The 69,166-nt window shown below is 33.6% G+C and overlaps 4 protein-coding genes across 7 annotated transcripts; 2 read left to right on the top strand and 2 right to left on the bottom strand.

The window, feature by feature from the left end:
* Window positions 1-31,808: 31,808 nt before the first annotated feature.
* Window positions 31,809-45,446, bottom strand: LOC101257803 (uncharacterized). Of its 4 annotated transcripts, none has more exons than XR_003246586.2 (17): window positions 45,078-45,435; window positions 41,236-41,835; window positions 39,820-39,949; window positions 39,540-39,741; window positions 39,259-39,345; window positions 39,022-39,081; window positions 38,839-38,925; window positions 36,243-36,314; window positions 36,102-36,157; window positions 35,937-35,990; window positions 34,890-34,975; window positions 34,296-34,386; window positions 34,142-34,204; window positions 33,818-33,909; window positions 32,941-33,015; window positions 32,419-32,492; window positions 31,809-32,216 (listed from the first exon to the last, which is right to left on the bottom strand). XR_003246586.2 is itself a non-coding variant. In XM_010322510.4 (17 exons), the coding sequence occupies exons 2-17, from the start codon at window positions 41,792-41,794 to the stop codon at window positions 32,141-32,143; spliced, it is 1,959 nt and encodes a 652-aa protein (XP_010320812.1). In that variant the 5' UTR covers window positions 41,795-41,835; window positions 45,078-45,435; the 3' UTR covers window positions 31,809-32,140. The 4 variants fall into 4 exon arrangements, 2 of the variants coding, with proteins under 2 accessions (XP_010320812.1, XP_004229171.1); XM_010322510.4 differs by having other exon boundaries at window positions 34,047-34,204; XR_011221601.1 differs by lacking the exon at window positions 35,937-35,990.
* Window positions 45,447-49,394: 3,948 nt separating this feature from the next.
* On the top strand, window positions 49,395-56,091 carry LOC101258301 (glycosyltransferase-like KOBITO 1). The gene is made up of 11 exons (XM_004229125.5): window positions 49,395-49,822; window positions 50,723-50,872; window positions 51,192-51,244; window positions 51,891-51,999; window positions 52,077-52,211; window positions 52,343-52,387; window positions 52,829-53,016; window positions 53,221-53,362; window positions 54,228-54,274; window positions 54,429-54,516; window positions 55,440-56,091. Exons 1-11 carry the CDS (start codon window positions 49,475-49,477, stop codon window positions 55,710-55,712), a joined length of 1,578 nt encoding a protein of 525 aa, XP_004229173.1. The 5' UTR covers window positions 49,395-49,474; the 3' UTR covers window positions 55,713-56,091.
* Window positions 56,092-57,076: 985 nt separating this feature from the next.
* Window positions 57,077-60,306, top strand: LOC101258592 (HIGH CHLOROPHYLL FLUORESCENCE 153-like protein). Its single transcript, NM_001346453.1, has 2 exons — window positions 57,077-57,417; window positions 59,906-60,306. The coding sequence occupies exons 1-2, from the start codon at window positions 57,148-57,150 to the stop codon at window positions 60,035-60,037; spliced, it is 402 nt and encodes a 133-aa protein (NP_001333382.1). The 5' UTR covers window positions 57,077-57,147; the 3' UTR covers window positions 60,038-60,306.
* A 2,042-nt stretch (window positions 60,307-62,348) lies between these two features.
* LOC101245985 (pentatricopeptide repeat-containing protein) lies at window positions 62,349-66,846 on the bottom strand. The gene is made up of 5 exons (XM_010322535.4): window positions 66,195-66,846; window positions 63,811-65,563; window positions 63,259-63,374; window positions 62,871-62,979; window positions 62,349-62,615 (listed from the first exon to the last, which is right to left on the bottom strand). The coding sequence occupies exons 1-2, from the start codon at window positions 66,616-66,618 to the stop codon at window positions 63,825-63,827; spliced, it is 2,163 nt and encodes a 720-aa protein (XP_010320837.1). The 5' UTR covers window positions 66,619-66,846; the 3' UTR covers window positions 62,349-62,615; window positions 62,871-62,979; window positions 63,259-63,374; window positions 63,811-63,824.
* Window positions 66,847-69,166: the final 2,320 nt, after the last annotated feature.

The following is a 69,166-nucleotide window of genomic DNA, read 5'->3' as shown; positions in this document are numbered from 1 at the left end:
AAACTAATACTCCAATGAAATGATTGAAGTAAAATGAAAAGGTTGAAGTAATATTTTCAGTGATAAGATTGTTGAACATGAGGTTGGTCATATTGCCTATAAAAAAAATCAGATATGAATTTAAGCTCTACATACTATTCTTGATAAAGAAAGAGTTGAAGATGCTAAAATTATTTGTTAGTTGACACTACTATCTCCACTTGTTCTATTCTTCTCTTCACTTTCAATGTTAGTGTCTCTGTGTCACGACCCAAATCGAGCCGCGAGTGGCACCCACACTTACCCTCCTATGTGAGCGAACCAACCAATCCAAACCCCAACATTTTAACCATAATAGACAGAATACAATGCGGAAGACATAAAACTCATTAATAAAAATAGATTAATAACTTCTAAAACTCAAACACTTGTTATTATCCCCAAAATCTGGAAGTCATCATCACAAGAACATCTATCCTTAATTTACTAAAGGTAAGAGTATCTAAGAAACTAAACATAAATAATGGCTAGTCTATGCCAGAACTTCAAGGCATCAAGACATGAAGAAGAAGATCCAGTCCAAGCTAGAAGCTTTAGCTCACCCTGAAATCTGGTGTGACAAAGACTGGCTAGAGTTGTGGTTGAGTTGAAGATGACGGTACATTTGCTGCACTCCACAAATAACAAAGAAAAACAATTACAAGTTGGGGTCAGTACAACCACAAGTACTGAGTAGATATCATCGGCCAACTCAAAATAGAAAACAGTATATATCAGATAATAACATAAAATCAATCATATTCCTCAACAGGTGAAAGCAACAAGTTCACAAATCATGTGTAACCACATCAAACACACCTATGAGAACTCAAGTCTCCACGCCATACTCATTTGGGATATAGGTTCTTTTCATTCGAATTTATTAACATAATTTCAAGATTCATTATCTTTATTTCTCTTGTGTCGGTACGTGACACTCCGCTCCCCTACTACTATGTGCCGGAACGTGACACTCTGATCCCTTAATTCTACGTGTCGGTTCGTGACACCCGATCCCCTAATTCTACGTGTCGGTTCGTGACACCCGATTCCCTAATTCTACGTGTCGATTCGTGACACCCGATCCCCTAATTCTACGTGTCGGTTCGTGACACCCGATCCCCTAATTCTACGTGTCGGTTCGTGACACCCGATCCCCTAATTCTACGTGTCGGTTCGCGACACCCGATCCCCTAATTCTACGTGTCGGTTCGTGACACCCGCTCCACTAATCTCATTCTATTAATTCATCAAGCCTTCTTTTATACCAAGGCATCATCAATCTCATTACTTTAGTTCATCACAGCCTGGAATTACGCAGCCTGTGATGGTCCGTCGTGCCTACGACGGGCCGTCCTGCTGCTTCCGTCACAGAGTTCAGAGAATCAATTCCTTGAAGAGTCTGTGACGGTCGGCGTGCCCACGACGGTCCGTCCTGCCATGTCGTCACGAAGTTTAGAGAGTCGATTTCAGTACCCAAATTTCAGAATTCTAAGTGTTTTGGAACGAAACCCCCTCGACGGTCCGTCGTGGGATCCGTCGACCAAAACAGTTTTTCCAGAAATAAAATCTGCTGCTCAAAGAGACTAAACAGGTCGTTACAATAGATACCAATTTACCCATCGTTCGTCCTCGAACGATCATTAGAAGAAAAACAAGGGCGAAAAGGAGTACCTGAATCTGTAAACAGGTGTGGGTATCTTTCTTGCATATTTGCCTCCTTCTCCCAAGTGGCTTCTTCAACTGGTCGATTCTTCCATTGAACTTTGATGGATGCAATCTCCCTTGACCTCAGCTTGCGGACTTCTCTATCTAAAATAGCAACAGGCTCCTCCTCATAAGACAAATTCTCATCAAGCAGAACTGAATCCCAACGAATAATGTAGTTTCCATCCCCATGGTATCTTTTCAACATAGACACATGAAATACCGGATGCACTCTTGACAGTCCTGGGGGCAAGGCTAATTCATAAGCCACCTCCCCTACTCGCTTAAGTACTTCGAATGGTCCAATATACCTTGGGCTTAGCTTACCTCTTTTCCCAAACCGCATCACCCCTTTCATGGGCGAAACCTTCAGCAAGACTTGCTCACCCTCCATGAACTCCAAGTCTCTAACCTTTCGATCTGCATATTCCTTTTGCCTGCTTTGAGACGCTAAAAGCTTTTCTTGAATAGATTTCAATTTCTCTAATGAATCCCTCAAAAGATCAGTACCCCACGGTCTAACTTCAAATACATCAAACCACCCAATGAGAGACCTACATCTTCTCCCATACAGTGCCTCAAATGGGGCCATATCAATACTTGAGTGATAGCTATTGTTGTATGAGAGTTCTGCTAAGGGTAAGAAGTTATCCCAATGACCACCAAATTCTATCACACATGCACGAAGCATATCCTCCAACACTTGAATCGTTCGCTCAGACTGACCATCGGTCTGAGGATGGAACGCAGTACTAAGGTCCAACCTAGTACCCAATTCCGCATGCAATATTTTCCAAAACTTAGAAGTAAACTGCGTACCTCTATCTGATATGATGGAGAGTGGAACTCCATGCAATCGAACGATTTCTGAGATATAGATTTTGGCTAACTTCTCTGCATTGTAGGTCACCTTGACCGGAATGAAGTGAGCAGACTTAGTTAACCTATCAACGATTACCCAAATGGAGTCATACTTACTCATTGTCTTTGGAAGACCAACCACGAAGTCCATTGCAATTCTCTCCCACTTCCATTCAGGAATGGGCATTCTCTGAAGTGTTCCTCCGAGCCTCTGGTGTTCATACTTTACTTGCTGACAATTTGGACATTTGGCAACAAAATCAACAATGTCGCGCTTCATTCTACTCCACCAAAAGTGTTGTTTTAGGTCACGGTACATCTTGGTTGCACCAGGATGTATAGAATATCCGGAACTATGAGCCTCTGTAAGAATAGTGTGGATCAAATCATCAACACGGGGCACACATACCCTTCCCTTAATTCTCAAAACACCTTCCTCATCCATTATTGCTTCTTTAGCCTCTCCTCGCAACACCATATCCCGAATTCGGCTTAGTTTCTCATCATCAAACTGTTTTCCCTTGATCTTGTCAAGAAAAGAACATCTCGCCTCCACACTGGCCAAAAATCCTTCCTTCTCATTTACTTCTAACCTCATAAAGTCGTTAGCCAAAGTCTGAACCTCTCTAGCCAATGGGCGTCTAGAAACTTGTAAGTGAGCTAGACTTCCCATGCTCCCTACCTTTCTACTTAAGGCGTCTGCCACAACATTAGCCTTTCCTGGATGATACAAGATAGTGATATCGTAGTCCATCAGTAGTTCCATCCATCTCCTCTGTCTCAAATTCAAATCTTTTTGAGTAAAGACATACTGTAGGCTACGATGATCCGTGTATACTTCATACTTAACTCCATATAGATAGTGTCTCTATTGCTTTAAGGCAAACACTACCGCAGCCAATTCCAAATCATGGGTCGGATAATTACGTTCGTGCACCTTTAATTGCCTTGAAGCATAAGCAATTACGTTCTTCTCTTGCATTAGCACTGCATCCAAAACCGAATAGGATGCATCACAATAGACAATGAAATTCTTACCTTTCACTGGCAGGGTAAGGATTGGTGCAGTAGTCAACAAGGTCTTGAGTTTCTGAAAGCTTTCCTCACATTCGTCCGACTATACAAATGGAACATTCTGCTTAGTCAAGTTCGTCAATTGTGAAGCAATGGAAGAGAATCCCTTGACAAATCGACGGTAATAGCTAGCTAAACCAACAAAGCTCCTTATTTCTGACACATTAGTAGGTCTTACCCAATTCTTCACTGTCTCAATCTTAGAAGGATCCACCATCACCCCATCCTTAGAAACCACATGCCCCAAGAAGGACACTGTATCTAGCCAAAACTCACAGTTGGAGAATTTGGCATAAAGCTTTTTCTCCCTCAACATTTCCAATACAATTCTCAAGTGCTCCTCATGTTCTTTCTTGCTCTTTGAGTATACCAATATATCATCAATAAATACGATCACAAAGAGATCCAGATGTGGCTTAAAAATCCCATTCATCAAGCTCATGAAAGCAGCAGGGGCATTCGTAATCCCAAAAGACTAAGAACTCATAATGCCCATACCTGGTCCGAAAAGCAGTCTTGGGCACATCTGCTGCCCGTATTTTCAATTGATGATAACCAGATCTCAAGTCGATTTTTGAGAAGGTACAAGCACTTTGTAACTGATCGAACAAATCATCAATGCGAGGAAGAGGATACTTGTTCTTAACCCTTACCTTATTAAGTTGTCTGTAGTCTATGCACATCCGAAAGCTTCCATCCTTCTTCTCACAAACAAAATAGGAGCACCCCAAGGGGATGCACTTGGTCTAATGAAGCCTTTGCTCAACAACTCTTGAAGTTGGGGCTTTAACTCCCTTAACTCAGCGGGAGCCATTCTATAAGGGGGTATAGAAATGGGGCGAGTACCCGGTTCAAGATCGATGCAGAAGTCAATATCTCTATCTGGTGGCATACCAGGAAGGTCTGCAGGAAACACATTTAAAAACTCGCGGACTATCGAAACCGACTCAATTGAAGGTACTTGGGTAGTATCATCCCGGAGGTGTGCCAAGAAAGCTAAACAACCCCTACTAACCATTCTCTTAGCACGAAGAAAGGAGACGATACGAACCGGATTGGAAGTGTAGTCACCCTCCCACACTAACGGATCTGTCCCAGGCTTGGCTAACGTCACAGTATTAGCATTACAATCCAAGATTGCAAAATTTGGAGAGAGCCAAGTCATACCCAGAATTACATCGAAGTCAACCATTTCTAAGATAACCAAGTCTACATGAGTATTGCTCCCCACAAAAGTCACGAGACAAGACCTATACACCTTTTCAACTATCACAGACTCACCCACCGGAGTAGAAACACGAATAGGCATGTCAAGCAATTCACAATGTAAATTAAGACCATTAGAAAATGAGGAAGATACATAAGAAAATGTAGAGCCAGGGTCAAATAATACAGAAGCCATACAATCACAAACCAAAAGATTACCTGTGATAACAGTATCCGATGTGTCCGCTTCTGACCGCCTGGGGAAAGCGTAACAATGGGCCATATCACCTGTCTGCCCGTTGCCCCTACCATGTTGTGCTGTAGTGGCTCTAGTTTGCCCGTCACCCCGGCCGTTTTGGTGACCACCATTACCTCGGCCACCACGTCCTCCAGAATAACGGCCTCTACCATGACCACCTCTACCTCTAGCTATTGGGGGTCTATAACTCTGTTTTGGACAATTCCTCCTAATATGTCCAGTCTCCCCACATCCATAACACTCTCTGGAGTCAAGCATAGGTCTCTCAGAGAAGTGTTGACCGGTCTGAGGTGGACCCCCAACTACAGTCTGTAGTGAAGACTGAATTGGTCGGACTGAGTAACCTCTCGAACCCTGTCCTCTAGAGTAAGAACCATTAAACTCACCTCCCTTTCGAAACCTTTTTGATGTCGATGCCATGGTAAAGTCATCTGGCTTCACTCCTTCCACCTCTATCACGAAGTCTACCACTTCTTGAAAGGATTTTGCCGTAGCCACAACCTGTAAGGCTGAAATCCACAATTATGACCTCAATCCCTTCACAAAATGGTGAATCCGCTCTTGTGGACTGAAACAAAGTTGGGTGGCATACCTGGATAATGCACGAAACTTAGCCTCATATGCAGTAACTAACATCCTACCTTGCTCTAGGCTCAAGAACTCATCTCTTTTCCTATCCCTCAAAGTCCGGGGGATATACTTCTCCATAAACAAGCTAGAGAATGATGCCCAAGTCATAGGTGGTGCCTCTGTTGGTTGACACTCAACATGTGACCGCCACAACATTTTGGCGTTCCCTTGAAACTGATAAGTCACAAACTCAACACCAAACTGTTCTACTATACCCATTTTGTGTAGTAGCTCATGACAGTCAACCAGAAAATCATAGGCATCCTCAGATTCAGCACCCTTGAAGACTGGAGGTTTCAATTTCAAGAACTTACCTAAAAGTTCATGCTGATCATTTGTCATTATAGGCCCTGTAGTCAGACGAGAAAACATGCCTATTTCCAATGAGGCATCCATGTGGGGAGCCACAGTAGCTACATGTTGTACCTCCGGAACCTGAGGTGCTGGTGCAGAAAACACTGGAGGTGTCTGGCCTGATCAGATAACCCGCTAAGATAAGCAAGAACCTGATTGATCATCTCTGGGGTAGGTTGGGGTGGCAATCCCTCATTCTGTACTTGTTCATTCTCCCCTTCCTCACCCTCTCTTACCACTTCCTCAGTCGGTAGAGGAGTCACCGCCCTAGTACCAGATGGGCTAGGTGCTTGTCCTCTTCCTCTAGAGGACGTCCTCCCACGACCTCTTCCACGGCCTCTTGCCACTACTTCTCTTCGAGCTACAGCCCCAGTGGCTGGCTCAGACGCTTCTTGTCTTGCCGGTGTTGGTGTTGCCGCAGTCGTTGCTCTAGTTCTAACCATCTGCGAAATAGAGTGAAGATGGTCAGATACCAATTTGTATCACCTAGATACCAATTGGTCCCAAGTAATAGCACGAAAGAAATAAAGAAAGAAAGAAAGAATGAAATTTTCCTAAAGTCTTATAGCCTCTCAAAGAAAAGTAAAGGCGTCCCCCTACCGTTCCTTAAGACTCTACTAGACTCGTTCTTGTGTGATGAGACCAACGAACCTAATGCTCTGATACCAAGTTTGTCATGACCCAAATCGAGCCGCGAGTGGCACCCACACTTACCCTCCTATGTGAGCGAACCAACCAATCCAAACCCCAACATTTTAACCATAATAGACAGAATACAATGCGGAAGACTTAAAACTCACAAATAAAAATAGATTAATAACTTCTAAAACTCAAACACTTGTTATTATCCCCAAAATCTGGAAGTCATCATCACAAGAACATCTATCCTTAATTTACTAAAGCTAAGAGTATCTAAGAAACTAAACATAAATAATGGCTAGTCTATGCCAGAACTTCAAGGCATCAAGACATGAAGAAGAAGATCCAGTCCAAGCAAGAAACTTTAGCTCACCCTGAAATCTGGTGTGACGAAGACTGGCTAGAGTTGCGGTTGAGTTAAGATGACGGTACGTTTGCTGCACTCCACAAATAACAAAGAAAAACAATTACAAGTAGGGGTCAGTACAACCACAAGTACTGAGTAGATATCATCGGCCAACTCAAAATAGAAAACAGTATATATCAGATAATAACATAAAATCAACCATATTCCTCAACAGGTGAAAGCAACAAGTTCACAAATCATGTGTAACCACATCAAACACACCTATGAGAACTCAAGTCTCCACGCCATACTCATTTGGGATATAGGTTCTTTTCATTCGAATTTATTAACATAATTTCAAGATTCATTATCTTTATTCCTCTTGTGTCGGTACGTGACACTCCGCTCCCCTACTACTATGTGCCAGAACGTGACACTCTGATCCCCTAATTCTACGTGTCGGTTCGTGACACTCGATCCCCTAATTCTACGTGTCGGTTCGTGACACCCGATCCCCTAATTCTACATGTCGGTTTGTGACACCCGATCCCCTAATTCTACGTGTCGGTTCGTGACACCCGATCCCCTAATTTTACGTGTCGGTTCGTGACACCCGATCCCCTAATTCTACGTGTCGGTTCGTGACACCCGCTCCACTAATCTCATTCTATTAATTCATCAAGCCTTCTTTTATACCAAGGCATCATCAATCTCATTACTTTAGTTCATCAAGCCTTCTCTTATACCAAGGCATCATCAATCTCATTACTTTAGTTCATCAAGCCTTCTCTTATACCAAGGCATCATCATTAACAAGGTAAATTTAGGATTAGAAATTCAATAGACTCATCATGCTTATTCATCACAATTATATAATCACATCATGTAAGCACACAATTAAGCATATAGAAGGTTTTATAATACTACCCAACACATATCATTCGCTATTAAGAGTCTACTACGAATAGCATAAAAACCATAACCTACCTCCACCGAAGATTCGTGATTCAAGCAAGCAATTTCCCAAAGTTTTGTTTCCTCTTCGTTTCCCTCTTCTCTCGATCGTTCTCTTTCCCTCTCCTTGTTCTTTTTATTTTTCTTATTCCAACCCTCTTTCTTTTACCCTAATTAACATATAATTAAGTATAAAAGATGATGAATTAACCCATTAATTAATTCAAGGTTATCTCCTTTAACCCTCAAGTAGTTAAATTATTAACATTAACCCACTAAATTTATAATTATAGCAGGAATAGTCCAAAACGTCCCTTAAAACATTTAAAGAAATCCGACTCAGCTTGGAATTATGCAGCCTGTGACGGTCCATCGTGCCTCCGACGGTCCGTCCTGCTGCTTCCGACACAGAGTTCAGAGACTCAATTCCTTGAAGAGTCTGTGACGGTCCGTCGTGCCCACGACGGTTTGTCCTGCCATGTCATCACGAAGTTCAGAGAGTCGATTTCAGTATCGAAATTTCAGAATTCTAAGTGTTTTGGAACGAGACCCCCTCGACGGTCTGTCGTGCCCATGACGGTCCGTCGCGGGATCCGTCAACCAAGACAGTTTTTCCAGAAATAAAATCTGCTGCTCAAAACGACTAAACAGGTCGTTACACTCTGACTTTATTCTACTCATGTCAAGTATTTGTTTTTTTTATAAGTGCTCAATAATTTTTTCTCCATTCATTATGAATTCGATCTTATATAGAACATTATCTGGTAGTTTAATAGAATGATTATTGACTGCTTTAATGACTCATGTTCTTGCTCTCTATAATACATTATTATGTTGCATGAAGTTGTTATCTGACTGACTTGGTGATAACAGTGGTAGTGAATAGTTTAACTAATCTATCTAGCTCGTATATTATAGGATTGACATACCTTTTCAATGATGCCAAAAGGGGGAAGATAAGAGTTGTGCAGTTTTTATAACCCATTGACTAACTTATTTCATGTTAGTATTTCATGATTCAGTGTCTACAGATGAAATTGTTTGAATATACAAAGTAAAGAATTTTGTCATCATCAAGGGAAATTTTTTGGGATTTATGCACTTTTGATGATTGACAAAAAAAGATGAAAAAAGTCAGTCAACATGGTTGAAAGGTGCAGTGTATGAGCACTAGAATTTGAGAAAGCTTCTAAAATAAATAAAGACAAGAGTGCAGAAATAAAGAAATGGATAATGTTAATTTCGTGAGAAATTCCAAGTAAATAAACATATGATGAATTGAAGAGGAAAAATCAATGAGTTTGATTTGAAGAAAGAGTCTAAAGAGGCAAGTAGTTTAATTGAAGGAGTCTCACTTAAAGTAAAACTCTTAAAGTTACTGTTGAATTGAAGTGTTGGAGTTCTATTACAATACAACTATTGACATCCAATTTCGATCCTCCCCGATATAAATTAATTAACAAATTTTTTAATTTTGAACGATTTAAAATAAATAGCTTTATAAAATTCAAAATGTTTCCAAACTATTTTAAAATAGTTTTAGCAGCTTTTATAATTTTTGAATAGTAAATGTGTTTTTTATATAATTACTTATTTTTAAAAAAATAATCTCAAAAAGATTTTAATTTTAGAAAGTTTTGTTTAAATCTTACTTAACCTTTTTGAATTATTAGTTTATGATTAAGATAGTTATTTTATTTCGTTAATATTAAAAAACTCATAAAGTAGTTACATCAGTTCGTCCTATTTGAATTTAAGTCGATTTTACCATTTAAGCTCAAGTGGGCTATGTCTTAAAGTTAAAATTGCCTAATTTGAAATCCATGTGGTTATTTGCAATGCTAACCACTCTCCCCTTATCCTTAATTTAATTTGGGAAATTTTTCAAAATATCAATATTTTAACATTTAAGAGGGCTTATTAGCAACACTTTTAATATTTAGTAAAAATATCAAATTTAAGTTTGTTATGTATCTTATTTATGTTTTTATTATTTGTTTTTATTTAAAGAATATAATTATTTAATAGCAAAAGGGAGAAAATCAAGGGAGAGAATATTTCAAAAAAAAATAAGAATCACTTAATTTTCTCATCAGTTACATTTTCAAATAAAATTTAAACTTTGTTCTTTTCTTTTTCTCCAGAATTTTTTCCTTTTTAAAATTATATTCATTCCATAATATATTCTATTTATATTTATTATAGTTTTTTATTAGTTTGTATTCATTCCAATAGATAGGTTTGCCGAATTTATCTATATAGTCATTTAAGAAATATATTTGTATTCATATACTTTTTTCCCTATATAGTTATTTTTTTCTTCAAAAATCTTGTATGTATTCATTTCAATATGTATTATTCTAGTTTTTATTTAGCATTTTGTATAATAATATATAAAATACAAAAAATTAGTATGATGAAAAAGTGAATGAAATATAAATTTGAAAATAAATAATTGAATATTTGGTGTACTCATTCTTAAATAAAATCCATAACTAGTTGACATACCTTTAGAATAAATACAAATTAAAAAAATGTCAAATTCAGAAATAATGCAATATAATTTTTGAATGAATACAACTATTAATTGTAAAAATATATACTGACTAAAACAATATCAAAATTTAATATATACTTTCAAATTTATGAATACAAAAAACAATAAAACTATGAATACAAAAATAAATACTAACTGTGGTACATTGACATAGCTATCACAAAAAAAAACAGAATACAAAATGAATTAAATATATGAAATACAATTTCAAATCTATGGATACAAAATACAATAAAATAATGAAATACAAAAATATATACTGACTAAAACAACAACAACAAAATTCAATATACACTTCCAAATCTATGAATACAAAAAAAAACATTAAAACTATGAAATATACACAATCAAACTCATATAATGTGTTACATTGACATAACTAACAAAAAAAAAACAGAACACAAAATACAATAAATATATGAAATACAAAAATAAATATTAACTATAACATAATAAAAATTCCATATACACTTCCAAACGCATTGTAACATGAATTTTTTTTAATCTTAAAAATTACTAAACAAATTAAACTAAGCATGCAAGACACATAACATGAAAAAAAAAAACTCTTCTCCAACAAATTGGCCTTCTTCAACTTCATGGTTATGAATTTGTGTGTGATTTTGCACATCAACGGATTCAGACATTTTTCCCCGTCGTATATCCTCCTTAGATTTAGAAGCGGAACCTACATTGTTGTTTAATTCTTGAGTGAAAAAAATAAATAATGAGAAATCGGAAGAACTTTGATTATTTTGTCTAATACCTCTAGTAAACGTCCATTGAAGAGAGAATTATGTAGTCTCAAAACCTAAAAAATGTTTTAAGAACAACAACAAAATAAAAAAAAATTTAAAAAAAAACACTAAAATCAGTAAGTAAATAAATAAGGAATCTGAAAAAATAATATCCAAATCAATGTTAATCTTCAAATCAAATCTTGTAACGAAATTAAATGAGAATAATAGAAAATATTAATATTGAATTGAAAATATGTGGAATTGATTTGAAAGAATGTTAAAGTGAGAAATTGAAAAGAAGAGTAAGAAAAGAGAGAAAAAACTGGAAATTTGATTAGGAAGAAAGTAAGAGAGGGGAAAATTAAAATGACATTAATATCTATCCAATTACATAAATATAGGAAATGTGTAATCTATGAGAGAGAAAAAAGGGTGTAAATAATGAGAGAGAAAATATTAATAATATTAGAATAATTATTTATTTTTAAAATAATGACATTTTTAACATATTTACTAATATTATTAAAGTATGGATATTATCACTTTACTAGTTAGCTAAATTAATTTTTCAAAATATCAATATTTTAACATTTAAGAGGGCTTATTAGCAACACTTTTAATATTTAGTAAAAATATCAAATTTAAGTTTGTTATGTATCTTATTTATGTTTTTATTATTTGTTTTTATTTAAAGAATATAATTATTTAATAGCAAAAGGGAGAAAATCAAGGGAGAGAATATTTCAAAAAAAATAAGAATCACTTAATTTTCTCATCAGTTACATTTTCAAATAAAATTTAAACTTTGTTCTTTTCTTTTTCTCCAGAATTTTTTCCTTTTTAAAATTATATTCATTCCATAATATATTCTATTTATATTTATTATAGTTTTTTATTAGTTTGTATTCATTCCAATAGATAGGTTTGCCGAATTTATCTATATAGTCATTTAAGAAATATATTTGTATTCATATACTTTTTTCCCTATATAGTTATTTTTTCTTCAAAAATCTTGTATGTATTCATTTCAATATGTATTATTCTAGTTTTTATTTAGCATTTTGTATAATAATATATAAAATACAAAAAATTAGTATGATGAAAAAGTGAATGAAATATAAATTTGAAAATAAATAATTGAATATTTGGTGTACTCATTCTTAAATAAAATCCATAACTAGTTGACATACCTTTAGAATAAATACAAATTAAAAAAATGTCAAATTCAGAAATAATGCAATATAATTTTTGAATGAATACAACTATTAATTGTAAAAATATATACTGACTAAAACAATATCAAAATTTAATATATACTTTCAAATTTATGAATACAAAAAACAATAAAACTATGAATACAAAAATAAATACTAACTGTGGTACATTGACATAGCTATCACAAAAAAAAACAGAATACAAAATGAATTAAATATATGAAATACAATTTCAAATCTATGGATACAAAATACAATAAAATAATGAAATACAAAAATATATACTGACTAAAACAACAACAACAAAATTCAATATACACTTCCAAATCTATGAATACAAAAAAAAACATTAAAACTATGAAATATACACAATCAAACTCATATAATGTGTCACATTGACATAACTAACAAAAAAAAACAGAACACAAAATACAATAAATATATGAAATACAAAAATAAATATTAACTATAACATAATAAAAATTCCATATACACTTCCAAACGCATTGTAACATGAATTTTTTTTAATCTTAAAAATTACTAAACAAATTAAACTAAGCATGCAAGACACATAACATGAAAAAAAAAAAACTCTTCTCCAACAAATTGGCCTTCTTCAACTTCATGGTTATGAATTTGTGTGTGATTTTGCACATCAACGGATTCAGACATTTTTCCCCGTCGTATATCCTCCTTAGATTTAGAAGCGGAACCTACATTGTTGTTTAATTCTTGAGTGAAAAAAATAAATAATGAGAAATCGGAAGAACTTTGATTATTTTGTCTAATACCTCTAGTAAACGTCCATTGAAGAGAGAATTATGTAGTCTCAAAACCTAAAAAATGTTTTAAGAACAACAACAAAATAAAAAAAAATTTAAAAAAAAACACTAAAATCAGTAAGTAAATAAATAAGGAATCTGAAAAAATAATATTCAAATCAATGTTAATCTTCAAATCAAATCTTGTAACGAAATTAAATGAGAATAATAGAAAATATTAATATTGAATTGAAAATATGTGGAATTGATTTGAAAGAATGTTAGAGTGAGAAATTGAAAAGAAGAGTAAGAAAAGAGAGAAAAAACTGGAAATTTGATTAGGAAGAAAGTAAGAGAGGGGAAAATTAAAATGACATTAATATCTGTTTTTTCTTCTTATCAAATTTGCATAATCGAGTTTCGTCGGATTTGGGTCTATCTATGCTTTTATTTCACCTTAGCATGTTCCTTCTCTTTAGTATATTCTAATAGGTTGCATAATTTTAGTATTGAAACAATGTAGTTTTCTCTCTCTGTTCATTGTAATGAACCATGGCCTTCTTCTTTGTATATTTCTCATTTTCCCTTAGATTTGAGTGAATTTTTTCTCTAGTTTGGTATCTCATTTTGGTCTCGAAAAGTATTTGGCTTAGATTGATTTGTTATTTGTTATGGAATATTTGTTCCTCTTAGAATATCTTTTTTTTTCTTAAGGCATTGCACATGACATTAGTTTATTGTAAAAATATAACAAGAGCTCATAGTGCCTTTATACATTTTACCTCTTTTTTTTATTAGATACAACATGCTCCAGTGGCCTTTCTCCTTGACTCTCACTAGTATATGTGTGTGCTACTACTATCAAGCATCATAATTTGCATATTAACTTTGTCACTTTAATTTGGTTCATTTGGTTTTTTTTCCTTTAGAGTCATATTTTTTTTTCAAACTTGAATCTCTTAAGTAGCTTTCATTTTTAAATTCCTTTTTGTCAAGACATATCACATTTATTTTATCACTTCACATGCTAATTCCTAATCATTTTATGTGCACGTGAAACTCCTCTAGAGTCCATTTGGACTCCATTTCCTCTCCTTGTTCCCTTTTGTCGAGCCATGAAGGCTCAATCTTTCATTCTCGAGTCGGCCAGCTCCTCTAAAATTGACTTACAGGTTTTGAAAGCAGCAAATATAGCTGGAAATTAAGTTCGCGGGCCTTCCAAGGCTAAGGAAAAGGCTGATATACTCGTGTATACACTGATATACAGTGCTAATATACGATATACAGGTGCAAAAAAGTGAAAATACAGGACATAAAGTTTAAACAAAATGCAGGCTTAGTTAAAACTAAAACATCTTAATTTACGGTAACAGATCATTAATCAACATTAAATCAGCACGTAATTGGATATTAATTTCAAATTTTGAAAATCAAAGATTATATCATCTATTTTGAATACATTTTTCATGAACATCCTGTTAAATTTCGAACTGCAGTAATTTTATTGTTGTTATTGTGGATGTTTCATGATGAATACATCAATTTTGATGAGACATTCCAGAATTTGGGTGAACGAATTGCATTATGAAAGTTACAAAATCGACGGAATCGTTGTTGGAGATTCAATTTCGTTTTCTAATCTCAAAGCAGCAATTGCAGCCGAGTTGGATATTGATGTATCAAGGAAAGATATTGAAATTCGTTACATTGTAGAAGGTAACTCCTGTCCGATGACGCTTAAGAACGATATGAGTGTTAAACTATATTTAGAACTGAAAAAAATGAGCCTGGATTTTCAATGTATCCAGTATGTATTGATACAATTGAAAAGAATGGTGGTACTGTACATAACTTTGATGGAACATGTGGAGAAATTACGTGTGTAGAAGGCACAACACATTACACAGGCTTTGGCAATGGTTGAAACTAGATTATTTGATTCATATGAAAATGCAGAAGTTGGAGTTACAAATGTTATAATCAATTCAGATATTGTAGATGTGAAGACAGGTCAGATATATAAGGATGAAGCAACACTTGTAGATGTGATGACGAAATATAAGATAAAGAACAACTTCAATTGCAAAGTAAAGAGGTCTGATGGTTTTTAAAATAAATTTGTGTGTAATGAAATTGTGTGTCATAAATAAAAATTGAAAAATCTACCGATGCATCCATTGTTGTTTTTTCGGGCAAAACGTGAGGGATGTTGTGTTGAACATTGTCATCAACATCTTGCTCCATGATATGTTCATTTAAATCTTGGTGCGACTGATGTGCATCACCATCCTGAATATGCAGTTTTATAATAAAAATTGTTAATTTAATTTGTGTTGATACGTAACAGTGATTATACTCACATGATACATAGTCTTGACTAAATGTGCATGATATATGACATCGATTAAAATAAAAAAAATGTCCATGATATGTTCATTTAAATCTTGGTGAGACTGATGTGCCCCACCATCCTGAATATGCAATTTTGAAATAAAAATTATTAATATAATTTGTGCTGATACATAACATTGATTATGCTCACATGATACATAGCATTGACTATATGTGCATGATACACGACATACATTAAAACGGAAAAAGAAAATGTACAATGTATCATAAACATTACCTTTGGATTATCACTGACTAGTTGTTCACCCTTATTTACAGAAACACCAACACCATCCTCAGCGACATCCCCTGCATCGTCGACGATTTGATGTTCACCATTTTTACCAGAAAAACCAACACCATCCTTAGCTACACCACCCATATCAGAAAGATCAATTGGTATTTGCTGAGATGTTTGTTTGTCAGACTGAAATGTGCTTGTATTAACCTGAAAATTGATGTTTTCCTTGACTATAGATTGCATCAACTGGGAGTGATTTTCTTTTATCAATATAAGTAGTTCCTCAAATTTCTTGTCAACCTACAAATTGTAGATACATTTAGGATAAAAAATTTTGTTTAAAAATATCAAAATAATTTACTTAGGTAAGTTTTTAAATGTCCTTTCAAATCTTCAATATATGGAATTATATTGTTGACATTCTGAGAATCTGCAGACCCATGAACATTAGCAGCCGGGTTCGGAGACACGTCTGGAACAGGCATATACATCAGCAGCCGATTTCGGAGACACGTCTAGAACAGAACCATGTACATCATCAGCATTCGAATTTGGAGGCAGATTTGACATAGAAACATGTACATCATCATCCGGTGTAGGAGACACATCTGATTGATCAGGCTGGTTCTGTTTTGACACTTTCTTTTTTTGTATAATCACTTTTTTTTTCTTTTTGGCGGTGGTGGAGGAGATGTATCAGACACTCTAGAATATCTCCTCAAATAATTGTTCGGGAGGTTTTGTGGAGAAGTTATCAAAATCATCTTCCTCATTTGGTTGTACTAATGGTAATGAAGAAGAATGAGCATGTTCAACTTGAGCAAGGTCAAAAGCTTCAATTTCCTCTGCTGTTGGGACAATGTTTGAACATGCATTCTGAATGTATCACAACACAAAACAATTTAACTGTTAATACAATAATATTTCACAATGTATCACAAGACATAAATAACGATATTCCATAGTCAAAAATAAAATTTTACCTCTTGAAAAATGGTAGACATAAGCATTTCAAACTTTGTCTTATCAGACACAACTCTCCAATTGTACATTCTTGGGATGACATTTCGTTCTTTCACAGCTATTTCAGAATTTAAATTGGATGCACATTCGTATATCCAAACGTTAAGTGCATATGGCATCCCATATAATCGATACAACTTTTTACTAACATTAAAATCTTGTCTAAGTGAACCAATTAGTTTTGAAAATGATAGTTGACCATAAGGATAATGTTGATATCTACCATCTTCAACCATTAGAAAGTCCACAATAGATATAGTTGTATTATCAAGAGTAGCTAATACAAATGTATGAATAGAGAACAATATAAACATTTGGAGTGCATCCTGATTGTTCTCCCAATTACCCATCTTAAACCGTTGAACTAGTTGATGCTTGGTAACACTATTGACTGCACCAGGAAAATACTTTCGGAAAAGCATACAATTAGTTGGTTCTGGGTATTTGAAATCATTGGTATTTCCTCTGACCTTAAGTCTTGTTAATAATGCAAATTTGTCTATACCAAATTTTAGGACACGTCCGTTTGAATGTCTAATATGCAACACATTAGGGTTACTTTGTTTCAACTCTAAAAGCAACAAGCACTTAGTGATTTGGCCCTGAAAATTACATTTAGTAATGTCTAAAAAGGGTCCAAAAATTGTATCCCTAAACAGTTGGATAACATTCTCCCCTATGTATCTTTCGAAGTCCTTTAGGAAAGTGTTGTTAAAATTGACAGCAAACCTTATGGGATGTGTTGGTATCTTTTTTATCTTGTACTTGAGTGGCTGCAATTTGAAAAAAAAACAACAAATTATAACGATATTGAAATATAAATACTAAATAAAACAACTAATACTAAATAAACGACTAATACCTTACTGATACATGATATCAGTTTTCAGAAATTCATACTACATGAAAAACATGTGATACATATCTAATTCATGTATCAGTGCGTCGACTAAACACTATACACACTGATTCTATATGTATCATCAAGCACAGTTGATGGCGCAGTTATTAAACTTATTGAATGATACATAATAACAATTTTCAAAACCCCATGATACATAGAAAATAATAGCATCGACTAATACTATACACACTGATTTTATATGTATCATCAAGCATAGTTGATGGCGCAGTTATTAAACTTATTGAATGATACATTATAACAATTTCCAAAACCTCATGATACATAGAAAATAATATGATACACAACAAATTCATGTATCAATACATCATCTAAAACACTATACACATTGATTCAAAATGTATCAGCAAGCACACTTGAAGGCGGAGTTATTGAAATTATTCACTGATACATGATAAAAAAATTCAAAAACCTTGATACATAGGAAATCATATGATACACATCTAATTCATGTATCAAAGCATAGAGTAAACATTATAATCCACTTAGTACTTATGTATTAAACCTATTTTCTGACACATGATAATAATTTTCATAATTTTTTGATACATATTGGATTCCTTAAGATTTTTACTAATTTCAACAACAATTTAAAAATAAGTATAAAAAATACAAACCCGAAACAATGTAGGCCTGACAACAATGGTTGCTGCTTCTTTTTTCTTTTTTGTTGTATTTTGACAACCTTTGATTTTGATATTTTGCCAGAATCTTTGTTTGAATCCTTCTGAAGATTCATAGGATCATGCAAAGACTTTTTTCTATTTTCTTTCCAATTTTCATCGTCAGAATCATAAATCCTTCTATTAATTAAAGGATCCATTACTATGATGTAATAGAACAATTAACCAAAACAAAAAAAAAAGAAAAGAAGAACTGATGATGGAGTAAAAAGAAAAGGAAGAATTAAATACGGCTGATGTAACAAATCAATGAACAAGAATAAAAAAAGAAGAAACCAATAACAGATGCTGGGTTAAGAAGAATAACTAAAGACGATGATGGTGTAAGAAGAACTGAAGACGATGATAGAGTAAAAGAACAATAAGAACGGGGAGCAATTATCCAGTTTTTTGAAATTTGAATTTTTTTGAATTTTGAAATTCAAAATTTCAAAATTGAGTGTTTTAATTAAAATTAATTAAAATTAATAAATCAAAATCTAAAAACTGATTTAGAAGATTAAGTGTTTTAGTGGAGAAAAAATAGGCATTATATTGGGGAATTGTGTATATAGGAGAGAGAATGTTATATATATATACACACACTTCTACTAAAATTTAAAAAAAAAGAATTATGTAATTTAAAGAAAAAGGGGAAAAATAGAGAATACAAAACTTATAGTTGTGTATTTAAGTTATTTTTTCTGATTTTATTCCTACTCTTTATTTATTATTATAGCTACTAACATATTATTTCATTTTTTATTCTAATTTAATTAATCCCAAATAATAGTCATTTCTCTTTCTTTATAGGTATTCAAAATTTATTTGATTTTTGATTCTAATTTAATTAATCCCAAATAATAGTCATTTCTCTTTCTTTATAGGTATTCAAAATTTATATATATATATATATATATATATATATATATATATATATATATATATATATATATATTTGACTTAGTCCTTTTATATATCATTTTTTAGGTCTTGCTAACACTTTAAATTATTTCCCTTTAAAAAAATTTCCCAATAAGTTCATTTCCCCTTTAAATAATTGGATTAAAATGAAGTAGTAATATAGGTAAGTGAATAAATAAAAGGGCATTTCGAGGGCTTAACACCTTCTCGGAATGTACATTTGAACTTCGGCCTCTTTTTCAACTGATTTTATCTATTTAAATCTTTTGAAAATAAATTGTAAGTTTTTTCTTGATTGTTTACTAAAAAATCAAGTGGCGACTCTATTAATTTGAAAAGTTGATTTTTCTTAAATCATAAGATTAATTGATTTTTCAAAACTTAGTCATTTTTTATTTTTAATTATCATTTTTTTTTGTAAAACAACAACAGAATCAATGAATGTAATTTGAAGAAGAAGTCCAAAGAAGCTAGGAGTTTGAGTTGAAGAAGGAGTCTTACTTGAAGTAGAATTCTAAGTCAGAGAATTCAAGTCAATAAGGAATTTTATGTGAACAATAACTCTACGTAAATTGTGCTTAAATAGAAGGTGAAGTCGTGCAGAATACTGGTGCACTAACAGAATAAAAAGAGCGATTGAGAAGTTCACTTCGCAAGTGCTACCAGCGAACTGAAGAAACACATTGAAGAACCTGATCCTTTTACAGAGTTTATGTGTTAGGAGTTCTTCTTTGTAAATGAGTCTTGACGTAATCTTAGTTCAGTGAGATATAAACTGAATTAGGAGTGTTGTAATTTATCTTTTGCGGAGGCTTGTAGTTGATTTAGTGAAGTTGGATTTAAATCATGTAAGGTTACAAGTCGTGATTTTTACACCTTTTGAGTCAGGTGTTTCCACGTAAAAACATTGTGTTTTTACTTATTGTCCTTACTGCTTTGATGGAACACGTTAGGCAACTTGTTTCACACTTACGCGAAAAGATAAAATCAGTAAATTACTAGGTCGTGTAGAATATCACACTTAGGCGAAAAGGTGAAATCAGTAAATTACTAGGTCGTGTAGAATATCACTTTTGATTGCAGGTTCCTTTTTATTTTTTCCCAAGTTTATTTATAAATTTCTATTTAATTTTTTTTAAAAATCTAATAATTTTTTAGAAGATCAGTTTGATTAGTTTTTAGCAATTATTTTATTTTGATTAGTGTCTTAAGATGAATAGTTTTTATGTACATGTACAATTGATGACAATACTTTCATTCAGGTTGAGGAGATGGTCGTATGAGGGATCATAATGAAAATAATCATTACATTTAGCAATGTTTTAAAAAATGTTTTTGGGGAGAGTCTAGAAGTGGAGCGCAATAAAAACGGTACTGAAGCGCAATCTGTTGGGATGGAAGTACTTGAAACATAATCATGAGTCCTGTTGGACATACAATAGGAGTTAGGTGGAATTCTGTTTTGAAACATGAACTCAAAAAATAAAATGCTAGTCAAAATAAAAGAACTTGACCGAAAAACTAATCAAAATTGCTCATCTAAAAAAACTATTAGACTTTTTTTAAAAAATTAAATATAATTTTTTTTATTTTTTTGATGAAGTGTTTTTATAACCATAAGTCCCGTTAATTTTGTTTTTTTTAGATGAAGCGATTTTATATACATATACATTTAAAGACAATACTAATCCAGGAGGTGGTCCTCTGAGAAGTCATAATGAAAATATAATCATTATATTTAGCAGTGTTTTAAAAAATATTTTGGGACCAATTAGTCTCGAAGTGGAGCGTAATAAAAAACACTAAAACCATCTCCAACCCACAGCAAATTCTAAGTTTGGTCTAAAATTTGATGTTTTTGAGCTACAACCCACACCAATTTTTACACTAAATTTGGTGTGTGAATAGTGTTACACCACATGTCATCACACCAGTTCACTTTTTGATTATTTTAATGTTACTTTATTATATAAAATTTTAATTGAACATTATATAAATTATATGTTTTAATTAAATCTTTTGTATATTTAATTATTTTTTATGTAATATTTTTATAATATTAATTTTAGATATAAACTTTAGCTTTTTATAAATTAACTTTTCTATACATGATTTTTTTATAAAAAAAAAATTTATGTTAATCTACTATGAAGAATTGGATAAAACTATAACCAACCTTCACAAAAATTGAAAATACAAACATATAAATTTTTAGACAAATAATACAATATACGTAAAAATAACCGAAAATAATAAATATTCAATAGAATAGTAATTGACATTCACCATGAATTATATATGATAAATGTTTTAGAAAGAATTTATTTTATGAAATAAGAAAATATAAATGAAAATGAAGAGAGATAAAAATATTCCTTTTTGGTGTAAAAATTGATAGTTGATTACACCAAATTTGATATAAAATCAGATGTTTGGATTGGAGATGCTCTAAGACAACATGTTGAGCTCATAAAATATCTCCTAATTAAAACTAAAATTAGTAAGTACATCCCGAACCTAATATAAAACGCCACAAAATTCAACTTGTTATTAATTTTTAAAAATTAAGAAAAAATTAAATTTAAATATTCTAATTTTATTCCTTTTCTTTGTCTTTCACCATGCAAAGGAGAAAAATAATTAATATGCAAATTACAAAGTAAAAAAAAGCATCATTCTTCATCACTTGGAGCCCGTTTGGATGGTTTAAAAAAAACAATTTTTAAAAAGTATTTTTGAAAGTGTTAAAATGTAACGACCTGTTTAGTCGTTTTGAGCAGCAGATTTTATTTCTGGAAAAACAGGCTGAGGCGACGGACCCCACGACGGACCGTCATGGGCACGACGGACCGTCGCAGGGTCTCGTTTCAAAACACTTAGAAATTCTGAAATTGGGTACTGAAAATTGACTCTTTGAACTTCGTGACGGAATGGCAGGACGGACCGTCACAGCCGTGACGGACCGTCACAGAGCCTTCAATAAAAATCCATTCTCTGAACCTTGCGACGACCTGCAGGACGGACCGTCGCAGGCACGACGAGCCGTCGCAGGTTGCGTAATCCCAGTCTGGGTCGGATTTCCTTACACGATTTAAAGGGGCGTTTTGGACTATTCCTGCGATAATTATATATTTCGTGGGTTTATATTAATAACTCAATTTCTTGGGGGATAAAAGAGGTAACCTTAAGTTAATTAGTGGGTTATTATTGTCATCTTTTATTCTTAATTATATACTAATTAGGGTAAAAGAAAGAGGGTTTGAATAAAGAAAATAGAAAGAACAAGAGAAAGAGAGAGAAGGGAATCAATAGAGAGAGAGACGATCGAGAAGGGGAAAAACACAAAGCTTTGGGAAAATTTGCTTGCTTGATCACGAATCTTCGGTGGAGGTAGGTTATGGTTTTCATGCTATTCGTAGTAAACTCTTAATAGCGAATGATATGTGTTAGTAGTATTGTGAACCTTCTATATGCTTAATTGTATGCTTGCATGAATGATGTGATTATGTAATTATGAATAAATAAGCATGATGAAGCTATTGAATCCCAAATCTTGAAAAGAAACCCTAATCTACTTTGTTAATGATGATGCCTTGGTATAAAAGAAGGCTTGATGAATGAAAGTAGTGAGATTAAGGGATCGGGTGCCACGTTCCGGTACCAGGATAGTATATGAGGATCGGAGTGTCACGTTCCGACACCAAGATAGAATATGGATCGGGTGCCACGTTCCGGTACCAGGATAGTATATGAGGATCGGAGTGTCACGTTCCGACACCAGGATAGAATATGGATCGAGTGCCACGTTCCGGTACCAGGATAGAATATGGATCGGGTGTCACGTTCCGACACCAGGATAGAATATGGATCGGGTGCCACGTTCCGGTACCAGGATAGTATATGAGGATCGGAGTGTCACGTTCCGACACCAGGATAGAATATGGATCGGGTGCCACGTTCCGGTACCAGGATAGAATATGGATCGGGTGTCACATTCCGACACCAGGATAGAATATGGATCGGGTGCCACGTTCCGGTACCAGGATAGTATATGAGGATCGGAGTGTCACGTACCGACACGAGGGGAATAAAGATAAAGAATCTTGAAAGATGTTAATATATTCAATCTAATGAACCTAATTCCCAAATGAGTATGATGAGGAGGCGTGAGTCCTCATTGATGAGCTTGGTGTTGTAACCAAGGGCTATGGTAATTGTAAATGCTGCATGCTAAGGATATTAGTTGATTTATTTTATGATATTATGTGATATATACTGTTTTCTATTTTGAGTTGGCCGATGATATCTACTCAGTACCCGTGTTTTGTACTGACCCCTACTTTTATGTTTTCTTCTTGTTTATTTGTGGAGTGCAGCAAACGTGTCGTCGCCTTCGACTCAACAGTAATTCAAGTCAGTCTTACTACACCGGAAATTCAGGGTGAGCTAATGCTTCTAGCTTGGACTGGATCTTCTTCTTCAAGTCTTGATGCCTTGAACTTGCGGCATGGACTAGCTTCTTATGTATTTTTAGCTTTTAGAATACTCTTAGTTTAGTCATTTGATCGTAGATGTTCTTGTGGTGATGACTTCCAGATTTTGGGGAATAATAGTTATTGATTTTATTAATGAGTTTAAGTCTTCCACATTACTTTCTGTTAATATTATATTGAAATGTTAAGGTTTAGATTGGTTGGTTCGCTCACATAGGAGGGTAAGTGTGGGTGCCAGTCGCGGCCCGAATTTGGGTCGTGACATAAAATTTATTTTTAAAATAAGTAGTTATGTGTTTGGATAAAAGTGTTTCAATTGAAAAAAAGTTGTTGATGTGTTTGGCAAATAAATGCTGGTAAACATTTTTTTTAATCAAAATATCTGAAATACTCTTAAAACTGTTAACATGATAAAAAGTTGATTAATTTAACATTTTATACTTAAAAAAATTAAAACAAAACTAAATTATATTTTACATCCATAAGTAATAATATTTCCTATCATTCACATATTTCTTTATCATCACAATTTTTTATAATTATAATAATAATGATAATAATAATAATAATAAAATAAAAATAATAATAATAATGATAATAATAATAATATTAGTAATAATAATAATGATAATAATAATAATAATAATATTAATAATAATAATAAAATAATAATAATTATAACAATAATAATAATAATAAATAAATAAATAAATAACAATAATAATAATATTAATAATAATAATAAAATAATAATATTAATAATAATAATAACATGTGGGTGCACGACAGGTACTTGCTAACGTGAACCACTGATCGGAATGGCGAGAGGCAGGAAGAAGAAGGAAGCAACAAAGCTAGTGTTGACGCCTGAGAAGAGGGAGATTACAAATCTGGGAAATTCACGGGGAGAGAGGTCTATCAGGAACAGGAGGCAATGGAACAATGGCCACATCTTCCTACGGGGGAGAAAACCCCTACAATCAATCTAGGGAGTACTAACCAAAGATAAGGGTGTGAGAAACCACTAGATGAACTGGACAAAAGTGAGACTAGAGGGGATGAACAGAGGAAGTTAGATATGAATGCTGAAACAGGAAAGAAGTGGGCAAACTTTTTTAATCCAAATTAGGATGTCAGCTAAAGGAATGAGCCTAAACTATGTCAATCCTGTAATGAGGAGTGGGGAACAGGTTATTGAATTAAAGAAAGAGGAAGTTGATAAAGCAAATGCAGAATGGAAGCAAGCTCTTATTCTCTACGTAGTGGGGGAATCTCCAACAATTGTTGCAATGCAGGTAAATACAGTTAGTAAACCTTAGGTTTATTACCATAATGATGGATACTTCTTGGTTAGATTTGCTAGCTTGGACGATAGAAATGAAGTACTATATTCAGATCCACATATGCTTAATAATAAGCCTATAATAGTTAAAGTTTGGAATTCTGATTTTAATTTTAATAAAGAGGTTTTGCAAACAGTTACAATATGGGTGAAATATCCCAATTTGCAATTGAATTGCTGGAGCAGGGATTCACTAAGTAGTATTAGTAGTGGATTAGGGGTTCCATTGTACGCTGATGAATGCACTACTAAGGTTGATAGGATATCATTTGAAAGAGTGTTAGTTGAAATGGACGTAGCAAAGGAATTGCCAAATAAACTCAAAGTGGAAAATCCAAATGGGAGGGCATTTGAACAAGTGGTGCAATATGAGTGGATTCCAGAATATTGTTCCAAGTGTATGCAGGTAGGACATAAGTGTACTACGAAAGAAAGGAATCGATACGAAGTAGCTCAAAAGGTGATGAATAAATGGGTTTCGAACCAGGATCAAATGGCATAGGCAACACAAATAATTGGAGAGAATGACAAGGGGAAGAAGAAAGAAAGTGAGGAGGAAGAAGTTTGGCAGCAGGTATCTCCAAGAGCTAGAGGAAGCTCGGATGTTATGACTAATATATCAAGGCTTAGGATAACAAAAGTTTTTGAAGCATTAAAAAGTCTGGAACAGTGATCCGCAAGTGCATTGGAGGGAAGTAAAATAGGAGCAGACGAGGAAGGGGGCTTTCAAGAAAGAGTTACATGAAATTAGTCACTTGGAATACAAGGGAAGTAAATAAACTTCATAAGCAAAAGAAAATTAATTTTTTTATGAATGAGAATAAGGTAGGGATTGTAGCAATATTAAAACATAAAATAAAGGAGCAAAAGGCGGAGAAAGTAATACAAAAAATAGCTCAAGGTTGGAAATAGAAAGCAAACTATGAACACGCAGATAAAGGTCGAGTATGGCTACTATGGAATCTTCAGGTGATCAAATGTGTGATTTTGAGTAAATCAGATGAATATATAGAGTAAGGTGGTAGTGAAAAGGAATAGCATGGTATTTTGTTTGGTGGCCATTTATGGGCTACACACTATTGATGATAGGTTGAAGTTATGGGACGAGCTGAGTAAGATGGTGTCTAGTACGTAAGATTCTGTGATATGTATGGAGGACTTTAATGCAGTATTAACGGGGCAACATAGAATATATGGTGATTCCAGTGCATGAGATGGAAACAAAGGATTTTAATGATTCATGGTTGATGCAGGCATGATAGAACTGAAGGCAATAGAAAGAGAATATACATGGTCAAATGGGTGTATATATAGTAAAATTGATCAAGCAGTGGTGAATGCAGAATGGATGTTGAATATAAGATGAAGAGAAATTATTGTAATGCAACCTGACACTTCTGATCACTCTTTACTGAGCCTGGAGCTAGACAGTACTGAAAACGTCAATCATAGGGCCTTTAAATTCTTTTATTGTATTGTTAATCATCAGAAATTCTTGTATAGGGTGAATAAAGCATGGGGCGGTGGACACAACAGGGATTTGAAGGAAGTATGACACACACTTAAAAAGGTAAAAGAAAACATTAAATAGCTGAACAATAGAGAATTTATTGGTGTTAGAAACAAGGTGCAAGATATTGGAGGAAAATTGCATGTAATATAGGAGAAAATGAGAGATCCAGCAGCAGTTTGCCATAATAGACAGCAGGAAAAAGATTTGCAAGCACAGGTAGAGAAATGGAATATGATTAAAGAGAGTGTTATGCAGCAGAAATCCAGAATTCAATGGTTAAGGCTAGGTGATGCAAATACTGCATATTTCTATGCACACATGAAGAATAGGATGGTCCAAAACACTATCACAAGTCTTATGACATCGGATGGTACTATTGTCCAAACACAAGAATAAATAGAGCGTGAAGTAAGTACATTCTACAGATATCTTCTTGAAAAAGTTGCTCATGAGTTATCAAGTGTAAATACTGTAACTATGAGAAATGGTAAGTCTCTTAATAGAGAACAACAAATGTTACTAGCAGTTGAGGTGACAAGGGAGGAGGTAGAGATGACACTCAAAGGTATGCATGATATGAAAGATCCAGGGGTTGATGGTTTTAATGCTTTCTTTTTTAAGAAAGCCTGGACAATAATAGGAGAGGATACAGTGAATGCAATGTTAAACTTTTTTAATACATAACACATGTATAAGCCCATTAATTGTACAATGGTGATCCTTATTCCAAAGATTGCTAATCCTACTAAGATAAGGGAATACATGCCTATCTCTTGTTGCTCAACTTTGTACAAGATTTTTTCCAAAGTAATTATCACAAGGTTGCAGAAGGTGATGAATTCACTTATAGATCCAAATGAATAAGCTTTTGTACCAGGTCGAGCTATAAATGATAATATTATTTTGAGTTATGAATTAGTGAAGGGGTACAGCAGGAAAGATATTTCTAAGAGATGTATGATTAAAGTGGATATAAAAAAAGCCTATGACTTAATTGAATGGAGGTTTTTGGAGAAAGTATTATATGAATTGAAGTTTCCAGTAAGAGTGGTTAAGTGGATATTGTAATGTGTAATCACAGCTACTTATTCAATTCAAGTCAATGGGAAGTACATAAGACAATTCAAATCTCAAAGAGGAGTTAGGCAAAGGGATCATTTATCCCCCTTTCTATTTGTATTGGCAATGGATTATCTAGTTAATTTAACAAAGTAGCACTCAAATCTAGATTTCCATTATCATCCAAGATGTCACAAGCAGAGAATTATTCAACTGAGTTTTGCTGATGATTTGTTGATGTTATGTAGAGATGATAGCAAGTCAGTCAAGAGTCTGTATAAATGTTTTATGGACTTTTTTACTACATCGGCATTGGTGGCAAATGAAGATAAAAGCAGTGTGTGTATCTTGGTGGGGTAAAGCAGGCAATACAGGACCAGATAATGTAGTATCTAAAGTTTGTGAAAGGTGAACTACCATTCAGATACTTGGGAGTACCTTTGAGTACCAAAAGAGTCTCTATAGTGCAATGTAAACCTCTTATAGATAAAATGCTGAGTAGAGTAACTTGCTTGACCACTAAATTCATCTCTTATGCTGGTAGAGCTCAATTAGTGAAGATTTAACTATTCTCAATAAAAACATTTTGGACACAAATATTTGCTCTTCCTAAAAAGATTTTGCATGCCATTGAGAGTAATTGTAGGAAGTTCTTGTGGATTGAAAATGTGAAGGCATCAAAGAAAGCATTGATAGCTTGGGAACAACTATGTTGGCCCAAGACAAATGGAGGAATGAATTTTCTTAATGTGTTCATCTGGAACAATGTTTCAATCGGAAAACTCCTCTGGAATTTATGTAAGAAGAAGGACAAGTTATGGGTGGAGTGGGTACATAACTATTACGGGAAGGATGGAATATGGGGCATACAAACAAATCAAGCATCTTGGCTTGTGCAGAGAATTCTTAAAGCATATAAATATTTAGAAGTTGTTGGATGCAATGAACAAAGCTTGACACAGATGTTGTTCTATTAAAAATATGTATGAAAAAATTAGAGTAAGCCGGGAGAAATTTGAATGGAGAAGATTGTTACTGTCAAATTATGGTTCACCAAAGTGGCTTTTCATATCATATATAGCAATTAATAAACGTCTTACAAATAAAGTATAGAATGACAAAGTGGGGAGTAACACATGACTTGATATGTTCCTTATGTCAAGGGAAAGAAAGAAAATATAGAGCATCTTTTTTTCGCCTGTAAGTTCACTGCTGGAGTATAGAATAAGATACTGGCGTGGCAAGGAATACAACGAACAGAAATGAAGTGGCATGAAGAAGTACAATGGGCAATAAAGTATATGAAAGGCAAGAATAGCACAGCACAAGTTTACAGGATGGCTCTGGTAGGTACTATATACCACATGTGGATAGAACGTAATTGCAAAATATTTCAATCCAAGCAGAGAAATGAGGAATACATGATTAGGCATATCATTAGAGAGATACATGGAAGAGGATCTCAAGAGAAGAGGATAGAAAGCAGATTACAACAACTAAATATGTACCATAGTATAGGAGTCGCGATAGTAGCTTAGAAGGTTAGATTAGCAAGTCTTGGAGCAAGATTGTCCAAGTCTGCTTTTTTTTCTGCTTTGTAAATGTTCATTTTGGTAAATAAAATGTTTACTATCAAAATAATAATAATAATAATTATTATTATTATTATTATAATAATAATAATAATAATAATAATAATAATAATTAAGGGCAAAAAGGTAACATACTTGTTAACATAAAATGACTTTTAAGATGGAAAAAAAAAGCATTCCTCGTTTGACCAGCTTTTAGCTTTTGGCTTAAAATAAGTCATTTTTTACTTAAAATAAGTCACTTTGATTATTGTCAAATACTTTAATAAGTCAAAAACTGATTTTTAAGTCAGTTTGAACAGCTTTTAAGCCCATCATTGTAGGTTCATTCTTCATTTTATTTGATTTATAAATTTTTATTGAATTTTTTTTTTTAAAAAAAAGTAAAATAGTTTTTTAAATGAGCAATTTTAATTAGTTTTTTTAGTCAATTATTTTATTTTGATTAGCGTTTTATGCACATGTACAGTTTATTTTATTTTATTTTTGAAATTTATGTGTAATAAATTTTTGATTATATATTCATAAAATATTAAAATTCACATAGTTTACTTCCAGAGCTTATGCCTCGCTCCGTATCAGGTTGCATCACACTCTTTGAAATACTAACATTCAGCTCCTTTTGGGGATATTAATAATGATATGTTTAATGTAATTATTAAATCGAATTCATATGGTAATTGATATCATCAATAAATATACTATTTGATTATATTCATTAATTGTGATTGATGTCATCAATAAAATGAAAAAGGTCTTAGCATATACTTATCTGTTTCTATTTAGTTGTCCACTTTAGAAAAGACACACATATTAAGATAACAATAATTAACATGGTGAATTTACAATTTTACCCTTATTAAATATGATTTTAAGAAAATAATGAATTAAAACTTAGAAATTTTCAAAAAGATTAAATGAGGGTATAATATGAAATTTTTTTTGGTCCTTTCTTGATTTGTCAAAATAGAGAGGTAAATAAAGACATATCTAAAAGAAGAAATATGAATAAGTAAATAGGAATAGGGGGAGAACAAATTAAGAGCATTTAGAAAAAGGCAAATATCATTGGAGATATTGTGTGTAACGGAAATCTAAATATTTTATCTTAGAAATAATTAATAAATTAAAATATGTATTGATGAATGATGACTGTTATTTGCAAATATCATCTATGTTATCAAATTTTAGAAACATGTATTTTAAATGTAACGATTTCCTTTAGAAATCATAAATTAAATTCCTTGCTACATACCTTTTCAAGATTATTATGGTATATATAAATCAATTTGTGTGCACCTCGAGTAATTTTTTGAGGTACCAATTACTTTCAACAGCACAGGCTTAAATATTAAGCAACTCTGTTCTTCAAAGACTTTAACAGATGAAAAATAAAAAATTGATATTTTTGTCTCCACCCACATATCTTCTTTTGTTTGTCCTCTTGAGCTTTCTCCCTAGTGTTCTTGAGGAAGTAATTTGTGAAATTTTGATGTTGGTAATTTGTGACCCGTCCTTTGGACTAATCACAACCTACTAAATTTGATGGATAATAGACCCACCCAACTATCCTTATCCACTTAAGTATCAGGCTTCGCTTTGCATGCTGTAGGAAAACATTTAACTTTTGAAACGGTCTATTTAAGTCTATCAAAGTTATAAGGATTTCATTGCTGAAAACTAAGCCCATCAACTCAATAATACTAGAAAAAATTACGCAATAAAGCAAATTTATACTATTTAATTACTTGTCATATCTATAGTTTATTATAATTACCACTTGCAACTAACATTATACATTAATTACGTGGGTTGACTTCAAATTTATATAATTAGTCACGTTTGCATATGTATAATTCGCCAGAATATACAAATACATATGTATAATATACAATTATTTAACCTATATACATATACAATTCATCTCTCTCCCGCTCTCTGCCCTCTCTCGCTCGCCTCTCTCCTCCTTCTCCCAATCTTGCTTGCGCTATATACAAATGTACATTTATAATATATAATTAGATACATATATAAAATTAACCTCTCTCCCACTCTCTGCCCTCTCGCCTCTCTCCTCCCTATCTCGATCTCCCTCGCCTTTCTCCTTCCTCTCGCAATCTCTATTGCCATACATACAAATATATATATATATATATATATATATACAATTATCTAACCAATATACATGTACAATTCACCTTTCTCCCCCCCCCCCCCCCCCCCGTCACCTCTCTCATCTATCTCCTTGTTTCGCTCGCCTTTCTCCTTCATATTACATGAAACTACAAATTGTAATTATCAAACTATAGCTATGGAGAGTAATTAATTATTTTTAAGAGACTATATGTGAAAGTTTCCCATAATACAATTGTTTTGCTTTCAACCTTTGTATTTTCCCAGCTAACATAATAACCTAGCTAACTAGATAATAAAGTGTATCCTATCGATGTTTTAGACATAGCTCACCTGCATAATACATGTACATTACAATGATAAACATACATTCCTCTCACCATCTACACTACCAAGCACTGTGCAAGATCATGAAAGTAGCCAACAATGCGGATGGAACCAACGGCGCGCTTTCTTTGTTATTGATGCCAAATGAAAATGTATTTTGGATATAACACGAGGCTATGTCAAGAAAATGCTGCAATTTTATACACATCCTTGGTCCACCATACCATTGGCGATCGTTATGAAAGCAGAGATAACAGCTCCATGGACCAATGCCCTGCAAATAAAAGGAGACGACAACCTATTGAACTGAATGACATTTGAATAAGAAAATATGCACTCGAGAAACACCGATCACAGGAACAATTTCCTTCTAACCATTCAATTTATATTACTGTATGGATCTATTTAATAAATCTGCAAGAATGAGTATAACTGCCCACGCGAATCTTTTGTAGTGTCAGTTTTAAAAAACTTACTCTGGACTTTCCTTTTGATAACCAAAATCAGCTGCTGCCTTCAGGGCTCTCTGGTAAGTCTGTTTCATAGCCTCCTGCAGAAAGCAAGAGATCCAACTTCACTGTAACTAGGAATGGCATTTGCAACAAAATGGAAAACTGACAATAGAAGCACCTGCAGGAAAAATGATGCTGATAGCATGCTAATATATAGAATCTCATCTTGGGACAATTAGTGTTGGCTTACAGTATTTAAGGTCAAGAAGGATGATAAAATACTGCATGAAGATGAATAACATGGGGATATTCTTTAAAAAATTGACACCAGCAATTGCAAATTTTGTTGGCTAGACAAGTAGGAAAAGCATAACAAGTTTAGTTGATTGGCACTTGCTCCAACTGCATAGAGTTGATTATCACATACAAACTAAGAAGCTTGATCATATTGAAAGTTTGACACCTCTAACTGTTGCCCTCGCCCCACCATAACCAAAAGGTAAAGAAAAAAACTCCAGTTCTGCATCAAGACTGTAAAGTGTTAACCTGTAATTTAGACTCAAAATCCTCTGGAGACCAGTTCAAATTGCACTCTTTCAGTTCAAGTTCCCCTGCAACAACCTGCAATGGATAGTAAGAACTTTTATCAATCTAAGAAATGTACACAAACAAGTTGCAGCAAAGTCATTCCACAACAGAAGAAAATACGGGAAACCTAGTCAAATATATTATGAGCCCATCTTGATATAATGTTGATACAAATTGGTGCTTCGTGGTTGTTGCACTAACTTTCTTGCTAAACTTCTGTCTAATACAAGCTTCATTAAAATACTACTTCACAAGCTCTATCTCGTAAAGGAGATGTTAAAATAAGATGCCAATAAAGGAAAAGATGATAAAGTAAAAAGAAGATGATGAAGGAAATTGGAAATGAATTCTTTTGAGAACATCAAAAATGTGATACGCCCTCACGGAAAGCCAGTGAACTGCAGGACAGACTCCGAAATTCTTTCCTGTGTAAACATAAAACTGGGATCAGATGAATAGAATGTGGCTTTCTTCTCCATTTACATCATGAGTTCACGGGAATGGCCCTTTTTCTTCCTAGATACCAAGATGATTCATCCTTAGTCTTCCCAATACAATCCATCAACAAGGTCAATATTACAGTTTGAACTTACCTACTTTAGCATTATATCTTGCCCATGTTGGCAGATCCAATGCCAGTATTAGTGCCAGGGGGGAGCATAAGTGACTTTGAACTAAAGAAAAAGATAGTAGAATGCCGTAATGCTAAATCTCCAAATCCCTATATACATAGAGAAAATGACTTCCGAAGCAAATTCAGGTAGTGCTTGCTATTTTTCAACAAATGAAATACACATTTCATGAACAGAGAGTAGTCGAGAGCAGAAGATCCTACCCCTCCCACACCAGCAGCAATAGAAGGAGCAACTAGGACATTAGCTTTTCTCAAAACGTCTACTGCTTCAGCAGTACATGGCATATTGGAGCCTACAAATGAACGGCAGTAAGTTAAAAGAGATAAAATTAAAACACGCCAATTACCCCACTCATTAATCATTATACAGGTAGAAAGATGGCCAATAATCACAAACAAGTGAGAATGATAACATGATGTTGACCAATACCTTCTACAAGTATACGACAACCAGAGTTAACCAAGTTAATGGCGTCAGATTGATTAATTTCATTCTGTGAGGCACAGGGGAATGCAACATCACACCTTTCACTCCAAGGCTTCGCTTCATCATAGTACTTTGAGCGAGCATAAGTCTTTGAGTAGTCTCTGCAAATATTACTTATAAGTATGCCATTTATTCAAAACTTTTAAGATATTTGTCTGCAAAGCTATTGTGACAACAAAAGGTTAAAAAAACCTTAAGCTTCTCTGCTGAGCTTTGATGTCTCTCAGGAAAGATATCTTCAAGAAATCAAATCCATCATCATCCACCAGATAACCCTTTGCATCTGTAAAATTGTAATTTGCAATCGTAATAATTTAAGTATCGGATTGTTTTTCTTTATAAAGATCCAAGTATCTGATTGTATCTGCACCATATAAGTGGCGTAATGAGCTTTGATTCCCACCTTCCAGAAGAGAATCTATTACAAGCATAGACTGATTGCTCAGTAATCCCTAAATGGTAAGCTCTAAGCCAAGCAATAATATTCAGTTGAACATGGTAGGTTGTAGACTGTACCAATTGATATTGGAATACAGAATTTTTTAATGGAATACCTCAGTCAGGGGCAGATTTAACCTTAAAGCATGTGAACCTAGTAGATTTTACTCAAACATTGTATGTGTATTAAGAAATTCACTGAATACCTATAAATATTTAACTCTGAACTCAACTATATCAACCTGTGGTTGTTATAGGAAGACATAAACTTCAAATACTGCTGGATCCACCTCAGCACTTAGTAGTCATGCAAGCTGAAAATATTTCAGAAGAAATCAGAAAGTTTACCAGATATGGTGATGGGAACGGCCCCATAAGCAATAAGCTTCTCTAGGACATGCATTGCAATCTTTCCTGAACCGCTAACTGCACACCTGAACATACAGACAAGGGTAAACCAGAGGAATTATTACAAAGCAACACATTCCTCGAAGAAAGAAGGGACAAAGCCAAAGAGAACAATAAGTTTAGTGAACAATCTCAATTTTTAGGCTACTGTGAGTGTTCTTCCATCATGTTTAATTTCTTTTTGATCAATTCATCCCAAAACAAAGTGGCCAAACAGATTTTTCATTGGCTAAATTGAAATTGTTCCATCGACTCTGCTTTAAACTATTGACTTCATCCTACTTAATCTACACAACCTTCTCCATCAGCACAGTAAAACACATAAACCCTAAGAATAACTTCATCAACGAAATCACAGACAGAAAAACTGAAGTCAGGATAACGAGTAAAATCACAGTTGTCGTGTGCCATATCATCTGTAGCTATGAAGCTCAAATAGATATTTATCAATGATAATCACAAGAGGAAAGAAACTCAAGACTTAATAGGCAATATGATGGGAGGGAACTGCTAATGGACATGACATTACTTTGATGCCAAGGTGCAATAGAAATAGCCACACAAAATACTTCTCATACATCAGCAAATATAAAGCGCAAACAGCTTTTCTTTTTCTACTTTGATACCTGCCTATGTAAAATTGCAAATAGTTTCAAAGCCCATAAATATGTCTTGGAGGGGACAGGTAAAGATGACCTAATGAAGTGCTACCTATGGTGTGTGTCAAACTTAAGATGATAATTTCTCAAAATATGCACAAGATTTGTCAAATTCTGGCTTTTAATATCCATTTAAATGGACCTCTATGTATTCCAGATTTTGATAAATGTTCAGTGACTGTGAAACCATCTAGCTTTCAGACTGGAAGATCCATACAAGAACTCAAACTGAAAGCTGTAAATTATGACAAATAGAGTGGGTAAATATGTACATGCTACCAATTCATGTTTTCTGACAAAGATCTCCATGAACTTCTAGCAGGCTTACCACTTTTCAGCTGCACCCATGATGTAGGTATTCTCAAAATGGCAAACAGATCCACTGATATTGCCATTAATGAAGATCAGTATAATAAACCACATATATTAGCCTAATTTTCTCTTATATTTCTGATTTCACAGACAAAGAAATCGTAATTGGACGGGATGGTACCTTAATCCTTTTAGTTCTTTGTTCATGTCTGCAAGCATAAGTTGAGCAAAGAAAACCTGAAAATTGCAAGTCAAATTAGTTGGCAGGGATGAGACAAGTACTTAACAATGCAAAACAAACAGAGAAAAAAAGAGACTTCACCAATCCGTAGCCAGTAGCCTCAGTTCGAAGACTGGAGCCTGACCAATTAACTCTTGGTCCTGTAAAAGTTCCCTGCATAACTTGAAATGTGTAAAATTCAGTATATCATATAACTTTTTAATTATGACAAGGGAAACCCTCAGCCACTACCCATTGGGTGCACACGGGGTAAAACCCCAGCTCCTATGTAATAGCTCGCAAACCACATAGAAGAGGTAACCCGCACTAGGCAAGCCCGGTCCGATGAGCTCGACCCAGAAGGCAAACCCCTAGCTTTCAGTGGCAAGGGGTTTCGAACTTGAGATCTCCAACATGGAAGTCCCAAGCTCAAACCACTGGGACACCCCGAAGGGTCAGTAATTCATATAACTGAAAGGAAAGAGAGAGGAGAAAGGGAAAGGAGAATGTTTATAATCATTTGGATGATGCACAATATTCAGTCCAAGGAAAAAAGGTTTAAGTAAACTTATTTAAAGACACCAAATCTGGTGTTTCAGGCATGAAGAAATGTTTATCGAGAAAAGGTGAGTGTATTATAAATATAGCACCAAGAAGGTTTGCTGTCAAAAGTACTTACAAACTATCCTTTTCTATTCCTAAAGTGATTCTATAAGTTCTATCACTTTTTAGCACCATCATTAACATAACTCTGTTAACACCAAAATAAAACAAATGTAACCAGTTCCATTTTTGATCTTTCTAATGGAATCATAAAGATGTGTTGATTATCTAGTCTTAACATCTCAGCAACATCAAGTGCTTCAGGACGATGCTTCATCTATATGATTGGCACAGCTCTTAACAGGTGTTACCATGACCGTACAGTCAATTAGAGACGTGTATAGGAACAAACAAACAAGAAAATGAAAAAGAATAATTTTAGTCATATGGAGATGCATAATTGTTACCCGTATCTTTACTTTTTACAAGGACAGCCAAACAACTTCCATATGCATACTCTAAAACCAAAACTTACTATGAGCATTTTATGTGACACGGTTTGTTACATCAAGGATAATAAGCTAGATCTACATGTTGATCAATAATAAAGAGCCACTTAGCAGATGTGAATCATTATATAATTAGCTAATTATGGAAGTAATTTTACTGCTTTCCTAGTTTGAAGTTTCCTAATTTTTAAGTTTCTTAATATAAAGCTTCTTAGTTATGTTTTTAGTAGGATTTGAATCTAATGCTATTTGGGATATGTTGTCCCTATATATGTATGTAGGGATGAATTTTGTTATTTTCAGAAGCCATGATTAATATTATTTAAGAGTTTTTCTTTACACCTTTGTGTGTGGTGACTATGGATTTATATTCTTTAAGAGTTAAAGATCAATTCTTAACTTGAAATTATTGGTTTCTATTAAAGATTATACTAACTGTTGTCTTAATTTCTAAGAAATAGGGATCCAGATCACTTTTTATCTAAGTTCTTAATTTACTCTATTAGTATCATAATTAGCTTTTTATCCATTATTCTTTAATACTAAGATCAATCAGGGTTCTTCGCACTTGATTTCAAAATTTTAGGATTTTGTTCGCAAATTTCACCCATCTTTGATTTCTTGCCTTTAATTTTAGTATTTACGCTTCCGCATTATTTTCTTGTTTATTCAAGTAACCCAATTCTTATCAAATCCCTAATATAAAAAAGAATGGGGTTACTAAATATCCCGCTTAGTTGTAGTGATTACTCATGAATCTGTTTCCCATCTTTAGTCCTTTCAATTCATTTACCCATTCCTTTTATTGACTGCTTGCTCCTGTTACTTGCCTATTTTCTATTGCCTCTTGCCATCATGACTTTTAACCTGCATTGTGAAAAATCTTATCTTCTCCCATTATAATGTCATAGGATTTAAAACCTGCATTGTTATGAATTTAACCTTCCTCCATCATAATGTTTCGGCCTAACTACCGCAAAAAAAAAAAAAACCGTAAATGTTGTTGGAGTGAAATCAACCTAAAAAGGCCTAACCTCGAAAAGTGTGCCTGAGAGCATTTTATCTAAGGAGGTTGTCTTTGGTTTTGCAGATTTGAGCATAACATCATAATGCTAACTTAACACACAAACAATAAACAATTAACATAATGATATGTACTTGTTCATGTCCTGCCCCCAAGATTTTGGTCTAGTGGTAAGAGCGCAACATTGATGTGTCACGTCACAGAATAAAACCTTATTAAATATAAAAACTTTTTATTTAAGAGGAGAATGTTAGAGGGGTGGGCGGATTATAGACTTGTTTAGAACTGTGTGTTACTGGCCCTCGGAGACCATACAGTTGAAAAATGAAAAAAACAATCCCCACCTCCTCCTCCTCTCTTTCTTTAATTCTATTTTTGCCTTTTTTGAGTTAAAATATCTGAACATTAAGCTTAGCATAATGTTCTGCTGTCACCCCGTGAAATTCAGCAAATTTCATATATGTGAACTATTAGCCTCTTGATTCTTGTATATGTTTAAGGAAATTAGCTCATCTGGACTTGATACCATTCTTATCCATTGCCACACTAGATGCAGCAAAAGAAAGAAATTGAAGGACCAGAAGGATAAGATCTCAAATATCAGAAAATTAATCATCTTCACCTGTGAATGACCCGCCAGTCGGCGATATTGTCCATGCAAAAAGCCCATTTCTCGAGTACCAACACCCATCTCCTCCGAAGGAAGATCCTACATGATCAGACAACAAATCAAACTACAGAAATTAGATCTGATTTGACAGGAAACTTTAAGCGAAAACAGATGTAGACGTTAGTATTTAGTTACCTTTTCAGGACCCAAATAACGATACAGTTCATTCATAAAACTCTGACAAAATCGCATGACCTACAGTGAAGAAGGCAGAAAATAGAAGAAGATTTAAAAACAACACAACCACAACTACTACTACCACTATGCAATAAAAACTTTTGGGGGGGGGGGGGGGGGCATTATAGAAGAAAGTCTAACGCTTGAAATGAACTTGTGACTAGAAATCAACATGGTTAAAAGATAAACATATACCTCACCATCACTTTTGCTTTTAGGATCAAAATCACTTCCACCTGAAGAACCCCCAAGTCGGTAAGGCGACAAAGCATTTTTCAAAGTCTACCAGACGAGAGCAAATCAAACATTATGAGAAGCAGCATACATTTACAACTCAACTTCACATTACACCTTCATCAAAAAGATTAGATGGGAAAAAGATACAGCAATCGCTCGTACACTGTAGAGCAAATATGCACAAATTATAAGTATTCAGAAGTAAAATTAAAAGACTAAGATAGATGACAGAAAATCACCTGTCCAAAGCTAAGAAATTTGGCAATACTCAAGTTCATTGACGGATGGAACCGGAGACCACCCCTGCATGGACCAAGAGTCTGATTAAAATGAACCCGAAACCCTCGGTTCACATGCGTCTCGCCCCTATCATCAACCCACGGCACGCGAAAAACAATTGTGCGCTCAGGTTCTAATAACCGCTCCATGGTGCTTACATAACTAACACATAGTAAAGTTTCCTTATCAGAGTTGTAATGATTACTCTTCATACATATGGTTTCCGTTTAAGAGACTTACCTTGAGTTCTTTGAAATGACTCTTTCTAAAGCATGAACCGCTTCTTGAACATACTGTATGAATTCTAGTTCATGAGGATCCCTTTTCAGTGCAGCTTCAATAATCGATCCAGCCGTTTTTGACATAAGAGCTTTTAAGAGATTTCAACAGCAATGAAGAAGTTAGAGAAGTATCTCAGTCTCTCGGAACAAAATCCAACACCCACAAAAAAAGAAACAAGAATGATTTGTGAAATTGACTATGTATTCTTGAGTGAAAATAATTGTGTGAGAGCTTTGGAGATGAGAACAAATTGATTCCAGTGGTTTTTGTTTTCTTTTACAAAACAGCGCACATAGAATTAAACAAAGATGGGTCCATGATGCGAAACTACACTTTTCACATATTTACAAACCCATCCATCAATATGGAATAGAAGACCAAAACCAACTCTTCGACTCAGCCATACTTGATGTCACACAAATACCTCTCAAATCTCAACATAACAGTCAATGTAGTATGTTAATTAATTTGTTTCCCTATTCAATAGTCGTACAAATTCATGCCAGCTTACTGAAATAAACCTGTTCCAGAAACTTCTAGACTTCCCCATAATGCTTATTGTATTTGTTTAGTTGGCTCAATCAGGCCCCTGTAACTAGTCGTGTTCAATTTTTGGATTGTGTCTGCTCCTTAGTGATGGAAGTTCTTTTGTGTATATGAGCAGGCACTATCTCCCTTTCTTGTAATCTTTTGCTTGCATCATCAGGATGATTATTGATGAGTTACTCTTGCTTCATCGAAAAGTCTTATGTGGGAAGATGTCCCTGGAGATTGGCCCAGGTGATCACAGTGTAATGTGTGATGTGTGGGTTAGATGCACATCATGGTTTTGAACCTATACAAAAGTCCAGTATTTAAGTGAAGGGTAGAAAAGTAGATAAAAGCCACCATGTTTGAACCGTGCACCATTGGCTCCAAGGATTTCTCAGTTACCAAAAAAATGAAATTAAAAAAAAAACTATGTTGAAAGATTTACAAGGTCTTGCTTAGATATTAACAAAATAGCTCTACTCTTAGCACTGACATTAAAAACCCATATATCTCAATTTAAGTGTGTGCGCGCGCGCGTAGAAGGAGGGGGGGGAGGGCTGGAGTCTATGAACTCCTCTAGGCAAAAAGACAAATTATGATCACTGCAAATACGGTTTCTGCATCAGTGGAAACTTTGAACCGTGTATAATAGATGACTTTCTGAAGCTATCATCAATATACCAAAAGAGGAGGTCCGGAGTAAAGAGTTATCGTGCTCTTGAAAAGGTGTTGATAAATTAAATAAACAATGGTTTAGAAGTCTCATACAATTTTTAAGATAAGAACAAAAGTGAAAAGGACAAGGTGGATACAACCACCAAGAAAACTAAAAAAGGAAATTACCTTTAACATATAAAGGTTTATCAACAACAATCTTATCTTTGGATGCCATTTGGAGACGAAGAGCTTCTTTGTGAAGTAAACTATTATTATGCTCCTCCAGAGCACTCATCTGCATGTTTCGGCTGCCTTCATTTCCATATGGATTCCTCCTATGCTTCCTACCATATTCTCTGCAAACAGAGCAAAATATCCTTGCTGTGCCATCTTTCACATCAACATATGCCCATTTATACGTATCTGCCCACTCCTCTCTCCATCTTTTAACAACCTTCTTTTTCTTTTTCGCTGGTTGGGTCTTCAACAAGTCCTGATTCCCACCGGAAGCCTGATGAATCATCATCTGCTTGCTCTCGTCATGGTCTTCAGCTGTAGATTCTTGTGGTGGAACATTGATCAAAGTATTATTACTAAATGAAGGGTCATCATCCCCAGGTCCTATTTCCAAATCAATCTCTTCTCCTATCTCTCTCACTACAAGATGATGCCTCTGAGCCTGATGAATTAAGTTCATGTCATCCATTGTAGAATTCATCCCACCCCCACCAGTTGGAAGTAGCATTCAGCATGACAATTTATATACAGTATGATTTGGCCAGCTTGCTGCAAACATAAAACACACTGATAAATCTACTTGATTAAATCTCAAAATGCTCGAATACCAGTGCGCATTAAGAGTTGAACAGTTAATCATAAATCGAAAAGCATACTGAATTTTCTTCTCCGTGTCCAGGGTCAGAATTTTGGAAGCTAAGTGTTTGTGTATCCCCTCACCCTATTTACTGTCAGATCAGGCTCTAATCCCCGTTAGGTAACATAAGAAAGAAAAGAGGGGGACAAGGAAGATGGAGAAACCAGTTGGCTTGAGATTATCAACAAAGCATTCCGCATGACCTATCAACTTTATAAATGCAGTAGCAAATCTTAGAGAAAACCAATTTCCAGTAGTATACACTCAAAATTTTGTTACTGAATAAACATCGGGTATTCTTAATGAAAAGGAATTGTATTGCCCATATGCTACTTCCAAATATTTCCTAGAAAATATGGACTTGAGACGAAGTGTCCTCATGAGTAATATGAGAAGCTAATTGTAGTAGGAAGGATTTAATATTAAACTGACCACAAAGAACAAGGAGGGAAGAGTTCAATGGAAAATCATAGCTCAAGTATGCCAAATGTTGCTGAAGACAATGTTCTACAACAAGATTGTTTAAGCAGATGCAAATTAAACTTGATTGTAACACATCTTACCTCAATTTCAAGAAAAACATTCCTAATAGTTATTGAAGACAGTTATGAACACTATGGTCTACATCACTCGATGGAAATGCAGTTACCAATTATGTTAGTTCTATTACTCGATGTACTTGGTCAATACAAGAATTGAGGTACAATTAAGGGGAAAGGAAATATTTCAGAGGTAAATGCATACCTCCTAACTATAACAATAGCTTAAGAATGCTCATTTCTACAACAGAAGGAGGCTGCTGGTGGTCTTCTAAGGCAATAAAGAGGAAAGGGACGACAAAATTAAAGAATTGATTACTGATTTAAATCAAGACAGGGCGAAATATATTAATGACTTATTCATTGCATTGATCCTACAAAGAAAGGGACAATTGAGATCAAGGATTACAGACCAATCAGCCTAATAAGCACTGTTTACAAGATTGCTTTTAAGCTTTGGCAAAATGACTTGAAATGTTATTTGAAGCTAGTCTCTGGTGGCCAGAATGCCTTTGTCAAGGGAAGGCAAATCACTGATGCAATCCTTATTGCTAACGAGGCAATGGACCGGAGACTCAAAAGTGGAAAGCCAGGGGTGCTGTTCAAATTGGATATTGAAAAAGTTTTTGACAAAGTGAGTTGGTCCTATTTGATCAATATGTTGAGACACACGAGATTTGAGGAAAGATAGTTAAGATGGATTAAATTTTGTATCTCAACTGTCAAATACTCTGTTTTGGTAAATTGGGGGCCTGTGGGGTTCTTCTCTCCTCAAAGAGGCATCAGGCAAGGTGACCCTATTTTTTTACCTTCCTCTTTATTCTTATCATGGAAAGGCTTAGTAAAATGCTACAAAAATCCAGGCAACTTCACTGGATAGAGGGCTTCAAAATAGTAAGGAATGATTGGTCCCAAGCTACAGTATTACATTTGCTTTATGTAGATTACACTCTGGTTTTCTGTGGAGCTGAGAGATCCCAAGTGATCCACCTAAATCTAACTTGTCTATTTTTGAAGCTATCTCAGGGCTACACATTAACATGGGATGATTGAAAATTTTGAGAAGAGGTTGGACACCTGGCAGATGCAATACCAAGGGGTTCTGGACTGGATCATTGGTCCATAAAGCTTTCAAGGACAACATACACAGTTGGGCAGTGGAAAGGCATCAGGAAACTTTGGAGCACCTTCGCTCAGAACACTAATTTTGCGGCAGGGAATGGCTTTCTTATAGGATTTTGTAAGAACAAATGGTTAGGAAATTCCAACATCCAGGAAGCATTTCTAAACCTTTTCACTTTTGCCCAAGATCCTGATGTTGTCATAGCACCATACAGAGAAGGGGCTGACTGGAACCTCCAACTTAGAACGGATTTGTATGACTGAGAATTCTGTGAGCTGCTAGACCTCTACACTAGTCTACAACAAAGAAACTTGAGTCCATCGGTAGCAGACAGACTTAAATGCGGCAATCAAGCAGGTGGCATCTTCTCTGTTAAGTTGAGCTACCAGAAAATGTGTTCTTGCAATCCCATGCTTGAAAACTGGCCTTGGAAGCTCATAAAAATTCCTCCCAAGGTCAGTTCTTTCACCTGGACAGATGAGGAGTGCCTCACTCAGTCAATTCCCTCACAGATGCTATATGCGTAAAGAGGAAGCTGAAAGCCCTGGCTATCTTTTTACTTCAGAACTACAGAGCATATTTTTGTGTATTTATGGCCTCAAATGGATCACTCCTCACTCATTAAGGGAAGCATACTTGAGTTGGTGCTTATGGAGATTTGATAAATCCATCAAGCACAAATGGAGAATGATACCTGCTTGTATTTTTTGGAGTACTTCGACAGAAAAGAATAGGAAATGTTTTGAAGGGATCTCAACTCCTATAGATTCTATTTATTTATTTTGAAATAGATGAGTTTAACTCCTATAGGATCTATAGAAGCTAAATGTATGGCTAGTCTATTTTGCTGGTCCAGTTTATTCCCATCTAATAGTTCATATCAACTATTAGACTTCATTAGTTCCCTAGCTCTGGCATAGACAGTTTCTGTAGAGGAGCCAGATGTTTCTGTAAGCTTCAGTGTCATATCTTGTAACTACTGCATCTTCTTGATGCTGTTTCAATGACATCAGTTACTTCATCAAAGAAACAAAAGCTCAAATTTTAGACAATTCGAGGTGCTTACTTCGACCTGTCTAAACTTGGACCTAAAACCTTTCAGCTTCATGGATATATGCATCACACTACACAACTTCTAGCCCCTCTATTGAGCTATTTTAAGCTTTCTACTCATCAATTCAACTCAATTTCCTATTATAGAGAAGAAAAAAAAGAGAGTCCAAAGCTTCACTTGAATGCTATGCATAAAACCTGAATAGAAATTAAATAAAAAAATATAACAATCTTTAAGATGCCCTCAAAAGAGCTATCTTTCAGCCACCATCACCTAACACGGATGAAAACTTCTCATGTTTTTCTCAAATATTAAACCCAAAATGCAACATCCCCAAACAATAAAAGAACCAATTAAATTAGAACTGAAATGCTGGGAATCTCAATTGGGAGTCCCTTTTGAGCAAAGCTAAAAAAAAATAAAATGAAAAGACTTTACTTTTCAAGAACCCACTGAAATTGGTTTGATCAGATACTTGTTTCAAGCTTTCTGAAATGTAACTCCCAAGTTTTCCTCTTCTACAAGAGCTGTTTTGCCATGTCGGTCCAGTTCACCAGCAAGGTGCCTCCAAGCTTCTGCTACTGGGTAAAGGTTGATTCCAACTGTAGAATGCTATAAAATAGGGTAAAACTGAAAGAGAATAGTGTCGGAGCAATTGAATTTTGCTATGAAGTTATCAATTTGGCGAGTCCACTGACTCGCTCTCTGCAATTGGGGGGATTTTGGGGGAAGAAAGTGGGTGAATAATGAAGACAAGGGACTAATTTGATAAATTTGGATTCTATTTGTTGGCAACAAAAAAAAAACATTTTTCATTTTTGTTCTATTTCTTTTAATTACAAAATCATTTCAAGTGTCCAGATTTAGTTAGCTTTTGATCATTAATTTCGAAATATATTTAAAAATTTGTCTTTGAATATTTAAAAAATTGCGCGGATTAATTTTGAAATTTTGAGACTTTCACTTATAAAATAAAAAAAAAATACATATTGAAAGATAATTGTAAATTCTGAAAAATATAATCTTAAGAACTAAATTTTTCAATTTTTTACATCAAAATGTTTTTGTTTTTGCAACTCCTTCAAGTTATAGTAGTATTAGTTGGTTCACTTTCATGAAATAGAGACTTTGTATTTATTTTTGTCAATGTATGCAATATCATATTAAATGAGGAAAAGGTATTAGATGAATTCTAATATGTGATGTGTTAGATGGATTTTTATTTTTATTTTTTTATTTTTTGAGGGAGGTAAGAGAACGTCGATGTGGTGATAAATACTATTTTAGTATCAATTAAAGTAATTTAATTATTAATAAAAAAATAAAACAAAAATGGTATCATTATAAGCTAGTATAATGAAAATAAAATATTAGATGTATATAATTACCGTTAAATCTGACAATAATAATATAATTATACCATTGTAATTAAAAAAATCAAAATAAAATAAATAAAAATCAAATACTTGTCACGGCGTCCGCTTGACAAATTTCTTTATAATTCATCTATTAAGGTTAGAAAATGGTTGGAACTATTCAGGCATATCAATTGTGCAAGTGAAGCTGGAAAATGAACTATAACATATAATGTATTTGCACTATTACCATCTTGGAATAACATTTTTTCTACGATAGCGCTATAAATGATGCACGATAAAAAACTATTCAATTTATCAATAACTTATATCATGTGAAAGGGGCTCAAGATCCAATTATGAAGCACTTGAAAATTATGATGAATTTGAATATATATATTCCAACAAAACTATGTACATAATCAACCAGATTATATTTAGTGAATCTTTGCAACTTAATGTATATAATGAAATTATCAAAAGAATTTTTTTTAACTTATATGTAATTCACTAGAGATAAGAAACGTAAAGAGAAGATGTGTATGATCAAAATATTTGACAATAAAAAGAAAAATAATTAAACAATAAAACTCTCAAGCATTTGACAATGATGTGTCAATATCAATAATGATTCATTTCATCATTTTGTCAATAGTAATAATTGAAATTTGTTTGTCTCCTAACCAAATAAAAATATTTGAATTGTTTAATTGATATGTGGTATTATCTATAGTTATATGTTATTCAATACAATTTAATTATGTTAAAGACATTTAGTTATTGATTGAATTTCAGAAGCTAGCAGTTAATTATTTAAAGACTATATTAAAGTACGTTAATTTTTATTTCATACGAATATAATTCTGATGGTTAATATTATTTTATTTTAAAAAAATATAAAAAAAATTGCCTACATAAGCAAATGCCAAACTTAGGACATTTTGGGTTGATTTTAAATACTGTATATTGAACTTTAATTCCAATTAAATAGACTTGTGAATTTCATTCACTATCTATAAGCAATCTTAATATCATTTGTGTGCTCTTTAGTAGAATAACTATGATATCAAAATAGGGTTTTCGAGAAGAACTTAGTTATTATTATTTTTATTATTATTATTATATGAACCTCAGGTCCGTCTACGTGGTATCACCACAAATTAAAATTTATTATTAATTTATTTATTTTTAAAACTAATTTTTTCTTTTTAAATAATTTATAATGGCACTTATAACAATTATACATTAATTATAAATGAATTATTAATCATGTCATATCATTAATCTCATACTTTAAAATAACATGACAAAATTAAAAATTAAGGTAATTTTTTTTTCTAGTTTTTTTTATTGACTATGATAGTACTAAAAGACGCACAAATAATATATCATTAGTAAATGCATACAAAAAAAATATCATCTTCTCAATTAATCATGTTATCTTTTGTTGTACTCTATGATATATTTTATTATCTACTGCATACCTATTGTGCATTTAAAATTATGGATCACATATATTGATTTAGGACACGAAAAAGTTATAATTCTAAGTGTTCTTTTAATTTATTTTTTTTATGTGCGATCACTTTTATTAGTTGTAATATTTTTTGATCTTATACAGCTGAATATATTAATATCAATCATTTTTTGTATTTAACATTTCACAATAGTAATAAAGTTTTTTTTTTAAAAAAAATTGATTATTAATTTATTAGCTTTTAAAACAACAATTAGTAAAATATGATTGCTTTTAGATTTTATGTTTGAATATTTTGTTTCTTAAGTAAACATGATTTCTATCTTAATTTCTTCTTAGATAATTAATAAGATTTAAACACCAAATTGCATTATAGGTGTATAATAGCTATTCCTATGGTAGCAAAATTTTTATTTTTATTTTTATTTTTATGTATAATCCTATTATGAAATAGTCACTAAATAGTATTATGTAAACATATATTAAGATAAACATTTGCATGTCTATTAGACTATTACACCCATTTTGTAGAATTTGCACTCTATTAATCCAACATTAACTTTCATATATTTAATTATTGCTTTTTTAGAACATACTTTCATTTTGGTAATAGTTTTCCTCTATTTCAACCATTCTATATATTTTAATATTTAACTGTATATTATTTAACATGGTCATATACCAATTTGATATTCACCAACATGTCTTATATGTACTTGTTCTATTTTTAGTATTTTATTTCTCCACAATTCAAACTTTTAATTGTTTTTTCTTATAATACATTTTGTAAGTAAATATCACATGTCATCAAATTTTATCTATAATAGTATTAGTTATCTTATTCACAATTAGAGCAAAACAAAGTATTAGTTTTCTTATTCATAATTAGAGCAAAACAAATTATGTATTTGATATTTATCTTTGATGTTTATTCACGTCTTATATCTATTTATTTTAAATTTCCTTTTTAGAACTTCTTCACAATTTAGACTTTTAATGGACACTCTAAATTATTTTCCCAATTAATACAATTTTGTTGGTAAATATCATATGTTATCAAATTTTAATCTACAATAGTACTAGGTAGCTTCTTCGTAATTAGAGCCAAAAACATCAATATGATATTCATCTTTGATGTTTATTGATGGTTACAATTTTTTTTTATTTTAATATCATGCAATTGTTTCTTCTATATATAAAATTAACAAGTAGAGAAGTCGTTAGCTACTAAATATAATACACTTGTTTATATGCATTTTTAATTAAAAGTTTTAAATTATATATATGTATTACTTCATATTTCATCTCACATAAAAATAATATACAATTTTCTTTTTTTATAAATCACACTGAATTTTACGTGAAGATGATATCTTATTACCTTAATCAATCGATCCTATTTGTTATAAATTTATAATCCTTAAAAATTAAAACAGTCATAAATTTTTGTAAAACTTTACTTCTTAACTGTTATTATGATAACGTGAAGATGATATCTTATTACCTTAATCAATCGATCCTATTTGTTATAAATTTATAATCCTTAAAAATTTAAAATAGTCATAAATTTTTGTAAGACTTTACTTCTTAACTGTTATTATGATAACGTGATCAAGATGTTGAGTTTGAAAGTTTTGAACATGTGGACAAGATTGTTTTATCTTAGCTAGCCTTTGATCCTAAATTTTGAATTAAATATTTAAATTTGTCTTTAAATATATGTTCGACCATAAAACTTGATCAAATTTTTAAAAAATAGTAAAAACTGATTCGGGAGAAATTTATTTACTCACAAAAACTAAAATATTTTCAGTTTAAATTTTAAAAATCACAACTTCAAGATTCCAATTTTTATTTTTTACTTTAACATGACCAAATATATATATTTTTAATAGAAATAAGAAATGGAGTAATTGTTAAGTTAACTGATATGAGAATACAAGTATACTTATAATAAACTTTGTTGTAAATTTTTTTTCCAAATCTTCCCAAAATCCTCTCCAATGGCGGGTCTCTACACCTCTCTCAGACCCCAACCACCATCTTCTTCTTCTTCATCTTCACAGCAATCTTTCTTCTCGAAGCTTCTTCTTCTCCTTACAATCCTTCCTCTATCTTTGGCTGTTTTTGCTTTTTTTCTTCAATGGCGTGGTGGTGGAGTTGACGATCCAATCTCTCGATGGTCTCCTGAAGAGTCTCATAAGTTTCCGGGCATGGACACTTCTCCTTTAGCCACTGTTGCTCACTCTTCTCAGTCATCAGATTGTTCTCTTCTTGCTCATACCAATACGCCGTCGTTCCCTTACTATAAAGACTGGAAATTTAAACTTCATCCAGATCTCAAACCCAAGGTTTTTTTTTTTTCGTTGTTTTTGATTTAATTTGTTTGTGGGGTTTTTGAATTTTGATCGATCTCAAATGGGTTTTGCTGGAATTTGTTATTTTAGCTAATATGGAGTGTATCGCAGATTTTTCTTTCGTTTTGCATCTTCTAGTTACCTTCTAGCAAATGAGTAGCTCTACTGCTTAACTGGGTTCTTCTATTTGTTTATTTTTATGAATTAAGTATATTATGAAGTAAATGAGACGTTATTCACATAAGATTTGTTAATGGTAGATTCAAGGAGTGCATAGTTTGTATAAACAAGAGGCTTTAAAAGGACCTATAGGATGCACATTGTTAATCCTAAATTTCATGTAGATCAGTTGCAGATTGATCATCCCTGTTTCTCTACAGTTCTTTTTTCTTCTCTTTTCTTTCTGGCAAACACAACAAAATAGATCCCCTATGGATGCTTGGTCATGATGGGATGCTTAAAATTGTCCCAGTGTTTGCGAGGAGTCGTTGAGTGTAATTAGAGATCAGCATGCTGATAATAACTGTTGCGAGGAATCTTTCATTATTGAACATTGTAATGAAAGGTTGCCAAGTAGAGGTAAATGGATGGTGAGTATATATGCCGAACCCAACTAGCTTGAGATTTGAGTGGTTGATGTTGTAAATACGGAAAAATAACTTAATAAGTATCAGGGAAATGGTTCTTACAGTTTTTTCCCTTTTTGATCTCCTTCAACCAAAGGATGTCTCCTGAGATTCTGTTGTGCAGCTTTTCCTAGTTAAGAGTTAATAACATGCCTTTCTATACTCATTCTTGCCCTAACAGAGCTAGGATTATTTGATACTAAAACAAGTTTGTTCAGTTTTGTTTACACTATCATTTAACTCTGTCATGTTTCTCTATATTATGCAGATATGTATTACAACCAGTACATCTGCTGGCCTAGAGCAGATTTTACCGTGGATGTTCTATCATAAAGTAATTGGGGTAACATCATTTTTGCTTTTTGTGGAAGGGAAGGCGGCATCTCCTGATGTTTCTAAAGTCCTTGAATCCATTCCAGTAAGTCCCCCAACCTGTATTCACCTTCTCAATGAATTTTAGGATTCATCAATACGATCTTGAAATTGTGTGGGGTGCGATTGCGATTAAGCTCCTGCCTCTCCTTACCTTACCTTCAATAACCTCTATCTAGATGTTTTCAAGAATAACAATTCATTTGGGTGCTGTTATGAAAAGTATTACTTCTCATGCAATTTCATAACCTTCTTTTTCTTTTAAGTTAGAGCTGAGCCGTTATGGTCCAAATCCATTTTACCCACCTATTAAGGTTCAAGTGACATTTTTCTTTTCTCAAACATGGGTTTTGTTTGATCTGCAGGGAGTAAAAGTAATATACAGAACAAGAAAGCTAGAGGAGCAACAAGCCAAAAGGTCTGTCCCTTGACATTTTATGATTGTTCTAAGGATGGCTATAATTTCCCGTACTTCGTTTGTTCAGGCTCAAGCCAAATTTGTGAGACACAGTTAAACGTTGTTACTTATTTTTCTGTTGGCTATAATTGTGTGAGGAACAGTTAGAATTAAGTAGACATACAATTTATTTTGATCATGGAATATTTCTAAAAATATAAGAATTTGTTGATTGGTTTTGGTGAGGCTGAAATCATAGAAAAAATTAATAAGGGCTATAAAATATCAAAAGATATGTTTTGGTGCTTGATTTTTTTCTTCTTATGTGCATCTTTTCATTGTTTCTGTGACTGTAATAATTCCTTCGTGTTTAAGTTGTGAAAATTGGCTAAATTTTCTCTCCTTTTAGCATTGGCGTGCTATTTTCTTTACATATGTTTTACTGACATGCATTTTCTAATTTTGATCTGGCTTGATTGGAATGATATGTGGCCATCAAATTTTGTTAATGCTTGTACTCATTGGCATGCATTTTCTAACTTTGATCTGGTTTGATGGGAATGAGATGTGCCCTTCAAGTTCTGTTAATGCTTGTACTTATCACATGTGCACATCTGACGTGTCTGCTTATGTTTGACTGATGTCCTTTTTTCTCATTTTGTTCTAGCCGGATTTGGAATGAAACGTGGCTGTCCAGTTTCTTTTATAAACCTTGCAATTACGAGCTCTTTGTGAAGCAATCTCTTAATATGGAGATGGCCATAGTGATGGCAAGGGTATGAACTCTTCTACTTTTGCGTTGGCTATCATTCTAAGTCATTGTTGCTGATCCATGTACATGTCGAAATGTCAGGATGCTGGTATGGATTGGATAATTCATCTAGACACAGATGAGTTAATACACCCGGCCGGTGCTCGAGAGTATTCTTTGAGGCAGTTGCTTCTTGACGTGCCTTCAAACGTTGACATGGTTATCTTTCCTAACTATGTAAGTTGATTGGGAAGTGTTCTGGAAACAGCTATTTATGTGTAGCGCATACCTGATTAGTTCTCAGTACATGTTGTTTACCATTGGAACTGTCATCAAGTATTTTAATTGTTTTTTTTTTCTAAATTCAGGAGAGCAGTGTTGAACGAGAGGACATCAAGGATCCTTTTACAGAGGTAAGTTGTACACTTGGACTTGCTATTCATTATTTGTTACTGCACATTGTCGTTTATGGGAGAGACTACTTTAATCATTGTGATATGAAAAGATGCATTAGCATATTTCTGTTGGTTCAGCTATTTAAGTACATCATTCTCAATAAAAAAGCTATCTAAGTACAGTAAGCAATTGAGTAATAATTTGTCTAATCCTGTAAATATTCTATCTTCCTATATGTTAATTGTCTTTCAACTGTTTGACTATGACAAATATCATTGAGGTAAACCGTAAATAAATAAGGAAAACTCTTATTCTGTTATGTTGTTACCCCCATGATCAGAATCTTCTGAAGTGCTTTTGTCATATTCCGGTGCTTATCAAAGCTATGTGAATTAAGCTTGGTTATGACCTGAAACTGTTTTCTTTTGTTGTCTTTTCCTATGTGCCCATCATAATAGGTATCAATGTTCAAGAAGAATTATGACCATCTAACGAAGGATACATATTTTGGCATGTATAAAGAAGCAACCCGTGGCAATCCAAATTACTTTTTGACGTATGGAAATGGTAAAGCAGCTGCTCGAGTTCAGGACCATCTTCGTCCCAATGGGGCTCATCGATGGCATAATTACATGAAAACTCCAAAGTATGTTTGCCCTCTATAGTCTCTCACATACTAACCTGTCTATTATGCTTTTGGCCCTAAGCTTATTGGATGTTAGAGGGATAATTTTCAATTGTTCCATATTCCCGTGCTCTCTGGAAAGCTATGAATGTTACAAACTTTTTCCTTGTATACTGGTATTCTAGAAGAAGGCCATCATATTAAATTTTATTCAACATATGACAGGGAGATCAAATTGGAGGAGGCTGCTGTTCTGCATTACACATATTCCAAGTTTTCTGACTTGACTTCAAGACGAGATAGATGTGGTTGCAAGCCCACAAAGGAGGATGTGAAGAGATGCTTCATGTTGGAATTTGATAGATCTGTGAGTTACTCCTCCTTTTTCTATTTTTCATTTTAGGTGGAAATAAGACGATGCTTTTTCTTTTACTTTGTGTTTACAAGTGTACTGCTGGATAATATAGTTTCATAATGGTTACCTTTTCATGGTTGTTGCTGGAGAGGACTTGTTTTTAAGTCTAATCTGTATTTGGATCTTCTAATTATTTTATTTAAATTGCTAGTTATGCTACTAGGTTTCAGGAAAGATGTGTGGGTGGAACAGTAGGTAAGGGGAAGCTGCCAACTTGAGTTTATTAGATTAGTAATGCTAAATGTCTTCAGCATTTAGATGCATACTTTAAGGTCAAATAGAGATTATTTCAAATAGATTAAGAGTATTAGACTACTGGTGTTTTCTCTATTTTGGCTCCCTCCTTGTGGGTAAGGGGAGAGGCTCGTTAATTTACTGTTTTTAAGATGAGAGTTTTATTTTTTTTGGTACTCTGCTGTGGACTGTTTTCTTGAGCCGAGGGGCTATCAGAAACATTCTCTAAATCGTGAGGTAGCGGTAAGGTCTGCGTACACTTTATGACTCTACCTGCCCTAGACTCCACTTTGTGAGACTACACGGGGTATGTTGTTGTAAACTTTTTGGTGCTCTGGTTGTTGGAGAATTAATCTCAGGCAACATCCATATATTGGTTTTGTGCAAATAATTCTAAAGTCAAATTTTACATAAATTGTTCAAATAAAATGCAGGCTTCCCACTCTGCTTCTGTGGGGAAAAGTTTTTACTATCAGTTGACAATTTATGATCTAGTGTGAACTATTATGTTTTATATTCTTGAGTTTGATAGTTTATGAACTAATATGTTCAAAGGTGTGATAAAATGTTTTATCTTCTCCAGGCATTTATTATTGCTTCAACTGCTACAGAGGATGAGATGTTAAGCTGGTAATTTCTAATCTGAATAGCAGCGAAATCCAATTTAATCTTGCTTAGCTCCCTTTTGTACCACTGAGTTGGCTTATTGGACTAGTTATGTGCTCGAGTTGTTCATCAATGTAGTTACTCTGTAGCTCTGAATATATTTCTTTTCGTTGGTCAGGTACCGTGAACATGTCGTATGGACTGACAAAGCGATGAACCTGAAACTGTTGAGGAAAGGCATTTTAACCCGTATTTATGCTCCCATGGTAAGCCTGGACAGCCCGACTTTGGAGATCTTTTTTCTTTGAGCCTAAGTGCAATTTTCTGAAATGGGAAAAAGAGGTTGTTAAGCTAGGGAAAAGTTTTGAACAAGAACTGTCACCTTAGAAGTTAGAACAAAAATACCTTCCTGTCATATTACAATTCCTTAGAACACAAAAATAGTGTCCTTTGAAATGAGTACATATGTCTAGCATCAATTTCAATCAGAAAAATATGTCCTGGATATTATTTATAACGTGACGAAAAGAGATGCTCTAGATATCATTGCTGTCTCTAGATGGAAGAATTTAGGGTGTGGGAGGACATCCTTGGAGAACTAATTCACGCAGGAAGCTCTAGTCCGTGATTAGTTGAGTTGGCATGTCAGAGTTACATGCGATATACATTTTAGGGGAGTTTCCATAGGCTGGGCTGGGATAAAATTGATGCAACATGGATGTCTGGGTTGGGCATGTCACAGTTCCAACCTTTCCTTTGACACAAAACATGGTATTTAAGTGGGACTACTTGGCGGGCCCATGTTCCTTTGTGTTCTGAACCTTTGAGGACAATTACGATCGGGCCAACTTGCATGAGATTTCTAGGTTATATATAAAAAACTAGGATGAAGTAGAAAATCAGCGTGCAACGATGGAAAATGAAAAGGTTTATGGCCATGGCAATTCAAATGGAGCCATAAAATGACAACTTTGGAGTCCCTGAATATGGAGTAAGAGTTAGTGTTGGGAAATGTAGATCCTTCCATCTTCTGCTCCAGCAATCTGTTTGTCTGTTTTCTAGTGAGACAGGGCTCACACTCTGTTCTCTTGCTATGGTCCTGATCAGTGTGTGTTACCCCTAGAACAGTCGGAAATATCTTTATAGCTCATTCCAATGATATTAATTGTTATCTATTTTGTATGTGCAGGTTATTGTCCAAGGTTTGAGGGAGAGTGGTGTTTTTAGTTCTATTGTTTTATCTGCTCAAGAATCTCTATCGAAGGACAAATTCTTAGCATCCTTTGAAAGCAACAGTTCATCAAAGGCTGCTGCCTCGGAGTCACTTCCTTCCAGAAAGATTGGTAGAAATCAACATTCTCAAGCTGCGAGGAGAGTCTTAGCGGGAAGTGGTTCCCTCTTTGAATTTCATGTCGAAGCTGTCCCCCCACAGTCTCCCCCAGGCATAGATGCAGATGTGTGATAACTGAAGCGTAATTGTTCTCCTCCTTTCATGGCTTCTGCTGCTTGGATGAATGCCGAACATCCAATGTCTTGATTTGTATCAGTGTGTAATATAGCTAAAGAATGTAAGCTAGCAGATTCATGGGCTGGGGGGCTTGTTCTTGCTTTGGTTTTATGGTTGTTATTCCCGATCATTACCCAAGCGGAGGTGTAGAGTTATGTTGGTGGAAGGAAGTACAGAGAAGAAGCATAGAGATGTTTGAGAATTGGGTGGGAGATTGTTTTTTCCAGAGCTCCAACTATATGATATATGGAGATGAGGGGTTATTCTTAATGTATAGTGTAATTTGACCTCTAACAAGTTGATTATTTTCGATGAATCACATGCTGTTCACTGAGATCATTCCCCTCTTAAATTAAATGCTGAGTTTCGGATCATTGTAAAGCTTGGATAAAGAGATTAAGCAATTAATTATACTATTTAATTACTCATCGTAGCAATAGTATGTTATAATTATCACTTGCTATTAACATTATATATTAATTATGTGGGCTGATTTCAAATTTGTATAATTAGTCATGTTTGTATATGTATAATTTGCCAGAATATATAAATACATGTGTATAATATATAATTATTTAACCTATCTGTCTTTTTCTCGCTCGCCTCTTCTCCCTCTCTCAATATTGCTCGTCTCTCTTCTCCCTATCCTAATCGCTTGCCATATATACAAATGCATATGTATAATATACAATTATATACATATATAATTCACATCTCTCACTCTCGATTCTCTCTTTCTCGCCTCTCTCTTCTCTCTCAATCTCGCTTGTCTCTCTCCTCCCTCTCCCAATTCCTCTTGCCATATATACAAATACATATATATGGTATACAATTATCTAATCATTATACATATACAATTCACATTTCTCCACTCTTTTTCCCCTCTCTCTCCCGGTCTCTCTCGCCTCTCTCTTGTATATAACATATAACTATGAATTGTAATTATCAAAATATAGTTATGAAGAGTAATTAGACTATTTTGAGTGGTTCTCTCTCGCCTCTCTCCTCTATATAAGATATAACTATGAATTGTAATTATCAAAATATAGTTATGAAGAGTAATTAGACTATTTTGAGTGGTTCTCTCTCGCCTCTCTCCTCTATATAAGATATAACTATGAATTGTAATTATCAAAATATAGTTATGAAGAGTAATTAGACTATTTTAAGTGGTTATATGTGAAAGTTTTCCGACACTTAGTTAATTTTAAATTTCCTCATAACATATTTAAGAGTTTACGATAAAGAAAATGTTTAAAATATCTCGATATATAATTTTTTTACGCACTCTAAGATCAGAAGCGAGTATCATTTGCGCCAATTGTCTGGGTAAAAAGAAAATAAAGAAACGATAACGAACTGAAATTTCAACCAACCAGTGGTGGCGAGTATGATACTTACCAATTCACTCTCCTCTTCTACTTTTCTCCGATTCAATAACCTGCAACTGCAACAGCAGCAGCTGCTGTTTGTGGATTCTTCTTCACGTATTCTTCAATTGAAGAAGAAGAGCAGAGGGTTATCAATGGTGACTCGTGCTGGTGGAATTAGTTCGGGCAGTTATATATTTGCTTTGGTATTTCCACTCTCTCTCCTTGCTATCACCATCTTCACTTCTGCCCGTGTTGCTGATAACCTCGACCAGAAATTTCTAGAAGAGGTAAATTACATAATCCCATTTGCCCCAAACCAATTTTATCATTTGCTTTATTCCGGGCTAGACTAAACCTTCAAATTGTGTGGTTAAGAGATGTGTGTAAATATTTATTAAACCTAAATTCTATCTCATAATTTTAGGGCGAAGCGGGTGTTGCTTGATATCAGAAAAGGGTGGCTCCACCCGCTCTTTTTTGACCACTGGGCTGCACCCTTGGGTGACTCAAGTAATTTTTCGCATTAGGCTCATTCACTCTTGTTTCGTTGATTTTTGATTCGACACGATATGTAGTAAAACTTTATGAAATGTTATATAGTTTTTGGAAGTGAAGTAAAGGAAAATTGTGGAAGCATGAGTAATTACATCTGTTTCAACTTATATATTAACATTTCAATCCTGTTGTTTTAATTTTGTCACTAACATCAATATTTTATAGGTTTTGGATTAATTCTTGGGTGGAGGGAGGGGATTGATGAAATTTGAGGTCTAGGCGAAAATTTCTCATGCTAGATTTGTATTAGTTGCCATTCATCAAGTTAAAGTTTCATGGGAGAGGTTGGAGGTTTTATTCAGTTACTGCTATACTATAGTATGGTTGGAGGAAAAATATATTTTCTTTTGCTGGCGACTGGTGAGATAAGTTTGTGTCTGTAAGGTGGGAAGAGGGGTGGGGGTAATGGAGGGGAAGTGGATAGAAGTGAGAGCTAGAACAAGATAGGGAACTGAGAATATATCGCCAGAATAGATGCTAACAGTCTTGGCTATATCAACTCCACTAAAGCTAAGCAGGCTTATTATTGGCATAACAATGCAAATGCTACTGGAAAAGCTTAGATGGGTTTTGTTTTAGAGTTCACAAAATTCAGTTTTTGCAAAATGTAAAACAAACACCACCTTCTGACAGGTAGTTCTTGGTTGACACTTGACATATGCTGACATGGGCTGTCTTCTGTTTTGTGATTATTTGTTTGTCTAACTGTTGGTTTTTAGAGTGGACCATGCTACTTGATTTCTATGGACTTAACATTTTGGATTTTCCCCTGAATTGGAGTTCTAGCTTTTAGCATAGTTCTACGAGGCTTGAAGTACCAAGGCATCAGTAATTCCCTAGGCAAAGAAAACCGATAGGTATAAGATGTTCCTAGACGATTATATATGTCATTATATCAAGTGATCATGCTAAGAAAATGAATGTTGAGCGGAGTGAGCATAACTTGATGTTGTCCTTAACCTTTTTGTAGAATGTCTGCTAGGAGGAAACTGAAAACAATTTGGCTCTCTGCTAGGAGGAAACTGAAAACAATTTGGCTCTGCTAAGTCAATTTAGGTTGGACATATATATTTGCTGCATGAGAAAATTAGTATTACATATGTCAAAGCTTCGTGCGATTTGCACCTATAACATTTGAATTTTCAAATACTTCATGGAGTAGTCAGTATGAGTAAAACTAATAGGAATGATCATATTATCAGGGAATACTTAAATGCTAGGATCAACAACATAATGTACTTTCAAGGTGCTTCGTCATAAAATTGATCGATCCAGGTCCCATTCTGTTATGCTGCGCTCACTTCATATTTCTGACAGAGGAGTACTAAGGGGGCTAAAGTCTATGAATTGTTATGAGGAGTGTTCATGAGTTGACTAACTTGTTTCTCTTTGAAAGAATTAATGGTTTTATGCTTTTATATCCCTAGACATGACATCAATCACTGCATTGAAGGTCGCCAGTGCATAGTCTTGATTTAATGTAGATAAGAGTTACACACATATAATGTTTAGAACAATCATACACTTCTTAATCTCTTATGAAGTAAAAAGACTGCAAAGATTTATGTAATGTACATGACAATGTTGGACACCTAGAAATTGGTGGTTTCTTACAGTTAAAAGATGCTTATCTTTGGCATATATCACAATGTGATTTCAATGGGACATCAGAGTTAAACAATTTTATAAATCCAGTTGAGTATAAAACTGGAGATGGAAGAAAAAGAAGAAACATATCAATCATTAAGAAACTGAAATGGTGTCATGTCCTTTAATTGGAGTTGAATTCATGCAAGAAACCCACACACACAGAGACCTGCAGCATGCTCATGAACATGTATGCACCCTGCACCCATTATAAGCTACAAAAAGAAAATACTGAAAAAATGTTCCCTCGTGAACTTCGATCACATCATTTGCTGAAAACTTTGTTTTTTAGTTATCTTTGCCCTACCTTGGTCATCATTACTTTGCACCTGTAGTAACTGCATTGTATTACAATTCATCCCATTGCCACCCCCTCCCTTTTCTCTAGTGTTGCTTATCACACTTATGGATTCTTCTTCTGTCCTTTTAACTTTTATATGCCTAACAATTAAAGAGAATAAATGGGATTATTTTGAAGAAATTCATACTTCCTGACTTCCTGAGGAAATCGTTGCGTACACATTATAACATTTTGATTTGAGTCTAATTCTACTTCTCTTGTTGAATTGACAGCTTGCTGTAAATGAAACTATAGCAGAAGGTGAGGAAGATGATGGCAGTGCAGTCACTCCGTTAGAGGAAAAACCAGCAACTCCTCGTACACGCAATCGACCCAAACGGGAAGTCGAACCTTCATCTAAGTAGTGTTTACTTTGTTAAAGGTGAATTGATAATCTACAGAGTGGTTTCTTTAGCACTTTGTCCTTCACTATTTATCATTAATTAGCTAGAAAAAATGTCTTTATTCACCAATACTTTAAGTGACTAATTCGAAATATAACAGTATATGTGTATGAAGAGCTATTTATTTTACTAAAGATATAGCCAACTTCAACTATAGAATCCATTTTGAGGTTATCGATAAGAAACAATAACTTATAATCCACCAATAAAATTTTACTTCATCAGTTCCATATTACTAGTCTACTTTCCCTTTTACATATAAGTATTTTTACTAATTTATTGTTCAAACTCTTTTCAAGTAATGTGGATAAGTAATATAGAACAAACAGAATTTATAATAGTAAAGTTGTAACTATTTAATTAATAAAATACAGAAATCACATACTTTTGAGATAAAATTGTAAATTTATCCTTTAAAAATTTATAATTACAAAAATCCCTCAAATTGATACATTAATGGAGGCAGAGGCGAACCCAAAATTTGAAGGCTTTGGGTGCACCAATATAATTATATCTCAAATATAAGGTCTAAGAATAAAAAGAGGCTTTAATGGGATTCAAACTTTGGTCTAGAGGGTGGTATCTCTAGCTTCTAGCAATTGCGCTAGGGTACTTCTATGCTTTTTATGAGTGCACTATTAAATATATCTTAATTTCTATCCGTTTTCAAAATAGATATACATATATACATATGATATTTTCGGAAGTTATGGTGTGAATCCGCCCCTGAATGGAGGGTTCGAATACTTTAATGACCAAAAAGTCAACACACTGATATATTAAAAAGAGAGTTGAATACACGCCCTGATACATTAAAAAGAGGGTCGAATACGTTAATGGAGCGTCAGATACATTAATGACATTTTTTACTTGTACTTAAGAGAAAAATAAGAAATTTTAAAAATTTATAAAACTTATAAGAATAATAATAATAAAAAAAAACTAAAATGTAAAATTTCTGTAATTATTCCTTTAATTATTTATTGTCACAGTTGTTACCAATGATAACAAAAAACAAAAGGAATTAGCTTTGTCATTTTAATTTTACAATCTAAGAAGATAAATGAATTCGTAGATAGGCATGTCTTAAAAAATGGGAGCAAATTTATTGATAATTGATTTTTTTAATTTCTTTATTTCGTCTCAAAAAATTACTACTTTTTTTTGTTTGTTTAATTTACGTGATCGAATTCAAAGTGTGAGATAAAATAATCAATTTGTGATGTGAATTAAGACGTATAATCTTTATATAGTTTTTCTAAAAAAAAATTAACATATTTAGAAATCACTTAAAAAGTATACTAAGTTATCATAATTAATAATCGAAGTATTAGAAACATATTTGAATATAAGAAAGCATTTTTGACTTTCCATATATAACTAGGTTTTCCCAATTTATTTAACAGCTTTGAAAACAAAATAGAAATTAATACAAAAATATTACTTCCTCCATCCCATTTTATGTGACATCATCTCTTTTTTTGGTCAGTCCCAAAAAGAATGTCACATTTCCTTATATAGTAAGTATTTAAAGATATAATTTCTCTTTTTCCCGGACCCACTTAATTTTCTAATACATTCATGAGGAGAGAGAAAAGTGAGTTACTTTTTTGAAAGACAATTTAGTAAACATTTCAAAGTCTTCATTATTTCTTAAACTCTGTGCCGAGTCAAATATTACCACATAAAAATAGAACGAAGGGAGCAATAGTTTCCTTGACGATAAAAAGATATTAGGAAACTTTTTTCTTTTACGTGTGGATCAATTTTGGACAACCCTATAAAATGTGATTTGATGCTAAAGACTACTCACAAATATATTTGTAAAATGTGATTTGATGCTAAAGACTACTCACAAATATATTTGTTAGAACAAACAAACATTGATCAAAGTAATTTTGCGTTTAGATTTAGAGAATATGTTTATGAATGAATTTTCAATAAAGAATATTATTGAATTTGCGATTGGTGTTGTTGAAGCCAATTATACAACACAGCGTAGAGAGATAGGATGTTAATGAATTGAGGGATATATAATTAAAGAAGCAATTGTTGAAGAAAAGAGTGTTGAGTGCTTTAAATTTCTGTTATTCACTACCTGCTCTAGGTTACTAATCTTATTACTCTCAATTTACTCTTTAGAGGTAATATTGCTCAATTTGCAAAGTGTACTTACTACTAAAGGAACTTGGAAAACTATACATACTGTATTGTTCAAAAGAAAATCAAACTACTGAGATGTACTTTATACACTACTTGAATAAAAGATGGATTCAGAACCTCAAAACTTCTATTTTATTGCTAAAATGTAGGTCAAAATTGCGAAGTAACAGCCAGCAGGGTTTCAACCTTGTTTATCAGAATACATTCCAAGATATCAGAGTAATTCTCCATCTTAATCTAAAGACACCCCAAACCAGAACCAAAACTTTAAGATATCACAATCTAGTTGGAGGAAGAAAATCATTTAACGAGCAATCCCCAACTTACTGTTATCGATATGGACATGTTTTGCATAATTACTGAATTTCACCAATACCTGCAACAAGAAAACAACTTATTATTTCTACTCTTTTAATAATTACCAAATGGCACTTTTTCTGAACTGGTTATTAGATTGTGCTACACTGGCAGAATTCATAAATGCCTCGGCTAGATGGGACTTCATGGCAGGGTCAGTCATAAGCCAGCTGAGTGCCAAATTAACTTTTCCATTTTCCTATGTCAGAAAGCTAAGGAGATATGGAAAGCGAAGAGAAAGTTATAGTATGGAGCGAGGGATAGGAGTAATAACCTGCAGCTCCCAGGTTTGAATCATAACCATAACACATGGTGTTACTCCATTCGCTCCAGTCCTGGCGATCAAGATTACCTTGGTGACTTGTGCTTGTTAGCTGGACAAGCTGCGTGAGGTAGATAAGTCAAGCTAATAAAGATAAGAACCGATGTTAAAGAAAAAGTACAAGAATGGAAGACGAGGGAAATAGGAGATTAAATAGTGGACTCCAAAATTAAAAAAATGACATCCATCTTTTGCCAAATCCCTTGAAACAAACAGAGGAAAATGTAAGTACATTTCCTTTCTTTCCTCTAGTCTCCAGACAAAGGGTTTGCTTTTCTTTTTGCCATGTAAAGCCTGATTCAGTTAGTAACGAATAACGCAATCATAAGTTGAAAGATACCTTCAAAAAGCATCGGAGTAGCCTTTCAACTCTCAATGAGAATATGCACTTGAACTCTTCCAGTGCGATAGATTGGTCCCCTCCAACAACTACAGACAAACTGTTCACCAAGCTACCTGCAAACTTGAAGTAGTAACCTATGGGAAACAGTGAAAATTGAAAGTGACATTTGTTTGATGTTCTACAAAAATTAGGTTCGCTAAGTCAGTTTGACTTTTTGGAGGAAGCGTTTATTTAATGACCTGTTTATACAAAATAATTTTGAAGATCTCCAAACTTAGTTTGTCAAATCTTTCAAAAACTCAGGAACTGCAAAAGCTAGTTTTGAGTTTATGGAAGATTGAAAAGTAAGTGTGAAAATCTTTTAGAAAAATTAACGCTTTCCTTTTTTATAAAAAGGTCCGAACCACAACAATTTTTTTCCAAAAATTTAAAAATGAGTCTGCAAACTCAAGTTACGAAAACTTCAAAAAGCCACCTAAATAGAGCAGGGACCTTGCAGCTTCATATCACATACAAGTGCAAATGATTAATACTTTTATGATTTATTACCTATTTTCATTTCTTCAACCTGCTAAAAGGGTACACCCCTTCGCTTTTAACTTCGATTCCAGACCGAAAAATTTCAACCCAGACAACAGCAGGTCTGCTGTCTTCTTCTTCATGTGGTCAATAAGCATCTCATCATAAACAATTAAGTCGGCTTCAGTAAGATGTTTTCGCTTTCTCATACTTGCAAAAACTTTCTGTGCTTCTTCAATTGTTCCATGTTTGCACATGCCATAAATTACAGCGCAATATACAGCATTATCAGGAGAATAGCCCTCTTCGAGCAATTCATCAAGAACTTTCATTACCTTCTCGGCATCATTCATTTTACAGACATGAATAATAGTGAGAATATACTTAAACTCCATAGGGCCACTCGCCACATTGCGTAGGCAGTCAAGAATTAGCAGCATAGCTGGATCGATCTGTCCTATTTTGCAAAGCCCTATGACAAGAGAACGATATGCAGCAACTGAGGGAATCAAAGACATCTCTTTAATTCTGTTATAGCAAATAGATGCCTCCTGTACATCTCCGACCTCTACAAAACACTGGACGGCATTGCTATAAGTTGATGAATCAGGTTTACAATCTGAACTTCTCAACTCAGAGAACAATGTGAGTGCCTTGTTCACCTCGCCATTCTGATAGAGCGCCTCCATAAGAATGTTATATATTGGAACACTACAATAATCTTTTACTTTCAAATATTCAAAGACTTCTAAAGCAATCATAATCCTATCATCCTTCTCTACCATATATGTGAAGAATTTGGATAAATCATCACTGATGCAATGGCTTAATCGCTGCAGTTCCTCAAGCAATTTGCAAATTTCATCCATTTTCTTTGACTCTGCATAAGACACCAATATGGGCTTCACAGTGGAAAAGTCAGGACAAAGATCTTCTTGAACTGTGATTTGGAAAAGTTTATAGGCCCTATCTGTTCGTTTTGCATTGCAGAGACCTTCAATAATAGAATTATAGATTGCCAAATCAGCCCTATAGCCCGAGTCTATCAGATCTTTAAGCAAATCACAAGCTAAACCAACTTTCCCGCTTGCTACAAACGATTCAATCAAGGATCCATAAATCCCCCTATCTATCAAAATTTTCTTTTGTTTCATTTCCTTGAACAACTCATAGCCTTTGTCGACCTGATTATTTTTACACAAACCAGCAATAAAAGTTGAATAAGCTATAACATCAGGTTCAACTGCATCCTGCTGCATCTCCTTCCAAACCTTTGAACAACCATCCAAGTTCCGCTCTGCAACCAATATCTTTACCATTGCTGTGTATGCAAACACATCTGGTTTGCAACGATTTTCTCTCATCCGACCCAAAAGCTCAAACACTTCATCCATTCGTCCAAACTTGCACAGGCCCTTTATCAAGATCATGAAAGTTATACTTTCCTCCACCAACCCATCCTTCTTGAAATCATCATAAACTGACATAGCCAAGTCCAAATGATTGGTTTTAACCAAAGCATCCATTATTCTGTTATACAAAAAAACTCTTGGTTTTACCCCAAATTTTTTCATTTTCTCATAAACATAGTATACTCTAAGACCCCTATTAGCATCACCATGCATTCTGATCAAAATTTCAAATTGTTTCTCACTAGGTGGCTTTCCTTGCATATGCATCAGCTCAGGAACCTGATCAGCTGTTCGAAATTGATTCGCCCGATTCAGACCATAAGCAAAGGCATTGTAACAAGAGAAATCATGCCTGTAACCTTTCTGTTTTCCTGTTAAGATACATTATAAGAATAAGAAGACACACACGTACAAGCACAACACTGATCTCATCATCGATTTGTCTATTCATTTTTTTCTTGTGAACAAAACAATAACAAAATGCAGAGCTTTGAACTTCATCTTTTGTATATAGACAAATTTAAGGCGCAACACTCTTGCCAAAAGATCAAAACCATGACAATTGTACTGTCTGATTGCCTCAAAATCACACAATTGCATCTAATACTCTCCCGTCCAGTAAAATTCCATGACAATTGTGGTATTTGACTGCCTCAAGATCACACTATTGCATCTATAGACTCTCCCTGTCCCTTAAAAATTCGACTTTTCAATTTTTTGTGCTAGCTTGACTCATTTTAGACTACGACAACAACAAACCCAGTGAAATCCCAAAAAGCGAGGTCTGGGAGGTTAAAGTATACACGGGCCTTACCACTAACTCTCTTCCACCCATTTTTAGACTAAAAATTAGCATTACAAGTTACAACATTCCCATTTCAAAGTGAAAAAGATAACACATTCAACAATCTTGGAAATCATATAAAGTTCCCAGCGAAGGAGAAAAGAATGACACAAATAACAAATTCCCAAAAAAGTAAAAAGGGTGAATTTTGAATATACCAGCCCAATAGAAGAACTTGGATGAAATTTTGGGATCAAGATTGGGGTGTTTGAGAACCTCAGTTACAAGCTTAGGAGTAACCCTTCGTAGAGTATTAAGGTCAGCCAAAAGGGGTGCACCCCATTTCCCATGTTTCCTGAATGAATCCACTATATACCTAGCAATTGGTGATAGGCGCTGAGCTAAAGAGAAGAATTCCTGAGATGGGTCTCTGGATTTTTGACCCGAAACTTCATCTGGGTCCCATTTTTGAAGCTGAAAATCACCTTGGGTAACAGGGGAAGGTGAGTTTTTGGTGGTGAGGTTTGGGTTTATGGTTTGACGATTGGAAAAAAGGCCTCCTTGAACTGTAGGACGATGCTGAGTAGGTTTCCGGTGGCCGTAGAAGAAGTATGGTTTGCTTTGTGCGGATTTGGCCGCCATTTTTGAGTTTGTCCTTCTTCAGCAACTGAAATCGGCTGTGTGCTTGTATGAACTATTTGCAGAAACTCTTTTGCACTTTTTTTTTTTTTTATCAAAAAAAATTTCTTTAATGTTATGATCGCATTTCGATTTAATTGTAATCCGTAGTAAACAATTATCACTGGTCTTTCTCCCTAGCGAATCTCGATTTCTAATTGCTACTCTCCCTAGCCTTTCTCATTTTATATTAATACAAATATATAAATCGTGTTTCTATTTATATAAAGCAAGAAAAAAATATATATATAAATACAAATACATATATTTTCGTCCAATACACTTTATACTATCAGTTCACTTTTGTCTTTCTTTTTTTCTCGCTTTATACAAACACAAATTATATAAATTATAATGTGTAGTTTGTGTTGTATAAAGATAGAGATTTGATATATAAATATTTTATTTCGATTCAATTGTATACAAAAATTTAAATTTTAACACACAAAATTGAATAAAGAGACTGACAACGATTTATACAAATGAGAGACTGCCAATGATTTATATAAATGAGAGGCTTTCGATGATTTATACAAACTATAACTATAATTTTATAACATATAAATATAATTTTATGTTTATCTAGAATTTACTAATTTATTTATCATTAGCACATTATTTAAATTTACTGAGAGGAAAAAAAACTTCATAATAGTTACAAATTAATAATGAGTCAATTTTCTAAATGGTCATCCAAGTTAAGAGAATTGTCTTGAAATATCATTTATGTTTCATTTAGGACCAAAATATCACTCAACTATTACTATTTTTCTCCAAATATACTTGACACTTCAAAATCATCACTCTCTTCTAATTTGGCATGACATTTCATTAGGAAATCTTTTTTTAATAATAGACTAAGTTAACTCATTGAACCCATTTAACTAAAATGATGCTCATATTATTTTTAATTTTTTTTATTAGTTTATTAAGAATAAATTTTCATACTTAAATCTTTTATCATAATTAAAATTTTTTTTTTTTTATGTTATGAAGAATACATTTTAAAAATGCACTATAATTTTATCAATTTTGGATACTTACAGACACATACATTTAAAAAAGAATTGATATACGAATCACTCATCAATGCTAATTTACGTCAATTAATCATAAGTTGTATAATTAATCAATAATATTAAAAGTCAATTAACTATCATAATAATACTAATTGTGTATTTTGCAATTCATTATACAATTTATAATTAATTAAAGTAAATTAGCGTTCTTGAGTGATTTGTATATCAATATTTTTTGGATTGTATGTGTTTATAAGTTTCAAAATTGATGAGATTATGGTATATTTTATAAGGTATTATGCGATAACATAAAAAAATAAAAATTTAATTATGGTAAAAGATTTTAAGTATGAAAATTTATTCTTAATAAATTAATAAAAAAATTAAAAATAATATGATCATTATTTTTAGTTAAATAAATTAAATTTATCTATTATTAAAAAAGACTTTAATGACATGTCATGTCAACCAGGAGATAGTGATTCTTTTGAAGTGTCGAGTATATTTTGATAAAAATAGTGATAGATGAATTTTGATCCTAAACAAAATATAAATAATATTTTAAGACAATTCCATTTAACTTGGGTGGTCATTTAGGAAATTGACTCAATTAATAATCTTCTTTACATTTGTGTCGTTAGTTTGCCAAAAAAATTAGAGCTACTTTGAAGTGGGTTCCACCTTTTGAAAATTTATAACGAATAAAACAGCAAGTAGAGACCAAATTTTCCCTTTTGGTTTCTCCTGTGAATTTCATATTCAACCGAATTTAAATTTTAATTTATATCGAAAAGTTTCATATGATAGATAAATAGCTCTTCAATAATAAGAAAATTTTGTATTCAAAAAAATTTAAATTCAAAATTTCTGATTAAAAATTAAAGAGTATTTATTACTCTTTTACAAAGATAAAAAAAATATTTACCACTCTACCACATTTTTTATCAATAAGTAGCACCAAATTAAATATTAAATAATAATTAAATATATCAGTGAGGTACATACACATTTCATTTAAAAGACTTCAACCATGTTTTTCGTAATTAAAATTCTCTATTTCAAATTTGAAATAACAGATCAAACTATAAAGCAAATATTTATATATATGATAACACTTGATTTGGACGTTGATTTGCACCATACTTCGATAAAAAAAAATTACTATAGTAAACAAATTCGTGAAAACATCGTATCGAAGTAACAAATTTGAGTACATAATACTAATATTTTTTAGCATTTTCATCAGGATTTAAACCATAATCACCCCACTCGTTCATCGTTAACTATTAGTCCGCACCCTTAAATCGTATTTATTAGGATTAAGATATGCATCAACGCTAACTGATTTTCAGGGGTAAGAAGAAGGCAGGTATATCTCAAGGTGCTTGATGTGACCATTGCTCCAGACCAAACCCTTTTAGCACAGCGTAAATAGATCTGATAGATGGATTGTCTCATCTCATCTGTTCTAGCTTTGGTGGTAACTGTCGTGG

This window comes from Solanum lycopersicum, chromosome 1, assembly GCF_036512215.1.
Source record: "Solanum lycopersicum chromosome 1, SLM_r2.1".
Classification (NCBI taxonomy): Eukaryota; Viridiplantae; Streptophyta; class Magnoliopsida; order Solanales; family Solanaceae; genus Solanum; species Solanum lycopersicum.
Note: the sequence above shows the minus strand (reverse complement) of the source record. Positions and strands in the feature narration are given on the sequence as shown.

Excerpts from the sequence above, each read along its gene's own strand:
- LOC101257803 (XM_010322510.4), bottom strand. The coding sequence starts at position 41,794 with ATGCTACTTCCAACTGGTGGGGGTGGGATGAATTCTACAATGGATGAC. Across the intron at positions 39,346-39,539 it reads AATTTCTTAGCTTTGGACAG|ACTTTGAAAAATGCTTTGTC; the intron begins GTGATTTTCTGT and ends CTCGTCTGGTAG. Across the intron at positions 32,217-32,418 it reads TATCAAAAGGAAAGTCCAGA|GGCATTGGTCCATGGAGCTG; the intron begins GTAAGTTTTTTA and ends TTTTATTTGCAG.
- LOC101258301 (XM_004229125.5), top strand. The coding sequence starts at position 49,475 with ATGGCGGGTCTCTACACCTCTCTCAGACCCCAACCACCATCTTCTTCT. Across the intron at positions 50,873-51,191 it reads AAGTCCTTGAATCCATTCCA|GGAGTAAAAGTAATATACAG; the intron begins GTAAGTCCCCCA and ends TTTGATCTGCAG. Across the intron at positions 51,245-51,890 it reads GAGGAGCAACAAGCCAAAAG|CCGGATTTGGAATGAAACGT; the intron begins GTCTGTCCCTTG and ends ATTTTGTTCTAG.
- LOC101258592 (NM_001346453.1), top strand. The coding sequence starts at position 57,148 with ATGATACTTACCAATTCACTCTCCTCTTCTACTTTTCTCCGATTCAAT. Across the intron at positions 57,418-59,905 it reads ACCAGAAATTTCTAGAAGAG|CTTGCTGTAAATGAAACTAT; the intron begins GTAAATTACATA and ends TTGAATTGACAG.
- LOC101245985 (XM_010322535.4), bottom strand. The coding sequence starts at position 66,618 with ATGGCGGCCAAATCCGCACAAAGCAAACCATACTTCTTCTACGGCCAC. Across the intron at positions 65,564-66,194 it reads CAAGTTCTTCTATTGGGCTG|GAAAACAGAAAGGTTACAGG; the intron begins GTATATTCAAAA and ends GTATCTTAACAG.